The 72,089-nt window shown below is 46.8% G+C and overlaps 1 protein-coding gene and 1 pseudogene across 1 annotated transcript; both read left to right on the top strand.

Annotated features, from left to right (window-relative positions):
* Positions 1-33,576: 33,576 nt before the first annotated feature.
* Positions 33,577-34,233, top strand: LOC136461043 (aureusidin synthase-like; annotated as a pseudogene).
* Positions 34,234-35,618: 1,385 nt separating this feature from the next.
* LOC136461042 (uncharacterized) lies at positions 35,619-35,960 on the top strand. Its single transcript, XM_066460516.1, has one exon. It carries the CDS (start codon positions 35,619-35,621, stop codon positions 35,958-35,960), a length of 342 nt encoding a protein of 113 aa, XP_066316613.1.
* Positions 35,961-72,089: the final 36,129 nt, after the last annotated feature.

Genomic DNA, 72,089 nt, shown 5'->3' with positions numbered 1-72,089 from the left:
ATGTTTTGCTGAGGTATCGGAGAGTCGCCACTCCCCACTAGTCCTCGTTGGAGCACCCGCGCAAGGGTGTAGCTCCCCCTTGATCCGTGCAAGGATCAAGTGCTCTCTACGGGTTGATTCTTCGACACTCCGTCGCGGCGAATCACCCAAAGCCGCTCACAACTTGAGTTGGGTCACCCACAAGCTCCGCCGGGTGATCACCAAGCTCCCAACCACCACCAAGCCGTCTAGGTGATGGCGATCACCAAGAGTAACAAGCACGAACTCTCACTTGACCACGCGAATCTTAATGAGAAGATGGATGCACACTTGGCTACTCTTGATTCACTAATGAGGCTACTCTCTTGGATTCTCAAATCTCAATCACCTCACTAGGACCTTGCTCTTCTTGGCTCTCACAAACGTGTTTCTCAGCTGTTGGAATGAGTAAAAGTGACTCTACACACGAGTGGAGCTTCTATTTATAAGGCAGCCTGAAAAACGAACCGTTATGAGCTTCTGCGGGGTGACCGGACGCTCCGGTCGTATTGACCGGACGCTTCGGTCAGTTCAACCCGCGAACCAGTAAAAATGAGTTGACCGGACGCTGGCAGGGTCCGGTCAGCACTGACCGGACGCGTCCGGTCGCATGAAACCCTTACTGGACCCTTACTGGACTCGACCGGACGCTGAACCCTCAGGGTCCGGTCAGTACTGACCGGACATGTCCGGTCGCAGATTCCCTTCTTGGGAACCTTACTGGAGTCAACCGGATGCTGCCTTTCAGTGTCTGGTCACATGACCCCTTCAGCGTCCGGTCGCACCGAACGCAGACAGCTGATCAAATGAACTGACCGGACCCTGTGGCCAGCGTCCGGTCGCACTGGGGCCAGCGTCTGGTCAGCATTTGACCCTCCATTCACTTCCAACTCTCGATCATATGTGAATGAAGTTTGCTCCAAAGGATCTTAGGCATTCATAGGAGCTACCTAGAGCTAGTTTTAACAAGTGTGCACCACACCTAACTCACTAGACTCAACTAGATCAAGCTACCCGTCCATACCCCCCTTAATAGTACGGCCAAAGGAAAAACAAAGTCCTAAACTACTCTAAGTGTCACTCTAACTCCAATCGACACTTAGAACTAGTCATCCTTAACCTTGTCATCCATCCTTTGAAAACTGAAACGATTTCCATCGTAGGGGCATGACAACTTTGATTGCCCAATCGATCTCCATTACCATGACCTAACTTAATTGCCTCTGCAAAACACACGTTAGTCATAGTACTCTTGTATTGTCATTAATCACCGAAACCCAACTAGGGGCCTAGATGCTTTCACATAGAATAAGAGCCACATAACCTGACATAATATGAATATATTAGAGGGTATAACACTTCATATGCCGCCTGCTAGTGCCTACTTATAACATACAAGATTTTCCCTGTGGGAATTTAGTGAGTAGACTAGAATGCATGCTGGCTAGTGTCTACGCAATAGAAACAGGAAATTCGACTTGCATGATGAAGCTAACAACAAGGAGTAGGATATAATCTCGGGGCTCCTAGAAGTCTCCTTGGATTTAATTATTCCCAGCACTGGATCTCCTACAAGGGAGCAAGAAATATGTAGTTGTCAGTGAGATTTATTTGGATGAAATAATAATTAAATGATAAATGATTGTACACATACCTTTCAATTTATTATGGGATTGCCAATTGGGCTGTACTCCTGCAACACATTAAACAACTCCCTACCTAGTTCTTCATGCCGAGTTTCTAGTGGATTAGGTCCAATATACATGACTCGTCCAACACTTGAGGCTGGTGGATGCATAGTTGGAGCAAAGGGTCTAAGCGGAAGGATATCACCATAACTTGCGCAGATCAGTCCAAGTCGCTTCAAAAGATTTATGTGTGCATTAAAAAGCCCATTTTTCTATATGTAGAAGTTGAAATCTAGTGTGCAGAATGTGACACCAGCTTATGTAATGACGTAGTTGGCTATATGTTTCATGGAAAGCCGCATAGTTCACGTCGTTGACATGGATATTCTTCTATGATATAAAATGGGCAATTGCTACTTCGGAGACATTTTCTTCAGCATCATAATCGCACATACAAGGGCTACCATGGAAACACTCAGTAGTCACACCTTCAGTGCTATTCTGAGCAGGGATCTCAATTGTGAGCCAGGCTATCCTGCGAGACTGATCTAGCTTCACTATCCCTTCTGTGCGAATAACCGCCCCTAGATTGCCAATGATTTGCCTCAGAATGCTTTTGCGTGATACGGTAATTACTTTAGTGGGACCCTGCAAAGTATATATTAAAATGTCTATAACTTGTGTTCATATGCTAATGTATTAGGAAACAAAATATATTCTTCAAATACAAAGACAAAGGAAAGCATAGAGCAGGTAACTATATAAATTTTGGAGGAAGCAAAGGAATACATTGTTGGGTCCCGTGACATGGACGTCATCATTTTGTGCAGGTTGTGAGGACGATTCTCCGATCACACCCTTTCCCTTATCCATTTTATAAGCCTTCAAATGAGCCTCGTTATATCCTGGGGCAAATAGGAAAAGCAAAAGCAAGATCCAATCATTTTTACCTAACACAAGCTACACGACAAACAGGAGGGCGGCATATAGGCATATTAAAAAAAATATATTATCTAGTATATGGATATTGCGTATAAAAATATTTCATGAGCAAAAGCAACCCATTAAACTAAGGAAGAGTAAAAAGGGAGACAATATTCATGTGGTGATATCCTTGCATCCTTTTGATGCCACAAATTTAAGCATGTGGATCATGCATTGCTATTTTGTTTTTCTAGCCTACAAGCAAACAGCTAATCGATCTTTTAAAAGGATCAATTACCTAGGGCACGTGTGCTAGAATGGATGCAGCGAGCTGTGAGAAGTACGTGGTGAGGAATCCATTCTATAAATAGGTAGAGCAGGTTACCCGCATGCCTGCATATGGCCCTCAGTACCATTTTGAGTCGTTCTCGTTTCCCGAAGGGACAAACGCTTTTAACTGCAACCAAATATACATGAAAATATTAATATTTATAGTACATAATTAATATCATCAGATAGATAATTGAATATATTTACATAATAAACTCATTTAAAAATACAAATATTGTTATTATTTTCTATAAATCCCAGTACGAATAGCATAACGACACTTATTTTGGGAGGGAGGGAGTACTGTGAATGCAAAGAGAAAGGCACATCTGTGTATGAATTGAGACATGGTCTAGTAGACAATATAGCACCAGCGTTTGTTGGTGACAACACTAACGCATCAGGTGATATGACAAAACACAGTTCGAGTGTTCATATGTATGTAGCAACTTTACTGAAAGAGACAATACTGATTGATGTCTTAGTACCAATGTACAGTATGGCGTACTATTCCTATCCTTTATTCGTGCATAGAGGCATGGGGTCACTGCAGCATATAAACAAATACTTAGAAACTTGTAACAAAGTCTAGATGATGTAGAAGCAGCGAGAGAAGAACAAGTACTATAGTAGCAACAAAGTACAAATGATGCACTAGTACGATGACGACATTTCATGCATGCATGCCATCTGATGCCCTTTTGTCTTCTTTGTGTGGAAGTGCATGATGGTGACATTTCATGCCTGCTCTATATTCATTGCAGTGATTCATCGATATTGTGAGAAGGCGGGAAATTGCAGCATGAAAGGTCAATATCACGAACATGCATAATTACATAGAAGAGACCTGAGTGCATACCCTTACCAGGGTACCAGTGTATGCAAGTTAGTGGAAGCCACTGTTTCTTTTTTTGTTGATGTATTCATGTGATTAGCAAAGCTTGTAGGGATGGATCCAAATCATTTCCACATGGAATGGAATTTGGTTACAACTATTTCACACATTTTACTTCAAATTTGAATTCAAATATGGACCCTGATGGGTACGAATAAATATTAGCACATTGATATTTAACTAAGTTTGAAAATATTGACGTATGGGCCCTGCTAGGTACCAGTTACATATTATTTGAATGGTTTCACCGTTCGTCATGAGTACTTCCTCCGTTCGCTGATAAATGTCATTCTCGCTTCCTGAGAAATTACCTTGACTAATTTTATATAAAAAATATTAATATTTATTGTATATAATTAATACCATGAGATAGATACTGAATCTACTTTCATAATATATTTATTTGGAGCCCTGTCAAAAAATCTCTCCTGCCTGTGGGCTCTCACCAACTGTTCCACCGCAATAATTGTCGGGCGGGGCGTTACGCAGCGGCAACAGCACAACTCTCGACCCGTACTGCTGATCTCTTTCTCTCTCAACCTTTTTTATATATACTACTATTACAATAGTGTGCATGTGTACCATAAAGCAGCACACTGGTATATGGTATTATATCAGAGCATTCCTCTTTGCAGTCCTGAACAAGTAGCAGGCAGTCAACTCCTACCAAAGACCACCAGAAAAATACCCAAAATACCAGTTACTATTATTACAAATCTAATCAAACTTATAGCACGAAAAAAATAATAGTTATTTCGGAACGGATGAAGTAGTATGGATGGCCATTGCCCATTGGACTCCATCCAACCCTATACCCTAGCACATCAGCTATTCAACTACAGTGACGTGAGATTGGAATCCATCCAACCCTATATCCTAATACACAGTACGTATGGTCAGATTGGACATGCCAAGAACGCTTCCAGCTGATGGCTCACTTCCACTTTAGACATTAACTGTTCAACAATAGTGGCATGAAACCTGCTAGACTGGACCCAAGCATGCTCTTGCATGTAATGATTGCCTACAACCTTGATCATGTGCCATACTGGGGGTTGCCCTTGGCTACATATAAGGAATCACGAGACCGAAGAAAAACTGACAAGGATATAGGATAAAATCCCCGACATGGATGAAAAATGTACTAATGAGCAAAGATCTATGTAAGAAGCCACCAGGTAAGGAACGAAGGCATACAAGCACCCTGTTTCTTTGTAATTTATCAGACACCATTGGAAGATAATAAAGCATTTAGTGTGGGCATGGTATAGGTGCAAACATGTTAAGGTTCAACCACAGGTAATATAATGACTTGGAGCAGATGCCTAATCAAAATGATATGCGTCGTACAAACCTGTAGCCAAGCATTAAATATGGAGGTGTGATTGAGATGTCAAATCCAAGGTGTACCATGTAACAGGCTATAGGGCACTGGATAGAGTCCAAATGTCCAATGTTCATGTCACTGGTATCGAATAGGTCTTGTGTAAGTTGACCATGGAACCATGCGACATCTTTGAATCTCTATAGAGACAATCTGGACAACCATATCTTCCATGAGTTTCTAATGTTAGCAGACAAAGCCTTCTCTTTAGCATAGAAAGGGTGGCCTGGCTTGTCCTGCATGGTTGTCCTACTAACAATTGGGTTACAGGGGTGTCTCATCTCCACCTCCCATCTCTTGCTTCTCGACACCGCCACGGATAGGGAGCGAGGGTTGCCACCTTGCACGGTGCATTTGCTGCTAGGATGTAGTGCTGCTGCCTCACTAGGAGCGCATGCTGTTAGAAGCTAGCACCACCACCTTGCTAGGAGCCATGTCGCCACTGGGTGTGCTCGTGCCCCCGTGAGCGAGTACCACCAATTTGGATCTGAAGCTCTAGGACTTGGGAGACTGTCTTGCGCAGCTGCTGAAGGTTCAGAGATAGGTGCGCTCTAGCTATGGTGACCAGTCAGTTCCCACTACTCTACTTGATTAGGGGAGTGGAACCCAACGATGATTACCCAGCAGATCAACGACACACGCATTTCGCCGTGCTCTGGCAGTAGGCGCATCCAAAAATGTTAGATTTAGAAATAAAAAACAAACAATGTTAGATTTAAATTTAATTTACGAAAAGTGTTAAAATCAAAAAAAAATCTAGTATTGTGCTACAGCCTAGATTCTCCACGCATGCTGCCGGTGGTCTCGAACATATGCATGCAGCCGGATAACATACATGCATCATAGGAGCTAGCAACTATTAACAACTATCGGCCCCTTTTGTTAAATCATTTAATATACGATCGTCCGAGCAAGCACATGGACTGTGAATCGCAGTGTAAATTTAAGAGTAATACCTCAGGACGCGTGGCTGGGTTTGCGAGGTAAGTTGTCCTCGCACTATAAGTATGTGACTGGCTAGGTTCACGGTACAGAGCAACAGGTTCACGGTATAGAGCACAGTGTTTAATGTAAAGCTCGAATTAATGTGACGCTGTGATGAGCGGCATACGTGGTCTATAGATGAAGTGTATTAGTAGCATTTATTAAAGTATGAGACGTGGTTCATCTGTCACAACCATTGGAACTATTTGGCCCATGCCACCGGTTCTGTCTCCTGGCAGATCCTCACAGTGCGTGCGTTGATCCGGGCAGGGGTGGTGAACTGGTGATTTGGTAGGGAGGCAATTTGATGTACACTCCTCTACTTGATTAGGGGAGTGGAACCCAACGATGATTAGCCAGTGGATCAACGGCACAGTGTACATCTTTTTTTGATTCTAACCCTTTTTTAAACTAATTTTAAATCTAACACTGTTTGTTTTTTATTTCTAAATCTAACACTCCCCTAATCAAGTAGAGTAGTGTACACTGTCGTCTAGGGCAAAAAATTCCACTCAGATGAGATGGTGGCTGATCTAGCATGAATATAGCTCAGTTTTCTTGGTCTTATAAAGGTGGACTAAATCATTACTCCCTCCGTCCATAAATAAATCAATTCCTAGGATCCGTGCCAATCAAGCTTTTTTAAATTTGACTAACTTTATAGAAAAAATAACAACATCTATGAAATAAAATGAACACCTCATGAAAATATATTTTATGCTAAATCTAACGATACTAATTTGGTACTATAAATCTTACCTTTTTTTAGAAATTCGGTTAAAGTTTAAAAAGTTTGACTTAAGACAAATCTATGAATCTATCTATTCAGGGATAGAGGGAGTACGTATGTAAGCGTAGCCACATAGTAAAGGTAAGGTCGAGGTCAATGTTCGTATGACTATTGCTGAATAGTTGATGTGTGCATGGGAATCAAAGTCTACCAATTAAAACAAGGAAGTCCAGTCTAGCCTGGTCCCCATAAATAGCCCACTCTTGGAGCCTCCAAGACACCCCTCCCACGTTCTCTAGCACCATGCAAGTAGAGCCTAGACACATAGGTGGGGTATCCAAATCTTACAAAGCTTCCACTCCCATGCGCCCTCCCATAAATATGTTACTTTGATATCACGTAACCTTGTCTCCTATCATAAGTACCGAATCACAGCAGTGCAAACTGCCATGTAGGAGCGGGGACACGCTTTGCATTGTATTAGATGGAGGGTGGAAACTATAACACCACACTAAGAACTATTTGATAGTTGAAATCTCCTTCTCCCCCCAACATAGCAAGGCACAGACCCAATGGCTGTCAGCCACATAAGCGTCGAGCGCATTGCAGCGTTGGTCGGCAACAAGTTTGGTCACCCTTGTCCAGTGCACAGCAACGAACAAAAAGACATTCCATGCAGCTACTTTTGCTTAGACTATCAAGAACTACAGCAAGAGGCCTTGTGCCATGTCTACCAAGGAAGTCATCCATCTCACCGCATGTTACAGGTTTTCAAACTTTTGCTTACCAAATAGCACGTTGCTTTTTTTAATCTTTATCCACTGTAACATGTAGCTAATGCCTCATAAATCATCATACAGGTGCGTAAAGCAGCATTGAATGAAGTGGTACGGGTCCAAGATATCATAGGGGTGATCGATATAACAGGGATACAACAGTATGAACGTAATGGATTTAAGGTCCTACATCTCACCAAGCGGGCCGGGCACCCGTAGAGGCTCCATGGTCAGATTAAAGCGCCGGGGCGGCCGGCCCCATAGGTCTGATTGTATTTCATGCAAACGTGCCCTAATGGATGTGGCCCAGTTTTGCTCGGTCGGATGCAAGGTAAACGATTTATTATCTTACCTTGAGTACTGACTAAGACATCTCCCTTTGCCATCAAAACCAGACACAGCCCGTGATTGCCTAATGATTCGCTACATGTAGGTAGAAGTGGAGGCACATGGCCCTCCAGATAATACTAGATGCATGGAAGGGATCATCAAATACCGTGATCTGGATGATTTCTACCCTGCCGCTCGAGTAGCAAAGAAGCAGAAGGTACATGTCAAAGCCAGGTGTTCCCTCAATACGGAGAACGCTGCCCTTTCTAGGTGGTCACTCAGCGCACATGATGCCACGCCGCCTATGTGCTCACTCAATAAGGAGGCCACGTTGCCTAAGAGTCCACGCAAGGGAAGACCGGTACGTGCACCATTCTACTATGAAGAAGGGGCACGTAGAATAATCGAGAGGCCCAAACAATCGGACTCCATCTAGGTTCCTTGTGACGTTTGCCACATCTGTAATATATGTACGTACGGGACAATCTGGTCCTCGTTCTTAGTGGACACTAGGACATGTATATTGTGTTTGGATCATTAATTAAGCAAGGAACCATGCTAAGCGATCGATGGCTAAGACAGTTCTTTTCGAGGGGCACATGTAGCCAATCACGAGATGGAGAACTAATTTGAACCCTCCACCACACATGAGGAGCATCTGCACAAGTCCCATGCAGGTCCACCTATTTATCGCATTTTATTTGCTGCCTTTGAACTGTCTTCATGTGTGGGCTATAAAACCATCAGCTGATGCTAGAACGGCCAATACAACGGTCAGCTAACTTGTATAGTCGACTAATTATCAATAAACAAAGTGGATGGGTACATTGAGTAGCCTTTAAGGCACCAAAAATGTGAACGTTGGTCAGACTGGGCTTCTGGAGCTCAGTAGTATAGATTAGTGGAATATATAAATCCAACAGCTAGCACGTAAAGTGTTTACATATGTGGTATATTTATGGATGTAGAAAATTCTATGGATGAAACTTATACATGTGTCATCAAAATATATCATATACGATGCATTGATAGATTCCCCTCTAATTTGTAAATAACCCTCATTTAGTATGAACTAATGGACACGAAGAAGCATGAAAATGCAAAGGACGTGTACCTAGGTGACAGGTAAAGGAAAGGGACTCAAAACTGGTCTGCAATAATAACATGCATGACTGAGCAGAAGGATGTTGTTGACTGCTACTTTTATCAAGATGCTCGACACGAAGAAGCAAGAAGAGCATCGATTTTGGCAACACATGTGGTGGCCTACCTTCTGCATGCTTGCTGCTACCTGCTAGATAGCCTGATACTCGTATGCATGCATGTTGGTAGCCAATCTGACGCATGCATACATCCTAGAAGCACGCCACTACTGCCTGCTCCGCACGCTGGAAAAGCTAGATACTCCTACAATCCTATGGATGTCCCTGGTGTTGACCAAACGCATAGGTACGAACTATCAGAAAAAGTTAGTATTGTATGGTTATCTGTTATCCGTAGATGATTTGTCATCTAAGGCAACACGAGGCAAAGAGAGCGAATTTTTTTTACTTTCACACATGCACGTGTCTTACAAAAATAAGTACCCTTTTTATCAAGGAAACAAGCTTTAACCTTCAGTTTGAAAGCTCGAGTAGTAACTATAGCAGTTCTTGCATTAAGTTTCTATCCTCGTATAAATGCACCAGCTATTCCTTGTCACATGGGATTAGAATGAAAAAGATGAATAGGTCCAGGGCTGATTATTTATATCATTAAATGATACTTTGTGGCTCCCTACCACCCAGCATGATTCAACTGCAATTAGCCAAGGATGTTTGTAGTTCCAAAATTAGTTCCGACGCATCCTACAGGACAATTTGTAGTGCACAAAGTACCAGTGGCAGAACTAGCAGCATTGTTTAAGAAGGGCTGGAGAAATACGATGACACCTCTAAGTATGATAAATACATACATGAGGGTATGTTTCACCAATTTTTTTCAATGTTTTATATATGTAATTAGCATCGATAACGAAAAATCATGATATTATGATACAAAATGGGTAAAATGATGTCTTAATATGCTGTAAACTACAGTAGTTATAGGGATATTAAAAACATTTCTACTGGATTGGGGGGACCACGGCCCTGCTGCCCCCTAGTTCCGCCCACTACAAAGTACTGAAAAGCTAAAGAACAAATAAAATAGTACTATAGCCAAACGTTGTGTGTGTGTGGTGGGGGGGGGGGAGGGGTTGGCGTATTGAACAACTGCAAACAGTCGAATAATAATCTTCCTTGCTTAGACTAGTCTTCTTATTAATGATTACGTGCTACAAATATTTTATAGTAATAAATGTCGTTGTCAGGTGTTGTATCGGGTATCGGCTAGGGATGGATGCGGATGTCAAGATTTCTAGATATCCGAAAGATCCGATATCCGTATTCATTTAGTATAAATATGGATATCCGTATTCGTACTCAATCTAAATATGAATGGTAAATGGATGCATCCGTATTTGCTTTTGAAGAGTCTTCTCTATCTGATTCCCCGTTCGTATTCGACAAACTGTGACAAAGCCGGTACTATCTTAGTAACGATATAAAAATCTTAAGTTTAATTAATTTTAATATGGCTAATCATATCAATTACTATCTTATTTTGTTTATATACTTGTAGAATTTATTTTTATTCATTTGAATCCAGCAATTGATATATAATATTTATAATTGTCTTATATTTCATATATTTAATTATTAGAATATTTATTAAATTATTTTATTTTCTGTAGTTGTCTTTGTGCATGGTGTTATATAGCTATGTTTTAAATCCCTCTATCCATTATGGTTTTAGTATAGTATTAAACTATCGATAAGTAATAGATACATGTCATCCTCAGTAGATAGCCAAATTCGAGATATTCGTTTTGCATTTGTATCTAAAAATATACATACTCGTATCTGAATTTAAATTAAAGTATGGTAATCAGTGGTGTACGCACCCATATCCGTACGGCTCTGATCCGAATCCATCCCTATCACCTCTCTTCTATTAATATATGCATTTTGTACAATAGTGTAGGAAAGGTAGGATGCAAGCCAGCGGTCATATAACTATTGTTGAATATTTGATGTGTGCCTGCAAGCAAAGGCCGCTCTTTAGAATAGGGAAGGCTAGTGTACCTTGCCTTGGAATGGCATGGTTGTTCGGGCTAACACTGCTACCATGCAACTACAAGGTAACTACTTACAAACAGGGACCCAAACAGTTGATGGAAAACTGATGGCAGCTAGATAATCACATATATGTCCTAGCGAATCCATAAGTGTGCTGGATGTATGGAAAAAACAAGGGGTACATTGCTGGCCCATAAGATGGCCAAATAGTATATGGCTGTCGTGACTGCAGAGGTCAAACAATGCCTATTCTTATCTTGCTATCCTGTGTTTCCTCCTTATTAGTGGTATAAAGTAGAATTCCTTACTCATAAGAACTTCTCGATGTTGTTCAAATCAACTAATTCTTCATAAGAGGTCAGCCCTTCTGCCAAACTTTTATATAGGGATTCTTTTTAACGATGTCCCCCTCATGACACTACTTTACCAAGCAATGGAAACCACAGACCTTATAAAATTTTGGCCTAAATTTACATACTCCACTTATTTGTCTAGTGTGTTCCCTTTGGTCTAGTTCTGATTGTTTAGTTGGGCGATGGTGAGGTGGCATTGTAGGGGTAGTTGGACACCTAAGGTTCCAGCGTTGACCTATGAGGCTCCGCACTTCGGTGGCCCATGCACAAGGTTAGAGGTGCACTTGACCATATGCCAGCAGATCTTCCTTTGGTTAATGTCCTTGCGACTTTGTAAAATAGGCTAGTGTAGCAACTGGTCATGTACAGACAATTGCATATAAGGCACCTTTATCAGTACCCTTCTAACTGTTCGGCAATAGTTTGCTCTAGGAAATTGAACCGCTCGAGCATACAAATCATGGCTCAGACATGTAGAAGGGTCGTTCCCCACATATATTTAAGTCACTGAAGGCCAGTAAAATGGCCATAGCACCAACAAAATTACAAGGATGGAGGGTGGAAGGAAGGAAGAAGAACAATCTAAGTGCGCTAGATTGGTGAGCGCTCCAGCAAAATTTCAACATGGAGGTAAACGACACTCTATTTATTTTCCTCAGTTCATCTGGCTAGGGCCTAGCAAAGATCGTGAGGCTAGAGTAAACACACTAAAGAGATGTGCAATTGCATCAACCTTGGGTCCTTCGGAATCCACTCCAGAGGTTGTTCAAGGCATACTATAGGAGGTCTATAATTTCGAGTACCCTTGGAAAGCAGTTCCAGTAGGTCCTAGAACTTATCTCATCGAGTTTCCATCCATAAGCATCTTAGAGAAGGCTGCAATTGGGCAGGTATTATTTGGTTCCAATAATGCTTTGGTAGTGAGGAGATGGGAGGAGAACATAGGAGCACATGGAACGCTGCAAAGGTTTTGGGTGAGGATAAGTGAATTGCCTAGAGAATGTTGGGGTTGGGATGATGTAAAGGGCATTCTTGATTATTTCTGTAAGTTTGAAAAGATGGAATGTGTTGAAGCTACCAGGGACAACCGTGACTATGTAAGGGCACTCATTATTACGGTTGGACCTGAACTTTTTCCCATTTTTGTTAGAGTTGGCATCAACTCTCAGCTTCATGACGTGTATATTCATGCTGAAACTAGACAAAGTATGCATCTCTCAAAGCCACAACAAAAGCATAGCGCCTCACAGTTGGCATCTGGATTACCAGTACCATCAGATAACAAATGGAGGAGTGTCCGTGTGAAGAGAGGATACATTGTGCCTAATGAACCTGCAGAATCTATTGGAGCAATCCAATCCATGTCTTTCACTGGTCCTTATGTCCCAAACAGCCTAGAGGCATACTCCAAGGGAATTGGTCCTTCACGACTCTCACGTGAAGGGCACAGCAAGGATGAGGCAAGATGCACAGCCAATCAAGGTATGAAGCTATATTTAAGATGTAGTCTAAGTGGGTTGCTGTTGCCTTTTCTACTGAGGTATGGGGTACACATGCACAAGGATATTTATTAATGGTGCACATGATTCTACAGGGTCTGAAGGAGCTACGCATGGAAGCTCAACCATAGGATGCAAAAGGTATATCATTATACAAGTGGAGCTCCCAAAAAATCCCCAAGAGTAATTGGCTCAAATTTTTATTTATGATATATTCTCAGTGGGCAATATCATTAATGTATTAGTTTACCAGATAAAGTTCTGATTGTTTGAAACTGTTTCTAATACATGATATCAAAACTCATGCAGCACAAACAGTGGCATATGTTTTAATTATATGTGTTACTGGGACACGTTTTGAGCCCATAATGATATAGGAGCTAAATCGTTTGAATATATATGTAGTACATAATGGCTGTAACACCTATGGTGTTTTGACCTAATACTAAAATTTGACATGTCATCATGTGCATTGCAAAGCATTCATATAGTAGAAAATTTTGAATGCATTCACTATATAAGCTTTATTTCATAATGTTGTTATTTCATGTGATGTGTTTCAAAAACCCTAAATAAAGATCATGACCACAAGGGTCAAATTTCATGTGATCATGTGAGGCCATGTGTCATTTGACTCAAATAACCCTAATGGGCCATGTTACTGGTCAAAAATCAAAATCTAAGTAAAAGGAAGACAAATCAAATTTGAATTCATTTTCAAATTATAAAAGTCCTTTTTGCCCCTTTTGACTAATTCAAAATCCATGAGGAATTTGGCGTTGAGGCAAAAAGCAAAGTTGGAGATTATTTTATGTAGATCAACTTTGGTATTCAAAGTTTTTCAAGTTTACATATAAAATTTGGAGTAATTTTGAAATGATTCAAATGCTCAAATGCACCCCAAATTCAAATTTCAAAATGGAGGCAGAATTTGAAAATGTTCCTAGAAGCAAAGTTGTAGAGTTTGAAAAATTGAACAACTTTCATTTTTTGGGATTTTCAACTTCTTTAGAAAATTTGGGAGTAATTTGAAAAATGGAAGCAGTGGCAGTTCTGTAATTATTTCAAAAAAATCAACTCCACCTCACTGCTTGCCGCCGGCGCCACGCGGGGGTCACCGCCGATCAAATTTCGCCGCTTTCACACGTAGTGACACGCTGCCATCTCCGTGGCGAGCTCGCCTGTGTTCTATCGACACCGCACACCTTCCTTCTTTCTATAAATAGGAACGAGCCGCCGTCATTTCGCAGTTTCCTGTCGACTGTTCGCCGCCGGTGACATTGCCGTGATCGTCAAATTCATCCTCGTCGGACCACCTCAGGCCAATTGCGTTGGCCAGCAGCTCCGCCTCACCTTGCCGCTCATTCCCGACCTGCTTGCCTCGCTTCTAGCCGATCAGCACCACCGCGCGACGTCGTCTTCTTCGGAGCCGGCCGAAGCTCTGCCGCGACCCACCTCACCATGGCCAGGGCGATTCAGTACGTCTCCGCCTGCACCAAGTACATCATCGTGATCATGGTGAGCTCCTGAGCGTGATGCTCACTCTTCTTTTGACTCTACTGCACTGTAGCCCTAGCTACATCGACCGCCGTCAGGTCCAAGCCGCCATGGCCGGCGTAGAGTTCCATCTGGTGTGCCCTTTGCTGTTCTAAGGGTTGGGATAGATTCACGACATGGTGTAGATCATGTAGGTGCAGTCCATCTCACCGGAGAGTCACCACCGGCGCGTTTTGCTGGCCGGAGCTGGCCGCGCCGCCGTGTCTTGTTCCCTGTCGCTGACGAGTGGGGTCAGTCTGTCAGTGAGAAGGGAGAAGAAGAACAGTGAAAATTGTTATTTTCTGATTTTTGAATAGTGCAGCAATTTTTTTCAATTTTGTAGGAATTTATTTACACATCCAAAAATTCTGAAAATTTGTGGGTAGCTTCTGTACATGATCTAGTATGGTTTAAAAATTTGAAACATGAAATTTGAATAAATTTTTAATGTTCAAATATTCAGTCCATTAATTAATAAATGCAATTTCCATGATTTTTGTAAGTCACTATATAACTCCAAAAATTATGAAATTTGTTTTGGTATACTAATTTGTCATGAGGAAGCTTACATAAAAATTTGAGCTTAATTGGACAAAGTTTATTTTATACCTAATGTAGACTTAATTATTTAATTAATTATTCATTTAATTAATGTTTAATCAATTAGGATTTGTTTGACTTTAGAATTGATTGTTGACCTTGGGTCATTAACTTATAATGATCCTTAGTACCTTAATTAGTATTTGAACTCATACCTAATTTGTAATTAGTAAATCTTAATGACATTTCATGTGATAACAAAGGTCATTAACAAGTTAACTCGTCGAAACCCTAAGTGTTGATTAGTGTTGGATCTTGTTTTGGTCATGTTTTGTGACTAGTAGGGTTTCAAGATCCATTTGGTCAAGTCACATGTATGGTTCTTAATGGTAGGATTGCAAGTTGGTTTTGTTGGCTTGCAACTGTACCATGAAATAAAGTCATTTGCGGGTGTTTTTACATTTCATGTACCGTGAAAGCATCATGTTTACATTATCATCATGTTAAAGCATATGTTATCATTTCGTGTAGAACCCAAGAACGAAACGATTCTTGTTGAGCAAGTTCTGGAAGAATCCCCGGTTGTCACGGGATTCGATAATTGTGGTACTGATCCGTAACCTGAGATCATCAACGAAGGCAAGCCCCGGTTTATGCATTAAACCATTACCTTGTTACTTTGAAAAGTTTATCACCTATGTTACTTATTGCATTAAGTTGATATGTCAAATGTTACCTACTTGATGCACTACCTACCTTGTTAATTGTTTACCATCCTTGAAGATGTTTTCATTTACAAAGGCGTAGAATGCTTAGTATAATTTATGAGAGGCTTTCAAAGCAAAAGTTTTGATACAATCAAAGATGGCATACTGGCCAAAGAAAGAAAGGAAGAAAGTAGAATGAATTAGAGACTAGTCGGGTGACTTATCTTGAATGTTGGGTAATGTTGCCGACTATGTCGCTTAAAGGCCACTCATTGTGGATCTTCTGAACGAGACACTTTGTAGTACTGGTCACATACTCCGGTAAGCCTACTTCGGCTAATCCGATACTAAGACGAATGCCCACGCACTGGGAGTGGAGAGATGGCGGGAGTAGCGTGTACCCTCATGGCTGGAATGTGGCCAGATTTGAGGTGTGCTGTGCTCTCGGGTGGCGTGGAGACGGCTTAGTATAGGAGGATCCGGTAGCGAGGTTGATATATGCAAGATTAAGTTCTACATATGTCGTGTGATAAGGAATCCTCAGCTAGGACTTGAATTAATTCGAATTGCCGGTGCTCCACGGATATGGAGACTCGATTCATTACAGAAGCAATGTAGGACTGGTGAATTACTAAAATATGAGAAAAGAATGGAATGAGAAGGAATAGAATATGGGAAATGTACATTTAGTTGAGATAATGAACTAAAAGGACTTAGGGGTAAAACTTGAAAATAGAATCAAGAATAGTAAGCTTTTGGTAAAGAACTTTTGAATCTTGCTACATCCTTACCTTGCCCCAAACCCCTGCATCTCTAAAGTCTTACACCCTGTTATGTCAGGTTAGTCTTGTTGAGTACTTTTGTACTCAGGGTTTGTTAACCCTTGTTGCAGGTGAGTCGCATGCGCAGGCTTGTTTTGGTCCCTGCTGCATGTCTGTGTTTGAAGTCAATGACGATGTGGAGTGATGAATGGCCTTTGGACAAGGCACTAGTTTGTATGGTAAATAATGTTAATGTAATATTATCCCGCTACTATGGTTGTATAACACTTATGGTATTGTAAGTTTGAAAACAACTGGTTTGTAACCTATGTTACCTTAAGACTTCCGCTATCTTTTACTCTGATGTATATATTTGAATAAACTGTTGTAATCTGCAATGTCTGTGATTGGGATCCTGATTGAAAAGAGAATCATGGATGATTCGAGTTTCCCGAGGACACCCGACAGACCTGTTGAGTTTTGGGAACTCATGAACGCTATCCGAGGTCTGCTAAGACAACGATAGGTGCACGTGGGCCCGATTTCTTAGGAGGTTCTGCCATAGCTGGTATCAGAGCGTTCCCATCTAAGATCATTGTAGGGTACTTTGGAAAACCTTCAAAATGATTTGGATCAAAGGAAGTAAACTTGATATTTTAAAGTTTAAATTTCTTTCTTCTTACCTTTGATCTAGACTCGATCCTGACTTATTTGAAAAGTTTGTGGCGGATAATATGATTAGGTTTGTCCTATGTATTAAAAATCTAGTACTTATGATTATATTAATCTTTTGTACTTAGATTCATAAGATCGATTCATGCATCATGCTTAAGCACATTGCATAATAAATCCCCTTAATAGTGGTTGAGTAAGTAATGTCAATCCCATTCTTGCTAACCTCCATCATCCTCAAGCTATTCTTATAGTCCTACCTTGAATTCTACAGGCTATGGCAAAGACCAAGAAAACTGCACGCAAGTCCACCGGACCTCATGGAGTCCCATGTCACCAATTGGCACCAAGAAATCATGAGCTTGGTGAAGGAAGTTCCAAGAACCTAGGAGAGGAAGGATCTTCAAGCAACCCCACCAACGTTGAGAACCTTAACAAGGAGCTCAACACTCTTCATCGAGCTCATGCCAAAGATCAAGAGGAGTTGGCGGAAATGCAAAGAGGTATCACCATGACCATGGAGCTACGGAATGAAGCCTAGACACGAGAAGATGTGGCCAATGAACGCGTCAATGAGTTGGAGTTCTACGTAGAAGACCTAGAGATGGACAATGCCATTCTTCATGAGAATGTCCATATGCTGTATGCTCAACTTCATCCTCCTCATGGGGATGGTGAAGTTACCGATGAAGAAATGATTGTAGCTCCAGGAGAAGTCGAGAATGAAGAAGAGGAGGAGGACCCTGAGGAGTTAGTGTACTTCTCAGATGAAGATGAGGTTTTGTCCGATACAGGCACGGATGCCGAAGACTGAAAGCTTGGAGTAGTAGTAGTTCCTTTACTGCTTTCCTAGAAAACCAGGGTTGTCTTGTGGGATACAAGACATGTAATATAAATAAGAACCCTTTGTAGCATGCAACCTTTTAAAAGCTTTCAATAAAGAATAATGTAAGTAAATGTGTTTCTCTAACAGATGCCTCATCCTATCACCCGAACTGGTGCTAGTGGCTCGCATGATGATGATGAGTGTCCAAATCCTCCACCAATGCCCTCGACTATGGCAGATGCCATAGCTGCACTCGTCAACGCAACGGCACAGAATGCTAGGCTGTTAAGGGAGTTGGCGTAGAACCAGCAGGCACCATACCCTAATCGTGGCCGTCGTAATAATGGAAATGACGAGTCAACCTATGTGGATTTTACTGACACACGTCCGCCTGTATTCTCTAAGGCAGACGAACCTTTAGAAGCTGATGATTGGCTTAGGACAATAGAGCAAAAGTTTGAGCTGATCCACTGTACTGAGGTTCAAAAACCAAGGTTTGCGGCACAGCAACTCCGAGGAGCTGCTGGTGCCTGGTGGGTAAATTTGGTAGCCGTACAGCCCGCTGGTCACCAAATCAACTAGAGAGAATTCAAGGATGCCTTCAGGGCACACTATATTCCAAATGGTGTGATGACCATGAAGTTGGAAGAGTTCTTGGCTCTTAAGCAAGGGGAGCACCCGGTGATGCATTATGTTGGGCGTTTCAACCACCTGTCGCAGTATGCTATTGAGTATGTGAATACTGATAGGAAGAAAAAGAATCATTTTCTTAGAGGCTTGAACACTAAACTTCAGACCATGATGGCAGCCTATGGTAATGCAACTTACCATGAGACAATCAACATTGCTATCGCTTCAGAAGAGAATTACCGCCGACACAAGGAGGCGAAGAAGAAGAAAATATTTGCTTCCGGATCATCAAGTGGCAAGCGTCAGAAGATAGTATACCATCCTCAGAATCATGGCCGTACGCCATTTTGCCCACAACAAGGCCAAAGCAGGCAACAAATCTTCATTCGCCCTACAACTAATATGCCTTATACTCATCAAGCACCGCAGCAGCAGAACAATACAAATAATGCAAACCGCAATGCTACTCCCCAGAATCACAATTTTCCATGCTATAATTGTGGTAAACCCGGACATTTTTCCCGAGAATGTCCGTATCCTAGGAAGAACAATCCTGATGCAACCAAAGCCCCTGTTAATCAAGCTCAAAATCAGTACAAGGGAAATGCTCAGAACCATCAAAAGGGTCCGGCTGAGAAGAAAACTGGAAGGGTATTCTATACGCAAGTGGAATCTATTCTAGAAGGAGAACCAGTTATGATAGGTATGTTTCTCATTGCTAAGCATCCTGCAATTACCTTATTTGATTATGGTGCATCCCATACATTCATCAATCGTACATTTGTTGTGAAGCATGGGATAGCTATTGGGGAAACAAAAGAACCCTATCATATATAGTCACCTGGGGGACGAATCTGTACAAGGGAGGTAGTTCAGCATGTACCTATTGATTTGGGAGGATATGAGTTCCCTACCAATATGCTGATATTAAAGGATCAAGATATAGATGTGATCCTTGGTATGAACTGGCTAACTCAACACGGGGCTATCATAGATGTCCTGCGTAGCACAATAAGGGTAAATGCACCTGACAGCAAAACCCAACTTCTCATCCAACTTCCTTTTCCTAAGAGTATAGTGGAGACAGTATGTGCAACTATTGTTGAAGGAGCCGAGGAAATTTCAGTGGTATGTGAGTTTACGGATGTCTTTTCCGATGACCTGCCTGGTCTGTCACCAGACCGAGACGAAGAGTTCAGAATTGATCTGAAACCAGGGACAGCACCAGTGTCCAGAAGAGCATATAGGATGCCACCGAAAGAATTAGCAGAATTAAAAATGCAACTACAAGAGTTGTTAGACAAGGGTTTCATTCAACCCAGTTCATCACCTTAGGGATGTCCTGCTATTTTCGTGAAGAAGAAGGACCAAACCTTAAGGTTATGTGTTGACTATAGGCCATTAAATGAAGTCACCATCAAGAACAAATACCCCTTACCCCAAATTGATTTACTTTTTGATCAACTTGCGGGAGCTAAGGTATTCTCAAAGATAGACTTAAGATCAGGCTACCACCAGATTAAGATCAGACGTGAAGATGTGTCGAAGACAGCATTTACTACCCGATATGGTTTATATGAGTATCTAGTCATGTCTTTTGGGCTAACCAATGCCCCGACTCATTTCATATACCTGATGAACTCAGTTTTCATGCCTGAGTTAGATAAGTTTGTCGTGGTGTTCATAGATGACATTCTTATCTATTCTAAGAGCAAAGAGGAACATGCGGAACATCTCCGTATTGTTCTACAAAGGTTAAGAGATCACCAACTATATGTCAAATTCAGCAAATGTGCATTTTGGTTAGAGGAAGTACAATTTCTGGGTCATGTACTATCTGCTGAAGGTATAGCTGTTGATCCGAGCAAGGTAGAAGAAGTCCTTAACTGGAGAGCACCTACAACTGTTCATCAAGTTCGTAGTTTCCTGGGGTTGGCTGGGTATTACCGTCGGTTTATCCCTGACTTCTCCAGAATTGTGAAGCCAATTACTGGATTGTTGAAAAATCAAACTAAGTTTGTATGGTCAATAGAATGTGAAGAGGCCTTTCAAACATTGAAGAAGTTGTTGACAACTGCACCAGTATTAGCACAACCTGATATCGAGAGGCCATTTGATATCTATTGTGATGCATCTAGAATTGGTATTGGCTGTGTTCTTATGCAAGAAGGCAGAGTCATAGCATATGCTTCTAGACAACTCAAGAAGCACGAAGAACATTATCCCACCCATGATCTTGAATTAGCTGCTGTTGTCCATTCACTCAAGGTTTGGCGACATTATTTATTGGGCAATATATGTCATATCTATACGGATCACAAAAGTTTGAAATACATCTTCACTCAGTCAGAGTTGAATATGAGGCAAAGAAAATGGTTGGAATTGATCAAAGATTATGATTTAGAAGTGCACTATCATCCGGGCAAGGCTAATGTAGTTGCCGATGCCCTGAGTCGCAAGAGTCATTGTCATTGCTTGATTGTAGAATCGATGCAGCGAACATTGTGTCAAGAGATGGAGCATCTGAATTTACAAATCATACAACAAGGTTTCCTGTCCAACATTGTAGTTGAGTCCACTATCAAAGATCAGATCATTGCTGCTCAACAGAAAAGTAAGGGCATAGCCCATATTAAGGATAAAGTCAGATCTGGGAGACCAACATGTTTCAAGATTGATGAAGCAGATGTCGTATGGTTCAAGGATAGGTTGGTAGTATCCAAAAATCCGGAGCTACGAAAGTAGATTCTTGATGAAGCTCATTCTACAAGATACTCCATTCATCCGGGTAGCAACAAAATGTATCATGATCTGAGAAAGAGATATTGGTGGACCAAAATGAAAATAGAAATAGCTCAATATATAGCCAAGTGTGATATTTGTTAGAGAGTCAAAGCAGTTCATATGAAGACTACAGGTCCATTACATTCGTTGCCAGTTCCATCTTAGAAGTGGGAAGATATTTGTATGGACTTCGTCGTGGGATTGCCTAGGACATCTGCAGGCTACAATTCAATATGGGTTATTGTTGATCGTCTAACCAAAATAGCTCATTTCTTACCAGTCAGAGATAAATATCGAGCGGAGCAGTATGCAAAGCTTTATCTTGATAGAATTTTCAGTCTGCATGGGGCACCCAAGACCATTGTCTCTGACAGAGGATCATTGTTCATATCCAAGTTTTGGAAAAGTCTACATGAGTCTTTAGGAACTAAACTTATCCATAGTTCTGCTTATCATCCGCAAACAGACGGACAGACTGAAAGGGTAAATTAAATTCTTGAAGATATGTTAAGAGCATGTGTCCTTTCCTTTGGTGCTAAATGGGATGAATGCCTTCCCTTAGCTGAATTCTCGTATAACAATAGCCATCAAGAGAGCATTAACATGGCACCATTCGAAGCACTGTATGGCCGTAGGTGCCAAACACCTTTAAATTGGTCAGAAGCTGGAGAATGTTGGTTCTTTGGACCGGATGTGGTCAAGGAAGCTGAAGAGAAAGTTAAACTCATACAAGCCAATATGAAGGTAGCTCAATCCCGACAGAAAAGCTATGCTGATAAGAGGAGACGACCGCTAGAATTCAAAGTGGGAGATTTTGTCTACCTCAAGGTATCACCGATGAAAGGAGTTCATTGTTTTGGGATTCGGGGAAAGTTGGCACCCCATTATGTAGGTCCTTTTCAGATCCAACAACGATGTGGACCAGTCGCCTATCATGTCAAGCTACCAGATCATATGTCAGCGGTACATGATATCTTTCATGTGTCTCAGTTAAAGAAGTGTCTTCAAGTACCTGACCAAGAAATCGACTTTGGTGATGTAGAACTAGAACCTGATTTGACTTATGCCGAGTACCCCATTAGAGTCTTAGATCAGAAAGATCGAGTCACTCGTAGATGTACAATCAAGTTCTACAAAGTATAATGGAATCAACACACGGAAGATGAAGCTACTTGGGAGTCCGAGGATTACTTAGAAGAGAACTTTCCTGACTTCTTCGCTTCTATCTAGTTGCAATACCTTGTCTATATTGTAACTTGTCTTGCTGTTAACAGAATGGAAAACCCCCTCACTAGCCTTTTGAATAAAGTTATGATGTGTTAGCTTGACACATTTCCTTTTCCATTACTTAACCTTAAGTTTTAAATCTCGGGATGAGATTTCTTTAAGGGGGAAGGGTTGTAACACCTCTGGTGTTTTGACCTAATACTAAAATTTGACATGTCATCATGTGCATTGCAAAGCATTCATATAGTAGAAAATTTTGAATGCATTCACTATATAAGCTTTATTTCATAATGTTGTTATTTCATGTGATGTGTTTCAAAAACCCTAAATAAAGATCATGACCACAAGGGTCAAATTTCATGTGATCATGTGAGGCCATGTGTCATTTGACTCAGATAACCCTAATGGGCCATGTTACTGGTCAAAAATCAAAATCTAAGTAAAAGGAAGACAAATCAAATTTGAATTCATTTTCAAATTATAAAAGTCCTTTTTGCCCCTTTTGACTAATTCAAAATCCATGAGGAATTTGGCGTTGAGGCAAAAAGCAAAGTTGGAGATTATTTTATGTAGATCAACTTTGGTATTCAAAGTTTTTCAAGTTTACATATAAAATTTGGAGTAATTTTGAAATGATTCAAATGCTCAAATGCACCCCAAATTCAAATTTCAAAATGGAGGCAGAATTTGAAAATGTTCCTAGAAGCAAAGTTGTAGAGTTTGAAAAATTGAACAACTTTCATTTTTGGAGATTTTCAACTTCTTTAGAAAATTTGGGAGTAATTTGAAAAATGGAAGCAGTGGCAGTTCTGTAATTATTTCAAAAAAAATCAACTCCACCTCACTGCTTGCCGCCGGCGCCACGCGGGGGTCACCGCCGATCAAATTTCGCCGCTTTCACGCGTAGTGACACGCTGCCATCTCCGTGGCGAGCTCGCCTGTGTGCTGTCGACACCGCACACCTTCCTTCTTTCTATAAATAGGAACGAGCCACCGTCATTTCGCAGTTTCCTGTCGACTATTCGCCGCCGGTGACATTGCCGCGATCGTCAAATTCATCCTCGTCGGACCACCTCAGGCCAATTGCGTTGGCCAGCAGCTCCGCCTCACCTTGCCGCTCATTCCCGACCTGCTCACCTCGCTTCTAGCCGATCAGCACCACCGCGCGACGTCATCTTCTTCGGAGCCGGCCGAAGCTCCGCCGCGACCCACCTCACCGTGGCCAGGGCGATTCAGTACGTCTCCGCCTGCACCAAGTACATCATCGTGATCACGGTGAGCTCCTGAGCGTGATGCTCACTCTTCTTTTGACTCTACTGCACCGTAGCCCTAGCTACAACGACCGCCGTCGGGTCCGAGCCGCCATGGCCGGCGTAGAGTTCCATCCGGTGTGCCCTTTGCTGTTCTGAGGGTTGGGATAGATTCGTGACATGGTGTAGATCATGTAGGTGCAGTCCGTCTCACCGGAGAGTCACCACCGGTGTGTTTTGCTGGCCGGAGCTGGCCTCGCCGCCGTGTCTTGTTCCCTGTCGCTGACGAGTGGGGTCAGTCTGTCAGTGAGAAGGGAGAAGAAGAACAGTGAAAATTGTTATTTTCTGATTTTTGAATAGTGCAGCAATTTTTTTTCAATTTTGTAGGAATTTATTTACACATCCAAAAATTCTGAAAATTTGTGGATAGCTTCTGTACATGATCTAGTATGGTTTAAAAATTTGAAACATGAAATTTGAATAAATTTTTAATGTTCAAATATTCAGTCCATTAATTCATAAATGCAATTTCCATGATTTTTGTAAGTCACTATATAACTCCAAAAATTATGAAATTTGTTTTGGTACACTAATTTGTCATGAGGAAGCTTACATAAAAATTTGAGCTTAATTGGACAAAGTTTATTTTATACCTAATGTAGACTTAATTATTTAATTAATTATTCATTTAATTAATGTTTAATCAATTAGGATTTGTTTGACTTTAGAATTGATTGTTGACCTTGGGTCATTAACTTATAATGATCCTTAGTACCTTAATTAGTATTTGAACTCATACCTAATTTGTAATTAGTAAATCTTAATGACATTTCATGTGATAACAAAGGTCATTAACAAGTTAACTCGTCGAAACCCTAAGTGTTGATTAGTGTTGGATCTTGTTTTGGTCATGTTTTGTGACTAGTAGGGTTTCAAGATCCATTTGGTCAAGTCACATGTATGGTTCTTAATGGTAGGATTGCAAGTTGGTTTTGTTGGCTTGCAACTGTACCGTGAAATAAAGTCATTTGCGGGTGTTTTTACATTTCATGTACCATGAAAGCATCATGTTTACATTATCATCATGTTAAAGCATATGTTATCGTTTCGTGTAGAACCCGAGAACGAAACGATTCTTGTTGAGCAAGTTCTGGAAGAATCCCCGGTTGTCACGGGATTTGATAATTGTGGTACTGATCCGGAACCTGAGATCATCAACGAAGGCAAGCCCCGATTTATGCATTAAACCATTACCTTGTTACTTTGAAAAGTTTATCACCTATGTTACTTATTGCATTAAGTTGATATGTCAAATGTTACCTACTTGATGCACTACCTACCTTGTTAATTGTTTACCATCCTTGAAGACGTTTTCATTTACAAAGGCGTAGAATGCTTAGTATAATTTATGAGAGGCTTTCAAAGCAAAAGTTTTGATACAATCAAAGATGGCATACTGGCCAAAGAAAGAAAGGAAGAAAGTAGAATGAATTAGAGACTAGTCGGGTGACTTATCTTGAATGTTGGGTAATGTTGCCGACTATGTCGCTTAAAGGCCACTCATTGTGTATCTTCTGAACGAGACACTTTGTAGTACTGGTCACATACTCCGATAAGCCTACTTCGGCTAATCCGATACTAAGACGAATGCCCACGCACTGGGAGTGGAGAGATGGCGGGAGTAGCGTGTACCCTCGTGGCTGGAATGTGGCCGGATTTGAGGTGTGCTGTGCTCTCGGGTGGCGTGGAGATGGCTTAGTATAGGAGGATCCGGTAGCGAGGTTGATATATGCAAGATTAAGTTCTACATATGTCGTGTGATAAGGAATCCTCAGCTGGGACTTGAATCAATTCGAATTGCCAGTGCTCCGCGGATATGGAGACTTGATTCATTACAGAAGCAATGCAGGACTAGTGAATTACTAAAATATGAGAAAAGAATGGAATGAGAAGGAATGGAATATGGGAAATGTACATTTAGTTGAGATAATGAACTAAAAGGACTTAGGGGTAAAACTTGAAAATAGAATCAAGAATAGTAAGCTTTTGGCAAAGAACTTTTGAATCTTGCTACATCCTTACCTTGCCCCAAACCCCTGCATCTCTAAAGTCTTACACCCCGTTATGTCGGGTTAGTCTTGTTGAGTACTTTTGTACTCAGGGTTTGTTAACCCTTGTTGCAGGTGAGTCGCATGCGCAGGCTTGTTTTGGTCCCTGCTGCATGTCTGTGTTTGAAGTCAATGACGATGAGGAGTGATGAATGGCCTTTGGACAAGGCACTAGTTTGTATGATAAATAATGTTAATGTAATATTATCCCGCTACTATGGTTGTATAACACTTATGGTATTGTAAGTTTGAAAACAACTGGTTTGTAACCTATGTTACCTTAAGACTTCCGCTATCTTTTACTCTGATGTATATATTTGAATAAACTGTTGTAATCTGCAATGTCTGTGATTGGGATCCTGATTGAAAAGAGAATCATGGATGATTTGGGTTTCCCGAGGACACCCGGTAGACCTGTTGAGTTGTTGGGAACTCGTGAACGCTATCCGAGGTCTGCTAAGACAATGATAGGTGCACGTGGGCCCGATTTCTTAGGAGGTTCTACCACAACGGCTTCAGTTTCTTACATAAGCCACTGCACTTGTACTACAGGAAACCACTAGAGCTTTTTCCAGATGATTTTTGGACACAGCCTGTCTTAGGAGGAACTATCTTAGGAGGAACTGGTGCCATGAAGGACAGCATGGACAACACAAATCTAGCAGGAAGCGGCACAAACAAGGAGGATGTCATAGGCGACATTAATCTAGGGAAAGCTACCACCAGTGGGTATGAAAAATTTTAAAGCCCTGATGAAGGACGACAATGGTACCGGACTAGGGTCAGTCGATGGCTACAATCTATCACTAAGTTTGCGTATATTTTGTTCAACCTAGTTATGTTTCCTAATAGCAAGGTCAATAGTGGCTGCCTATCATAGCAGCACACTTTGGATGGGCTATGTATTTTATTCGATGCTAGACATGATGTCTTTGGAGTTAGTGTTGTACTATGAGGACCTAATGCATGGAATGTGATCTTTTTTTATTGAATCCCAATAATGACGTGCAATCGAATACCATTGCTGGAGGTCTATTGCTATTTGAGTGTTAAAAGATACTCCCTCCGTTCCTTAATATAAGCCATATAGATTTCTAAAGAAAATTCCAAAATATAGGTACGTATCAGCTCCCACGTCGATTAGTTTGGAAACCTTTCCACCGTACATAGCACATGTCCCAACCAATCCCTTAGATTTAGGAAACAATCTGATTGGGAGAGAGAAGATGGCCTGATTTTCCTTTTTTTCCTCGGTCTCACATCCTTCCCCAAGCCGTGCGTTAATATTGGTGCTAAAAACTATATGGCTTATATTAAGGAATGGAGGGAGTAGTACGCTACTCGAAAATAGGTACCTTGTAAAGCTAGAAACAGTCTCACATATAAACTATGGAATGGTGCCAAATATAGTTTTCTCATAAAACAAAATAATTAGGTTAGGAACATAGCACTAGAAATGTCACAAACGGCTAGCCAAAAACTTGTAGGAGAAGATAACATTATGTATTCAAAGCTACTTCACACGTAGGTGGTACAAAATAGTACTAGACAAGTACATCAAATAGAAAATGTCCCTGTTAACTTTTTTATTTAGGATTGGCTTCATACATAGGTGACACCATGGCACCAGTCAGCCAAGGGACAAAATAGGACACTGCAAACAGTCTACTAATTCTAGATGGATTATTGTACTCTTAGGTACAAATACATCATTGCCATAGCACAAGCGACAAGGCAGACTCTTTATTTAGCGATAGCAGTAGACAGGATGGTGGAGACCATAAAGATGGAGCTTCACACCTCACTGCAACTTGAAAGGATTGTTGGTCATTATATGGTCCATGCATGTTGTTTATACTTAGAAACAATACCAAGTAAATTAGATAACCTTTGTTTCTCTTTTTTGGAAGGAAATAACTCCTTGCGAGCAGATCGTGGTCGTTTATTTCCCAGCACGTTCCTGCACGGGGAAGATAAAATTAGAATGCTCCAACAAATAACATTTTATCTACCTAATTACAAATATGCATGTGCCCGAGAAAATTAAACTATCCATCCACAATGGAGTACCTTCTCACAAAAAAAGAAGAAAAGAGGAGTACCATCCGAACATATTTAGCTTCAAATCTTCAACGCCTTGCTGCATGGTGCACATACTACAAGCAACTTTTCTATTTACAAACATCCTTTTGACAAATCATATCCGAAATTTTAAATTGGCTTGTGCAAATGGTTTTTACAGTGTTTGGGTAAAGAATGGTCACCTACGCGCGGCATGCTTAATGCTAAACTAAAGAGTCAAATCAAACGCCACATCTTCCGCTTAGAGCGGTGCGAAGCACCACATCCGGGTCAAGGAGAAAATTCGGAATCCGCATCGATTGAATGAGGCGTGAGATGAGCTAAGCGCGACTCAAGCGCCGCATTAGCACAGGCAAACAACAGGCAACAGAACGCCAGAACTCAAACTCCGTAGTAGAACTGACGAGCGCGACCCAGGCACGCCGCCGCAGATCTCCAGCGCCGACTGCCCTGCGGCCGCGGAGTCGCGCTCGAAGCCATCGCGGACGAGGAGGCTGAACTGGAGGGCGGAGGAGACGACGGCCGTCGGTGACTGTCAGTTGCGTCGTCGTCCTTCCACTGTGGCCGAAGGAGTGAAGGTAGAGAGATAAACGTCAGAAAATATAAGTGTGCTCTAGATGTTTTTGTTTTTCCGGTTGTAAGGGCCCAAAACGGATGGAGTTTTAGTGGGCTCACCGGTCATCTAAGTAGCACTTTTAGCCCAACCAGTATGGATCTGTATTTTACAGGTGAAATATAAATCAGGTTGGTCGCTGTTGAGGCCCAAACATGTACATTTCATGCTTTCAATTTCACTAATAGTGTGATTTGGCGAAAGGGGCTCTGGTCTGTGTCACCAACACTGGAGCACTGTCTGAAGAACATGAAGCAACTAAGGAGTCTGATGATGCTGAAGTTTCTGAAGAAAAGGCGCCAAAGGAGCAGCGAAGAGGATAAATATTCAGGAGGGCCAACACGAGATTACATGGGCCTGAATGGCTGTGACGCCCACGACGCAGTAGCCATTAGCTAGTACCCATGTAACGGGTTAGGGAGGCCCAGATGACTCCTATGAAGGAGAACGTTGAACCTGGAACAGAACACATGAACCGAGCCCGAGAGGCGTCGGCGGCGAGCTCGGCGGTTGCCGGAGTCTCGAATCGAGAGTTTCTCTACCCAATTCCTGTCGATCTACCTTAGTTAGGTACTTAGGTTACAATCTGGTGGTAGGATATGCGCACCCACCGGAGGCTAGAACCTTTCAATATCTTTCTTTGTGTGTTGGGACGTGCAAGCGTATGTGTGCACGTGGAGTGTGTAGGTTGTCTGCGTGGTTGTGTACCCTCTAAGAAAGAATAGTGTAATTGCTCCTCCGTTATTTTCAAAAGAAAAAATGATCCCACTCAGCCATTGCAAAAAAAAAAAAAAAACTACAGTGTTATTTGCTCCACCGTTATTTTCACAAGGAAAAATTCCTCCTCAAGTATTTGGATGCTCCGATGTACCCTCTTCTACTATAAAAGTGGTTTTGAAAGCGGATTTTGGCTGACGTGTTGCCACGTCACCGAGGGAGGTAAGGGACTTTACAGAGGTCAATTAGACTTTACAAAAAGTCATAGAACTAAATTTTAAAAAAAAAACCAGATGTTCTTCTAGAATAAATATACGTTTAAAAATTACTAAAAAACTGATTTAATTTTTTAAAAATTATAGATTACTTATTTCTAACTCAAAAATAAATATGCAACCAGTTCCATATTTTCTCTAAAATCATTCTCTATGTTTTCGAAGTTAGGAATATAGAGCATGATTTTAGAAAACATACGAAGTCCGGCATCCCGAGCCCATCCAAACTGGCTTTCTACTTGATCATGTGCTCTCGGTGCATGCGCAGACCTACACTAGTGATAACGAATGAGGAAGAAGTTGCATCCGTCCGGATGCTGTTGACCAAGTCGTAGATGTGTAGAGTCTGAGGGCATGTACAGCATGTCGGTTTGCGTTGTCTGCATCTTGCGATTTTTACAGAAAGAACCCTCGCGCGTAGCTCCCAAGGCGAGGCCGTCGTCTCGCGAGACGACAGCAACGGGCTTGTGCTCCCAGGTATACTCGCCGTAAGACACCGCGCTTTACACAGGGCGTCAGTCTCTAGGCGACGAGTTGCGGGATCCACTGCGGCACTCAGGCCACCACGCGCAGGGAGTCGCTGGGCCGTCGGTCTCGAGCACCGCTGGCCGCCACACGCGAGCGCCGCCGGACAGCCGCGGGCGTTGTCAGGCCACCACACGCGGGGGTCGCCGGGCCGCCGGTCGCGAGCACCGCCGGCGGCGCCCTGCTCCGGCGTGCTTGGGTTGGCCATCCGGCGCTCTGTAGAAGTACAGAGAATTTGTTTCTGCAGATCGACATGCTGTAGAAGTATGGAGAATTTTTATTTTTAATCATTTTTATTCAACATTTTAATAATAACCGTTCCAAAAAAAATCAGATCTGACCCCTTTGTCGCACCCGTCGTGCTGGCATGACCAAACAACGCTGTCACGTCAACACATGTGGACGTGGCATCATCTGCAATGTTCGACCGGTGTTTCTGACGTGGAAAAGTCTTGTCACGCCACGGTGGCATCATAGTATTATTTTGTCAAGCTACCAAGAGTGACGTGGTAAGACTGAATTTTCAAAAAATCATAACTCTTCAATACGACATCGGATGAAGATGATTTTTATATGAAAATTATAGACCTCGATGAGATCTACAACTTTTAAGTTTTAAGTTTTTTTTCGTTTGAGGACGTTAAGATGCTCAAAAAAAATAATATAAAATTTCAGCACCATAATAATCGCGTACCAGGTGCTTGCCGCATTTAAAAAATAATATTATTTTTGTATGGTGTCAAATGAAGATACATTTTATATCAAAATTGTAGTTCCTCAGTGAGATCTACAAGTTTATAGTTTTGAGTTTTCATATTTGAGATCGTTAACATACTCTAATAATTAATATAAAGTTTTAGCAGCATATTAATTATGTATCAAAGCTTATCTTTTAGAAAAATCGTATATTTATTATTTGATGTCACATAAAAATACTTTTTAAATGAAAGTTGTAGACATCATTGAGAGCTCTAAATTTGATATAAAATGTACCTTCTTTTGACACGATAAATAAACGATATTATTTTTCTAATACGACAGACGCTAGTACGTGATTATTATGATACTGAAATTTTGTATTATTTTTTTGAGCATCTTAACGAGTCCAAATGTTAAAACCCAAAACTATAAAGTTGTAGATTTTATCGAGGGTTACAACTTTGGTGCAAAAAGTATCTTCATTTGACAGCATACAAAAAAATATTATTTTTCTAATGCGACAAGTACTAGTGTGTGGTTATTATACTCCTGAAATTTTATATTATTTTTTTGAGCATCATAATGACTCTAAATATTAAAACTCAAAACTACAAAGTTGTAGATTTCGTTGAGAGCCTACAACTTTTATGTATAAAGTATCTTCATTTGACAACATACAAAAATGATATTATTTTTCTAATACGACAAGTACTAGTACGCGGTTATTATGCTCATGAAATTTTATATTATTTTTTTATCTTCTTAACATCCTCAAACGAAAAACACAAAAAAAAAACAAAGTTGTAGATCTCATTGAGAACTACAATTTTCATCTTCATCCGACGTCGTATCAAAGAGTTATGATTTTTTAAAGATTTTGTCTTGTCACGTCACTCCCGGTGGCACGACAGAGTAGAACTGTCACGCCAGCGGGAGTGGCGTGACAGCGTTTTCCACGTTGAAAACGCCATCTAACGTGACAGATGTTGCCACGCCATTGCATGTGACGCGACAACGATATTCGGTCACGACAGCCAAAAGGCTTAGATTCAAAAAAAAAGGAACTATTATTATTAAAACATTAAATAAAAAAAGATTAAAAATAAAAAATCCTAGAAGTATACACTAGCGTATCTTATTCTTTGCAATTTGCACTGTCTAAGATCCTCGCTCTACTGGGATGCATGTTGCAGAAATAGTATCTTTTGTTTGTTTAATTTATGCAATCTGGTTCCTTTCTAGGGGAACACACACCTTTCACATTATATATATAAAAATATAAATATTTGATGGTTTAAAAAAGGTGTAATGATAATCATTTTACTTTTTGTTTAGTCTATTTTGTAATGATGAATAATCTATTTTGTATCAACTAGCGACACAATGATATATAGGAATGATATTTATAATTGATCATGATTATATTCAAGCATTAAATAACTTATTGATATCTAAATAGACAACCGTTGTCTATAGGTTATACCAGTTGTCTATTTAGATGTCTGTGTTGTAAATTCCAAAAACTTATAGACAGCCGTTATATGTGGGCTGTACATGCCCTGAGAAGTCGTATGCCAGCTGCTGCTAGTGGTCCAACCATTCTGCACATGCCATCGATGTGGTGTTCCCTAAAGAAGACAACACAACTACAAAATTAAAGCACATGGTAAATGTTGTTAATGTGCAATCAAAGCTTGAATTGTATTTTTTTATTTGAACCATCCTATGCATGTCTCGATGGTTAAGCTCTTTTTTTTCAGTTTGCAATAATTCAGGCTACGATCCGCAAGAATTTGTCTTTTGTTTGCATCCTTCATTTCATATCTAGCTAGTTTCAAATTTTAGAAGACCATATAAGATTCAAATAATTCTAACTAAGAAAGAAAAAAGGTAGAACTTGATTATAGGAAAAATAAAAAGCTAGTTTCATATTTTTCTAAGTTAAATCAAAATTTATATGAATTTTCTAATATTAAATCAGATTTTACTTTAAATGCATATTATTCTAGAAAATATTTGGATATTTTTTTTGAAAACTCGTGTCTACAATTTTTATAAATTTTAATCGACCTCTCTAAAATTTTGTGAAAGTCTTATTTACTTTTAAGGTGGCGCTAAAAACCACATTCAAAGCCACTCAGGGAGGCAAGCCACCCAGGGAGGTAAATGGAACGGTTTGAAACACTTGGTTGGTTTTATATTTGGAGAAGCTAAATCGAACTACCCAATAATTGGCGGGGTTCAGACTTTTCACAACGTTTTAAGACCATATAAAAAAGAAAGGGAGAACCGCACGTGTTGGTCGTGGCTGATGTTGCCCAGAGCAGGTCGGCCGGCCTCCAGAAATAGCGCAGCAGGGCCCAGGCCGATGCATGCAGTGGGAATGCGACCGACCAATGCCCAAGCGCGTTGGCACAAGCCAGAACCACGGATAGGATACGTATACGTGGTTCGCAGATTGCAGCCACATAAATGAATGAAACTTCTAATTCTAAATACGTTTCGCTTTCTTTACCTCATGGGCGCCGCTGCAGAAAAATTTTCCCCCTATATGTATCCATGGCTAGTTGTTTACGCCAGTGCAAGCTGCGCCAGGAGCAACGAACGAGAACGCAAACGCCATGGCGGGCAGTAGTAGAAATGGTGCTCAGCTCACACTCCGCATCATTCTCTTCTGCGCCTTCGCCGCCTCCGCTACCACCTTGCTCCCTCTCGCCACGGATCCATGCGCACACTCGCTGTCAAGAAGCATCCTCGCCGCCACCGGCCTCGACGCGTACCTCCTCTCCTGCGCCGGTGACGCCTCCGAGGCTCCATTATTGTCGCAGGGCAACGACGCCAATAGCTAGGACCGGCGGCGGCAGGGGAGGGGAGCACGGCCCATTGTGACCGACCAGCTGTGCGTCAATGGCGAGTTCCCACCACACGCGCTCCCGCCTTTCCAGTGCTGCCCGCCGACGTCCGCGTCGGATCCCATCAACTTCAGGTTCCCAGACCCGGCCGAGCCGCTCCGGACGCGGAGGCCAGCTGCAGGTGGTCGGCGCCGAGTACATGGCCAAGTACGTGCGCGCCGTGGCGCTGATGAAGGCGCTGCCTGAGTCGGACCCTCGCAGCTTCTACCAGCAGGCTAACGTCCACTACGCCTACTGCATGCACCGGCGTGCACCGGCAGGTGGGGTACCCGGAGCTGGGCGTGGAGATCCACTACTCGATCGTGGCTCTTCTTCCCTTTCCACCACGCCGTTGTCTCGGCGACGCGAGCTCGATGCTAGGCAACACACTGCCTTTGGAGCGTCCCGGCAGGGACGTGTCAGTCCAACAGGAACCACAAGAAAGTAGGTAGCACACTACGGTCCCGGTGCATTAGCATCTCGACCACAACCGTGACGCGGGACAACACCCTCAACGCCCGCAGATGCGCCTACGACGACCCGAGAGAGAGAGAGAGAGAGCCAGATGCGACTATCACCCTCGTGGCGGACGCTATTACAGTGGCGAGGACCGAAGCCCGAGCCCCGGCTTGCCGGGGCCTCAGGCCTTTGGCCGACACATCCTCAACGCTGCTTTCCCACCAAAGTATCGACCACCAACCAATATCCTGAAGTACTCTGGGGAAACAAACCACAGACTATGGCTTGAAGACTATTGGCTTGCCTGCCAAGCCGGTGGTGCGGATAATGATGACTTTATTATCTGCAACCTTCTATTGTTTCTGGCTGATTCGGCAAGAACCTGGTTGGATCACCTTCCGTCCATTAGAATCCAAAGTTGGGAAGACTTGAAGGAGATCTTCGTGGAAAACTTCTAGGGCACATACAAGCGTCCTGTAAACCCATGGGACCTCAAGAACTATCGGCAGAAGGTCGGAGAAACCCTCTGTGGGTACATCCGGTGCTTCTCCCAGCAATGCAACGAGCTCCCTAACATCGCCGACGCTGATGTTATAGGAGCTTTCCTGTCCGGGACCACCTGCGAGTCTCTGGTTCACAAGCTAGGACGTAAGGGCCCGTGAACCACCAAGGAACGCCTGGACATCGCCACTAGCCATGCCTCGGGCAAAGAAGTGGTCGGAGCCATCTTCGATCGCCTCAATGGCAAGGTGAGGCAAGACGAGGACGCTGGTGAAGGCACCTCCAATCGTCCCGCCAAAAAGAAGAACAAGAAGCAACAGCGCGAGGGATCGTTCATGGCCGCCACTGACCGGAGGGGTGGTTGGAAGCCCGTGGAGGACACTCCAAACCATTTTAAAAAACTACTCGAGGGGCCATGCCCAAACCATGCTTTCCTAGTTAAGCATCTATACAAGGACTGCAGCCTCATGCGACGGTTCTTGTTTAGAGGCTCCAACAAAGGGGAGCACAGAAAGGACCCTGACCCCGCCGCAGACGACGCCGAGGAGAAGGATGATAGCTTTCCAACACTGGATGGCTGCCTCATGATCTTCAGAGGATCGGAGGCCTACAGCTCCAAGCACCGCTAGAAGATCACACACCACAAGGTCTATGCGACCGAACTAGCCACACCCGCCTTCCTCCGGTGGTCAGAATCTGCCATAACCTTCGATCGGACTGACCACCCAGAGAGCGTCCTACAACTGGGGAGATATCCGCACGTGGTCGACCCGATAATCGGTACGAAGCACCTCACCAAGGTACTGATGGATGGGGACAGCGGCCTCAACATCCTATACGCCGAGATGCTTGACGCCATGGGCATCGACCAAGCGCGCGTCCAGCTGACCGGAGCGCCTTTCCACAATGTCATGCCTGGAAAGCAAGCCTTGCCGCTTAGGCAGCTCGATCTACCCATCACCTTCGAGGGTCTGCCCAACAATTGGACTGAAACCCTCACCTTTGAAGTGGTTGGGTTCCACGAAACCTACCACGTCATCCTGGGGCAACCATGCTACACGAAGTTTATGGCCGTCCCCAACTACACCTACCTCAAACTAAAGATACCGGGCCCAGATGGGATCATCACCGTCGTCACCTCCTTTTAGCGCGCCTATGAGTACGAGGTTGAGTACTGCGATCACGCCACAGCAATAATTGCCTCTACAGAGCTCGCGGCCTCAGAAAGGAGGTCACCGAAGAAGCACCCGACCCTAAGCGGTCGATCGGGTCCTTCGAGCCAGTTAAGGGCTCCAAAGAAGTCCTCGTAGACCTCAGGAGCACCGAGGGCAAAATGGTGCGCATTGGTACCACGCTTTCCTCTGAATAGGAAAGCATGCTTGTCGACTTCCTCCACGCCAACAAAGACATCTTTGCATGAAAACCCTCGGACATGCCAGGCATTCCAAGGGAACTCATCGAGCACGCCTTGAAGATCTGCCTAGGCTCCAAGCCGGTAAAACAATGCCTACGTCGCTTCGACGAGGGGAAACACAGGACCATCGGCGAGGAGATAGCAAAGCTTTTGGTGGCCTGATTCATCAAAGAAGTGTACCACCTAGAGCGGTTAGCCAATCCCATTCTTGTACGAAAGAAGAGTGGGAAATGAAGAATGTGTGTTGACTATACGGGTCTCAACAAAGCATGCCCAAAGGATCTATTTCCTTTGCCGCGCATAGACTAGATAGTTGACTCTACCTCAGGGTGCGAAACCCTCTGCTTCCTTGATGCGTACTCCGGGTACCATCAAATTGTGATGAAGAGTTCGACCAGCTCGCGACATCTTTCATCACCTCCTTCGGATTGTTCTGCTACGTCACAATGCCATTCGGTCTGAAGAACGATGGGGCTACATACCAGTGTTGTATGCTCAAGTGCTTCGGGAACCTCATCAGACAGACCATTGAGGCCTACATTGACGACATTGTGGTCAAATCCAAATGGGTTGACCACCTCGTAGCCGATCTTGAGCAGACCTTTGCAAAACTCTGAGCGAACGACATCAAACTTAATCCCGAGAAGTGTGTTTTCGGGGTCCCGAGGGGCATGTTGCTTGGTTTCATCATCTCCGAGCGTGGCATTGAAGCCAACCCAGAGAAGATCTCAGCCATCACAAGGATGGGCCTGATTCAGAATATTAAGGTGGTACAATGGGTTACGGGGTGCCTCGCCGCACTCAGCCGCATCATCTCACGCCTCGGCAAACGAGGTCTCCCCTTTATCAACTTCTGAAGAAGGCCAAACACTTTGAATGGACATTCGAGGCCCAGGAAGCACTTGACATGGTTAAGCAGCTCCTGACAAAGACCCCAATCCTGGTTCCTCCAACAGAGGGAGAACCCCTTCTACTCTACATCGCAGCCACCACGTAAGTGGTCAGCAGCGCCACCCTGGTAGTAGAGCAGGAAGAAGAGGAGCACGCTCTCAAAGTACAGTGCCCTATGTACTTCATCAGCGAGGTCCTATCAGACTTGAAGACCCGCTACCCCCAAATCTAGAAGCTTATGTACTCTGTCCTCATCACTAGGAGGAAGCTACGCCACTACTTCGAGTCACATCCAGTGACGCTCATGACGTCCTTCCCCCTCGGCAAGGTTGTCCAAAACTAGGATGCCATGGGAAGAACCGCGAAATGGGTGCTTGAGCTGATGGGTCAGGGCATTGCGTATGCCTCTAGGATGGCCATCAAGTCCTGGGTGTTGGCTGATTTCATCGCGGAATGGACCAAGGTCCAAATGCCACCAGCGGTCATCAATCAAGAGTACTAGTCTTCGTGTCACCCCTTGGGGTACGCATGAGGTACATGTTCCATCTACATTTCCCCTCTTCCAATAATATGGCCGAATATGAGGCGCTCATCAACAGCCTACGCATTGCCATCGAGTTGGGCATCCGATGCCTCGACGTTCAAGGAGATTCCCAGCTGGTTATCAACCAGGTCATGAAGGAGTCAAACTGCCATGACATCAAGATGACCGCGTACTATCGAGAAGTCCACTGGTTGGAGGACAAGTTCGATGGCCTTGAGCTCAACCACATCCTGAGGCATCTCAATGAGGTGGCTGACGCGCTTATGAAAGCAGCATCCGGTCGAGAGCCAGTGCTAATGGGTGTCTTTGCCAGCGACCAGCACAAGCCCTTAGTTTGCTATGAGGAGTCAGAGCAAGGTGGTGGCGGTCCATCCAATCCCAACCCTAGGGCTGACTAATCATCGGCTACATCCGGCTCTGAGGTCATGGAGCTTGAAGAGGACCCAGCGATTGAGCCTGACCCTCTGGTCGACTAGAGGATGCTCTACCTTGACTACCTCCTCTGTGACACACTACCGGTGGATAGGATGGAGGCTCGATGACTCGCACGTTGCGCCAAGTTCTTTGTTCTTGTGGAGGGCAAACTCCACAAGCGAAGCCACACCAGGATCCTACAGCGCTGCATCCCCTTCGAATAGGGGAAGCGTTTGCTGAGCGATATCTATGGTGGGGTTTGCGGTCACCATGCCGTGCCCAGAACCCTGGTCAGAAATGCATTCCGATAGGGCATCTACTGGCCTACCGCGGTAGCCGATGCCGAGCAAATTGTACGCACCTGCGAAGGGTGCCAGTACTACGCTCGGTAGACTCACCTACTGGCCCAAGCACTCTAGACAATCCCCATCACCTGGCTATTTGTAGTCTGGGGACTTGATCTGGTTGGACCACTCAAAAAGGCGCTTGAGGGCTACACCCACTTGCTTGTCACCATAGACAAGTTTACAAAGTGGATAGAAGCTCGACCGATTTCCACGATCAAATCTGAGCAGGCCGTACTGTTCTTCCTCGACATCATCCATCGCTTCAGGGTCCCGAACTCCATCATCATGGACAACGGCACGCAGTTCACTAGCAAGAAATTCCTCTGATTTTGTGATGAACATCACATCCACGTCGACTGGGCCTCCGTAGCGCACCTCTGGATGAACGGGCAGGTAGAACGCACAAACAGCATGGTCCTATAGGGCCTCAAGCCTAGGATCTTCAACCAGTTGAACAAATTCGGCACACGCTGGGTCGCCGAACTTCCTTCAGTACTCTAGAGCTTGAGGACAACCCCTAGTCGAGCCACCGGCTACACACCCTTCTTCATGGTTTATAGTTCCGAGGCCGTCCTCCCAACCAACCTCGACTATGGAGCACCAAGGATCAGAGCATACGACGAACAGGGAGCCAAGGCATCCCACAAGGATGCCATAGACCAGTTGGACGAAGCCCACGATGTCGCCCTCCTCCACTCGGCCAAGTACCAACAGGTGTTGCGACGGTACCACAACCGATGAGTGTGGGGCCGAGCCTTCAACATCGGGGACCTAGTCCTCTGCCTCGTATAGAGCAACAAGGACCGCCACAAGCTCTCCCCGACATGGGAGGGACCATACATAGTTGCGGAGGTGCTCCATCCAGGCGCCTACAAGCTCAAGAACATCGACAGCGAAATCTTCACCAACGCCTGGAACATCGAGCAGCTACGTCGCTTTTACCCCTAATAAATGCACACTTTTCCTTATTAGTTTCGTTATCAAAACTCCCCGATCCTTTGTGACATCCGACCCTAGCAACAACAAGGGGTCGGGCCTCACTTGGGGGCTGATATGAGTACATTTATCCTACAAACATTTTCTATGCCTACCCCTCTTTTTTAGGACTTAGGAGTTAGGTTTATGGGAACATGCTCTGAGTATAACTGGTCAGACTGTGGGATACCTACACCTTAGCGTCTACGGTGTCTTTGCTCACCAGCGTAATCAGAATTGGCTCACCCGCACTTCGAGCTTTTATGACCTTAACTATGGGAAGGGTCAGAATGCACTAAACCTCTTTTACAAAAAGAGAGAGAAGAGTTAAAAGGCTGCTTACTATAATGAAGAGCTCGTCCATTTTTGCACAAAATTGACGCTTGGCTTATCTGCCTAACTAAATTTTTGCATAGGACGCTCTCATCCTCTATTTCCGCAGGGAAACCTTGTCTCGATAGGTAACACGAGTCGATCAGACGGCTTGGCCACTAATGAGAAGCGGATAAGGAGTAGATAGGATCACGCTCATATCTGAGGGAGGCTTTTCAAACCCATCACTCTTACCATTGAGGTAAAACCGGTGCCTAGGTTGATCAGATGGCTCAAGATCGCTGCCGAAAGATAAGCATCCTAACTTACTTACTTTACATATTAATTTCATTACCGAGCCTCCGACCCTAGCAATGGTAGATGGTCGGGAATCGCTCGGGGGCTAGCAAGGGTGTCTATTCACTAGACATTCTCTTTGCTTGGCCCCTCCTTACATTTACAAAACTAGAGGCATGGTGTGCGGGCGCAAACTTTGAGTAAGTCTGGTCAGACCGCTAGGACCCTACGCCCTAGTGGCTACAACGTTTTTTATCCACCAGCGTGATCAGAGTGCTTGTCTCCGCACACCAAACCTTAACCTCCACCTTCTTGGGAAGGATTTGGAGGGGCCTATCTACGGAATCTCTATCAAGGAGAGGCTATTAGGTCACCCAAATCAATCAAACGGCTTAGGCCGCTGCTGAATGACAAATATGGAAGAATGGGAGGCTCATGCCGGTTACACCGGTTCCATCACGAACGTCGAACCTAGACCCCTACATGGACATATCCGGTAAGAACTCCCAGAACCCGTCACTCATGCCATCGAGGTAACATTACCGACCCCCGCTATTTCTTTATACAATCATTCATACACTTATCTTATACATCCAAGCATTGCATATGCGATTGCTGCATCACAACGCTTCGTGTCGCATCATGAAGTGGTAGTCGTCTCATTTGATATGAGCGGCAACCGACCAAGGTTCGAAGGCCAGCCCACGAAGGGCTCGAGGCCGCCTCAAGTCAAATAGAGGCAGGGAAGAAAAACCGAGATGAGCCCCAGTGGCCTTGCTCGACCCCACTTAGAAGCGGACAGGGACATCTCGACCTTTCTTGTTTGATTCTAACCTCGAGCCAAGCCTATAGAATATCCATCGAGGAGAGGCCAATGGGCCACCCGAGCCTATCAAATGGCTCGGGCATCTGCCGGGAGGCGGGTTAAGAAGTAGTGGAATGCCACATGAGGGCTCTGCCGACCCCGTTAGTGGATGACAAACCTAGATTCCACTCGAACATGCCCATTAGCGAGCTCACTGAGCGCGACACTCGAGCCATCGAGGCAAGTGTCATTTGCTTAGCACCTCTGGTTGCAAAAACCAAGGACGGGGTGACGCATGAAACACGACCGACCCCTATCAAACCCTAAGGGGCTCGAGGACTTGAGCCGCCTGATCCTAGATTGAGAGACCGAGGTTCAAAGGCCGGCTCACGAAGGGCCTAAGGCCACCTCGCGTCAAACAAAAGCCAGGGGGAAACGCAGATGAGCCTTAGCGGCCTGTGCCCATCCTGCTTAGAAGTAGACAAGGTCATCTCAACCTTCTTGTTCGAACCTACCCTCTAGCTGAGCCCATAGAATCCCCATTGAGGGGGGATCTGTTGGAAGGCGGGTTAAGGAGCAATGGAATGCCACACGAGGGCTTTACCGACCTTGTCACAAGCGACGGAACCAGATTCCATTTGAACATACCTGTTAGCAAGCTCACCATGCATGCCACTCGAGCCACCAAGGCAAGTAACATTAACTCAACCCCTCCAGTTGTGGAAACTGTGGACGGGGCGACAGTCACAAAAATGAGCTGACCCTTGACTGAATCCCCGCCACACGTGGGGCTCAAGGAAGGAAGGACTTATAAGGAGACCTAACGCACGGTCGTAGAATGATAGCTAAGATCCTAGGGAGAGGGTACGTGGGAATACAAGAGACGCATTCTCCTAAAATTTTGCTATCCTCTCCTCGATTTTTAGTGACATCCAACCCCAGCAACAGCAAAGGGTCAGATCTCACTCGGGGGCTGATACGGGTATAAATACACCTTTTCTGAAACAGTCACCGTGTCAGACCTCTTTCTCACGTTAAGCCTAGCGGCAAAGTTTGCAGAAACAAATAACTAGGCATGCCTGGTTGAACTGCAAAAAAACTACTCCTCAGAGGCTACGGTGTCTTTGCTCACCAGCGTGATCGAAGTTTTCCTCTTACACCTCGGGCCCTATGGTCTTAATGAACAAAGGGGTCAGAATGAGCCCTTCTTTCGCATATAAAAAGGGAAGAAAACAAGTTCAATTAAATAAAATGAAGTTACAAAATTGTTTTTGATACATAAAAGTCGGTGCTCGTTCATAGATTACAATAAGTGTTTAATCTGACCTATATGACTAACTACCCCCTTCGAGGGAGAACTATGTCTACAACTTTATCCGCCAGGTCCCGCGCGAGAGGTGCCACCGCCGTCTCTATCTCATCTAGCTCAGAGGCTTTGTAGCCAGGGGCGAAGCCAAGGCTCATTGTCTCCAAGTCAATACTATCCACATAATGAGAGCGGGCAATGGCAAAGGCTTGGGTGATCCCAGAGTGAAGGTCTTCCCTCTCGAGCTGGTGCACTCGCACCATGATTTCTACGGCACAGGCCACACGCGAGCTAGTCCCCTCTGGCCGCGCCACCTCTGGGTCATCGCAAACCACTCCAAGGGCAGCACGCAGGAGATCATGATCGTCACTCTCTACCTAAAGGCCCCTCCATGCCTCGGCGAGCTTTGTGACTAGCCCAACAGAGATGCTTTTGGCCTCTATCCTTCGGGTTGCCATGGTTCCGAGCTTGGCCTAGAGGGAGCTGATCCTCTGCTACGTCTCATCGTGCTCTCGGATGGCCTAGTCACGCTCCCCATGGGCCATGCCATGCTCCGAGCGAAGCCTCTCCATGGTTTGGCGTGACTCGTCTCGCTCCTTGCATAGCCAGGCAACCGCCTCAGCATCCAGGTTCACCCTCTGCTGAAGGGTTGCAAACCTCTCCTTAGCTCCTAGCTTGAGCTCCCGCTCCTTCTCCACCTCGGCCAGGAGGTTGAGGATCCACTGCCGGGCCTTGGCGTCCCTCTAGAGTAGCTCGTCCCACTCCTTTTGGACTCTGGCAGCCTCCTCCTCATCCTGCTGCGCCCTCGCTGATAGTTCCTCAAACACCTTCTTGGCCTCCTCCTCATCTCGATGGGCCTTGGCCTCCCGCATCCAGAGACTACCCACCTCCTCGGCAAGGGGAGTCAACTCGGCCACCCTATGTCAGAGCTAGGTGGTCATGTCCCATGTGACCATGCCTCATTGATGAGGCGGTCCTAGTCCTCCTTATGCTTGCGAAGGAACTAGGATTTCTCCTAGCTATGAGCGATAAGAGACTAAAAAAAGGATGGTGGTCAGAACACAAAAATACATGAAGAAAGAAGAGGGCGAGAGGCTAGATTAAGTGAATACCTGGCTGGTGGGAACAACGACGTCACGCAGGGCGCCCCTAGCATGATTCAGAGCTTCCAGCATGGCTGCAATCCCCTCATCGAGACTCTCCCGCTCCATGCTCTCAGCAGCACTATCGGGTTCATAAACTCGGGGTCCCTCAGGGACCGGCTTCTACGCCAGGACTCGGCCCAAACTGACAACGCACAACTCATGGGCTGGCCCAAGTATCAGAATGATAGGGTAGAACGGTGATCCGATCATCGACTAGAAGGCCCAGCCAAAGAGGAACAGCACCTACTTTCTCACTCTAGCCCACCTCTCTGACCGGAGCGCTCATTTCGGTCTCCAGTCACTGTCAGATGACCTCTTTGACCAGAAGGCCTAGTCAAAGCACCACTTCCGACTCCAACCCCGCATCTCCAACCAGGGGACGCAAAAACCCTGCTCGCTACTCTTCTGCGACTGGCACGACCAGAGACAACTGGGACTAACCGATCAGGGATGGCCTCTCAGAAAGGATCAGGCAACAGATAGAGAAAGCAGGGCAAGGCGCACAAGTCAAACCACGATACCAGGGACCATACCCTATACACTAGTAGGAACAATACTCTACAACCGCCCTAACACAAATAGTGTTGTAGGTGCCTACATTTCCCCTATAGTATTATGGGCGCCATTAAACTCCCATTTGGTAAGGCTCCCCCACATGCCTCTGGGCATTGACAGTGTTGTGTGCGCTAGGATTTACCGTACCGAGCGCACATGGTGAAACTCCTCACATACCTCTGGGCATCAACAGTGTATGCAGGTACCAGCATCTGCCATACCCAAACAAGATGATGGAACCTCCCATGTGCATCTGACATCCAACAGTGTTGTGGGTGCCTATGGAACCTCCCATGTGCATCTGACATCCAACAGTGTTGTGGGCGCCTACCATCATCTTATACCCGTCGGCGTGGGCAACAAGGCTTAGACGCATTTGTACTCCCTCCCTCTCACCTGTAAGGCCATCCCCTTCATCTATAAAAGGCGATGCACTCTCTCCCAATAGACCATGTTGATTCAAGCTTAGTCCCTTTAGATTAATTAGATCGATCAAGTTCACTAGCTCACAACCACAAAACCGCCAGGTTCGGACCTCTAGCACATGCTTGAACACTTAGCTCATAGCGGAGCTCCTATTGCTATTGGACCTTCCGACCAGAGTCGACCGGACCTCTTGTACACCCCATCTTTCTCCTTCTCATTTGTAACCCCACTGCAGACTTCGAGCACCTAGGCTCAGGAATAAAGTCACCGACCGACTCAAACTGGACATAGGGCATGTTGCCTAAGCTAGTATAAAACCTGTGTCATTGAGTGCTAGGCCACCTCCGATCACAATGTACGACAAAACTACAAATATTTATGTGTTGGTCACTTTCTGCACCGACAGTTGGCGCCGTCCATGGGGAAGACGTTGTATGTTCAACACTTTTTGGTCATCGGATGACCCACTTTTCCACCACCCTCACCATGGTGGGCTCAGGCAATACGATTCGCCTCAGCTCGCTCGAGTTTCCTGCTCCCCCACCATTTGGGATGTGGGTTCCACCCGTCTTTGAGCCAACTTAGGCCTTCCTCTTTGAAAGCCTAGACTTCATCGCCGACTGGCTCGGTGTACTACACCTCCTTGAGGAGGCTCACATCCTAGCACCCATCGGAGGGGTGCCCTCCATCGACTCCGAGAGGCATGACTTCAACGATGCGGCATCTACGCTTCATTCTGAGCAAACTCTCTGCTCAAACCCCACTATAAGTAATATGCATACTGTTATTTACTCTTTATTTACTATCTCCCACCGATCATCTGGAGGGACCATATTGCACACGCCACAAACACCATATGATTGGTTCCCCTACGTCCTCGCATCCTCCATGGATGCGTATGCTTAGGGGCTCCGAAGGATGCTGGTGCCTTCCCCCTCGCATCTGAATTCATGGGAATGGCAGGCTACGCTCCTGCCACTTTCCATGAACTACCAAATGATGAGGGTGAGAGCCATGGTTCTAGCATCGACGACATGGCACCCCACCACCGTCCGTCCTAGGAGTGTGCTATGACAGATGCTCTAGGACAACCACCGGTGGTTGTGGAGTCTGCGTAGACTCACACCCCATTGTAGACTTCGAGCACCTAGGCTTAGGAATAAAGTCACTGACCGACTCAAACTGGACATAGGGCACATTGCCTGAACTAATATAAACCCTGTGTCATTAAGTGCTAGGCCACCTTCGATCACAACATATGGCAAAACTACAAATATTTACGTGTTGGTCACTTTCTGCACCGACAAGCACCATTGGGGGTAAAGAGTGTCGACAACGAGTCCTACGGATTCACCCACCAGAGCAGGGACTCATCTCACGCAGGCGAGCATCTGCCCTCCAACATCAGGGCCAGGAGTGGCTCCCTGCTGGTCCTCTCTACCACTGCCCCAACATTCAAGGGCCCCTTGGCCGCATCCCCCCTCCGTCCATGTCGTAGAAATAACCAATTTATAAGAGCACAAGTACAATGGTAGCCCACAAGCGGTCGCACTATCATACTTGAGCCCATATAAACCCTGTAGTCTGTCGAGTACCATGACGGGTCTCGATAAATGATCCACTTACAACCAAGATCATACATGATTCAACATACATGTCACATATTACATAAAGTTCATAAATACATTTCCATCATCAGAGTATGAAATAAAGTTATTATAAACCAAGTTTGATAGATAATAGCGGAAGCAAATTAAGTTCGAAAGTAGCATTTGCCAACATAGTTTAATACAGTGCCAACATACTATCACAACCCACAAAAGCATATAGAGGGATTAGTAAAGAAGCCTGCCCAAGGCTTACTCCTCATCCACAGCGGGATAGAAGCAACTCTTGCAATATCCATGATATACTGTGCCATCTACAACAAGGGGAATAAAACCCTAAGTACGAGAAGGTAGTCAGCTAGACTTACCCATCATAAACCAAAAATAAATTGATTCCAAGGATTATGCAAGGTTGTATAAGTGGAGGTAGCTTGACAACATTTTGCATAAAAAGCGATTAACTCAGTTATACAGTTATAGTTCTATTATCAAATTAATTATAACTATCCATCTCTGGATTAGCAACTATCATGTGCCAAACATGTGATGCACCATTTTAAGAGCATACAATAGTAACCATAGCAAGTATAGTAATTCTATGTTTACCCAAACCATCATATTCCATAATACAATTACTACGATATTGGAGCTAGCCAAGTTTCTCACTATTCGGGAGAGACGGTGATTCGAATCGATTTCAACCAGCTAGAAATTTATTCCTAACACAAACCTAGGCAGACCAGATCAATGGTCACCTTAGGTCACCTTAGGTACAACTCAAGTACACATTTCGCGGGTTCGCCCAGTGCCGCACAATCAGGGACAACCAACTGCCAGGACGTTTAGGCCCAGCCTGCCCTTGGGCTCACTTCTGGCTCCCCGCACATCCTTACTACCATCCAGAGTGCACACTCTTAGAGAGCGAGGCCTGGCTTGAGTTGAGCTACTCGGCTTCATGGTCGGAACGAGTTATTCGGCCAGCTAAGTGATAGGCATGTGTTCAATCTTGTTAGAAGTGCCAACAATGGTACGGTCTTTAATCAGCACAGACAGAATCATATGAATCAACCTACCATAGACTCCGTCCGGCCTCCATTTACATTACCCCATGGTTCTTTTCCACGATAGCAAATATAGCCAACCATGCTTTGGTATCCACCTATATCTCATAGGTGACAGGAAATCACCCAACTTCTACCGGTCTAAGCATGGCTAAGTATATATTTGATCCTAGACCTACACAGGGTTAAGGTGTATATATCTGGACAAGGTAGTTCCATGCATCAAGTGTTTCCAGTCAACTCTTATAACCTAATGCATCAATCATAAAGGACTCAAGTAGTATTTTGTAAAACACTAGGAGACTTAGAATGCTCCGGGGCTTGCCTTTCAGAAAGGAAGTGGGGCGATGGTTAGGGCACTCCAAAAGCTCTTCTAGGGTCTGCTCCTCTTCTTCGGGAGCTGCGGCTTGAGGAAGTTCCTGCTGGTCCCCTTCCTCTCCTTCGTTGAATTCTAGCAACATTATTTCCTCTGTCGATCCTATATGCATGAATATGGCATAAGATATTACGAATGCATACATGCTAATAAGTATAGTATGATGACACATGATGAATGCATTCTTGTAAGTATTTTTAATAGCATGGTGTTAAGTAATAACAAGTGCATCATATTTTACTGAGTAAGTGCATATCTCTTCTTGATTACTTAATCAACACTTCAACAATTCATTTACTACACCACAAAATAGCAGCTACTTGTTTTACTCATAACTAGAGTTATATACATCAAAATCATATGGTTGTGGATATTCTGGAAAGCTTAAGAAATTTTCTACAACTCTCTTTTAAGACTCTTACTGTGATTCAACAGTTATATGGGGCAAACAAATCATTCAATCAAATCTATCTAGAAAGTAAATATTTCGAACAACAAACTTGTAACAGCTAGAACTCTAAAACCCTAAGTCCTATGACTAAAAATTTAACACAAGGTAGATTAGTAAGTTATCTACAACTTTGTTATTAACAAGTTTTACAGCAAAGACCATTATCCATATGAAATCATCCACACAATCAAAACTATACATGTAGCCTTGTATTTGAATTATAAAGTGATAATTAGTTAGTTGCATACAATCAATGGCTTCTACACCTTACTATGAACATCAACAGTTACTATGCCTCACAAGAATCATAGAAAACATCATGGTGAACCCCAATTTAATTACTTAAATGCCTTTATTAATTTAATTAAATAATTAGGGTAAATAATAAACATACACCAAATGTGCACAATAAATTCTTAGAAAATTACAGTAGACTTCTAATGCTCATAATAGGCTACTGTGAAACTTTCATACCTTTTGCACATGTATAACATCCTATGCAAAAATGATAAGCTAGCAAGGGTTAATTTAGTGAAAATTGTAAATCCTATAGAAAAGTGTCAAGCAATAGATTATATATTTTCCTAGCTTCATATTAGTGCCATACTACTGTACAAAAATTTGCATAGCAATATATTACATATTTTTATCCCTACAAATTTCCTTAGAAAATGTCATTTATTAATAAATAAATAGAAAGACCATATTTAAATCAAATTTATGGGAAGCTTATTATTTTTCCTAGCTAGATCATATCAATACAAAACCCACAAAATTGGAATCACAATTTTATCATATTTCTAGTTCAAGATATCTAATTTACAAGATTGTAAACATTCAAAAAGCATTTATTTAAATACATTGAAATCACCAATAAAAATATCAGAAACTGTACATTTCATATTTTTACAAAACACTACACTTTATAAGGAGCACAACAAAATTTGGTTCACCAAAAATGGACTTCTACAACTCCACTCATCATTTTTCAAAGATTGCATCCAGATCTAAAAATAAATGAACTATCTTCGTAAACTGAGTCACTGATAGCTGGGACCCCGGCACCAGCCAGACCCCACATGCCAGTGAGACAGAAATAGAGGAGACGTCCGACCGGTGGTTTCTCACCGACGGTGAGCTCGCCGGCGGTAGCGACTACACCTACATGATCTACTCATCCGCCCGCACCCGGTGGTGGTCTTTGCCTGCCCGGAAGAAGCACGGAAGCTCCTCACCGACGACCATGGTGGACAACGGTGATGGCGCGGCGATACACCAGCCAACTCCGGCCAAGGCCTAGCAAAGCGATGGCTTACTAGTCTATGAGGAGGTCAAATGGATCTTAAGGAGGCGACTAGGACGCTATGGGTGCTACGGTTGAGCTCAGCCACACACACCGCTGCACGGCGGCACACAAAGCGCAACGGCAAGGTTGCCGTTCTGGCTAAACGGCGACGACACAAGGGTCTCCGTCATGCCAACAACTAAACCTATGGTTGCTCAGTTCAGTGCTCATGAAAGGGGGACATAAAGGTGGGAAAGCTGCCCTGCGGCAAGCTCACATGCCACCGCGGGCATGGCGACTATGACGGCGCCGGTGGCATGTTCTAGCGGAACCGCACAGTAACATGGGATCAGTGTAGTACTCAAGTACTATGGCTCAAAGGTGATTCTAGGACAGGTAATATAGAAGCACGAGGTGCATCGAGGAAACATGGCCACGGCGGCGGCCATGGCGAAGCTCCGGTAGGGACACACCCGTGGTGGCGCAATGCGAAATGCGGCTTACCAAAGGCACGACTATGAGCGCTGCAAGGTGGGAAGGGTAGAGCAGAGCAAGGCGGAGCTTTGAGTGTAGCCGATTTGAGAATGGGGTGACAGTGAGCACGCGCGGGCTCGGTGGAGCGGCTGCGACGACGATGGCGATGGCGATGGCGAGCGCGGTGAGCCAAAGAGAGCGAGGAGGCGAGTGAATGAGCTCGGGTGCGTGGTGTCGTGGGCCAGGCATTGGCCAATGGCAGCCACACGGCGGCCATGGTCTGTGGCCGGTTGGCCACGAACCGGCGTGACGCAGCGTCCGTCAGGGTCTGAAAACCGGCCTAACGACGCGATTTGGCGGCAATCAAACTCCTAATCCATATATTATTAGTGCAAACAATGTGAACAAAACTTGTAGCCCTAAGTACCAGCTACAATAATGTTTAAGAAACCTTCTCCTAATTCGCAATAGTTAGGGAGTAAAATCAGCCTAAAGTTGAGCTCGTCACACTATCAGTCGAAAATGACTTAGCGAAATTTTTGATTTTGAAAAACAACAAAGTGTCGAATCTTGTGAGCTCAAAAAGACTAAGCTATGCACATAACTAGCTCATGACCCAAAAATAAAAGTTGTTCCTCTCATCAAATGCTACAACTTTACTTTAGTGCACACATCCATGCAAAGTCTCTATCATATCGTTCAAACTAGGTCAAACCCACTACATTTAAATGATGACTAACACTTGAACTATGACTTAGCGACCAAATTAGCCCTAGCCATGAATATCAAAGTTGTTCATAATGACATTCTAAACATGTTTAAGCTATGCATAAGGTCACACAAACACTTCATACATTGGTTACACATTTCACTTTCTAGGTCAACATACATAGCATCACTTAAGGACTTGATTAGACAAAGTGATCTTCATGAACAATGTTCCATTAGTCATCCTAAGTGTAGCTAAGATGTTTTAGTGACTCACATCAACCATTTACATGTATTCACTCATGATCATATGCATATATACAAGGAAACATAAAATAACAAACATGTTTCATATGTTTCAATCACATGTTTCAAATGTAAAAGCTTAAATAGGAATGCTTGATGCTCATGCTCATGCAATGCAAGTCAAATTATGCAAGCCTAACACCTAGGGTGTTACAGCCTGGCCCACATCGGGCGTCGTCACTTGGGCCGACAGTGGCGCGGATTGCACCACTGCCTCAGGCGCCGCCACGGTGGCATCCGGCTACGGCCCACCCATCGCAGCCACTACCACCCCCGCCTACATCGGTGGGGCCTTGACGGGTGGCATCACGTCCACCGTGGCCGACGCCACATGCATGACCAGTAGCTCCATCCGCCCCATCGCCTGTAGCGGGATCACCTCCATCGCCGGCTATGTAATGACCTTCGAGGGCGTCCATTGAGTCCCCTCGTCCACCTATCCCGCTGAGGGCACGGAAACCACTGTGAGCGGTGCCTGACTGGCTGACAAGGTAGCAACATTGGCGGCGCTGCTCCCGCCTAAGACTGGTGCGACAACAGCCGATGGCTCCCGCCTCACCCAAAGGGCGTTGCTCTTCTGTGGTGCCACCGACAAAGGATTGCGCCGCCTCAAGATGCAGCAACAAAAGAAAAGGCATAAGTCACGCTAAAAATAGAGAAAAATAGAGGAGTTGAGGACTTACATTGGCGCTGTTGGGTGTTGGATACGTTTGGGGGATGAACTCCCAAGTCCCTGCTCCACCTCCTTGGGATGGGGCCATTTTGTGCATGCCCCCTTGTCCCTGGCCGAGGGGCTCGCCTCCCTTGCTCCTAGGGGCACGGCGGTGGAGCCACCACCCTCCCTCGGCACCTTGGGAGCGGAGGCGGATCCACCTGCCCTCATTGGCTCTTGGGGCATCGTGGCAGATCCACCTGACCCCACTGGCTCTTGAGGCATGGCGATGGGGCCGCTCCCCTCCATTCGCACCTCAAGCGTGGTGGCAGAACTGCTCGCCCTGCGGGTTCTAAGGACGGGCCGATGATCTAGCCCACCTCCTCCGGTCTCATGGACTCGCCTTCCCCTGCATGGAATGGGAAGGGTCCTTGCAAGGACAAGTGGATACCTTTCAGCATATCCACGCTCTCCAGGTCATCCCACTCGATGTCGGAAACTACCTCATCGTCTTCATCATCATCAACATCATCATTGTCTGTATCCTCCCCTCGCTCCCATGCCCATAGCTTTTGCTACTTCTTCCTCCTCTCATCCTCCTTCGCCTTCCACTATCGCTCGACCACGGCACGGTTGGCCACCGTCACGGATGGGTCCTTTAGCAGTGGAACCGGGTGATCCGTAAGGATGAGTCTCTTCGGCTGGTCCCCCTATCTCAATATTAGCATCAAGAGGTTGGGAGTTTAATTAAAAAGGAGGCACGAGGAAAGAAAACTTATGAAGACGATGTACCCCCGTTCTAGCCACATTGGGGGTGCGTGGCACCAGATACACAAAGTCGAGGACAACGTCGGCATCATCCCACGGAGGCTCCATCACCTCCTTAATGTGATGCGCCACTTTGGAGGGGGAGAGCGCTCCCTCAGCGAGCGCTATCCCATCGAGTGATGCCCCGGGTGCCATCATGTGTAGGGAAAGCACGTGCCTCATCAGGGCGCCACCCTCCACATGTGGCAGGCACCGATGATCCCCGACCCCTTCACGCCCCTCTCCTTTAGGATTCGGATGGCGGTGAGATGGTCTTGGATTCTCTTCTTGTCTTTCTCTGAGACTCCCCACTTCCTCCATGAGCTCGGGACCTCTTTGATGAAGTGCCCGGTGAACTCTGGCAAGGGGGCGGCTACATCATTCTTGACATAGAACTAATGCGAATGCCACCCCTTGTTGAAGGTCAACATACGCATCGGCGGGTACTCGCTGACCCGGTTGTTGTGGAGCTGAATGCCGACGCATCCCATCAGCACATTCAGCTCCTGCTTCTTCTCCCGCTTCTTCAGGAGGGTGACGGTGAAGAAGTACCGCCATAGGTCAAAGTGGGGACTAATCCCTAGGAATCCCTCACACAGGTTGACGAACGCCGTAATGTGCTGGATTCTGTTGGGATTGTTGCAGCTCTACCTTGTAGTAGTGCAGCAATCCCCGAAGGAACTTTTGGGTGGGGGTGGCGAATCCTCGCTTGTGGAAGTGAGCGAAGGACACAACGTAGCCATCGGGCGGCGACGACACGTCCTCATCACTGGGCAGCCACCACTCCTCGATGGCAATCCATGCGCAAAGAAGACCACGGTGAACAAGGCCCTCTAGGTACTGGAGGGTGATATCAGAGTGATACCATGGCTCCATTAGAGGATTGGAGTGGGTGGATGCGAATTTGACGATGGTTGAGACTCGAATGCGGGAGGCTTAGGCGATTGGCAGCGAAGGTTGTAGATGCAAAGGCAAGGAGGCAAAGTATGAAACTCTAGGGGCAAACCCTTTGGTTTTATAGGGGCGACAAATGTGAGGAAGGCAATCATCCACCTAGATCTCCGTGCCTGCCATGATCCGCCACCACTTCACGTCATGGGATAAGCGCTCACAATCTCTATCCTTTCCCTCCGAAGGCACGCTGGACGTTTCGCCTCTCTAGGTAGACCAGGACTCTTTACCAGCAAAAGGGATATGGGTCAAAAAGCATTCCTCTAGCCCACCTAGGCCTAGGAGTTCGAGGGCTGGCCCATCAACGATTTTCACGGCCATCCCAAGGCACCCTTACAACAAAGGATGGGCCCATGAGCAGCCAAAACTTAGGTGCACGAGCTTCATGGGAGTCTCAGCCCGTGATCGAGTCTTAGCCAGGCTGACCCTGGCTGGATCCCCGTGAATGGGATACCAGGATCCCAATTGACCTATCCAGCTAGAACAACCATCAAATCTCATGACCATACCCGCGAATGGACCGACCTCGGCAAAGAAAAATTAACCATCTTTAGGGCATGCCTTGGGCAACAATAGAGGGCTAGGGCTCTCAGAATCCTCTCTTTTAGAAAACCCTCCGAATGAGTATCCTACTCCTCCGTAGGCTCGGGGGCTACACCCACCAGGTGCGCTCGCGCACACACGCTAGTAAGTCAAAAAATCCCCTAGGCAATTTTACTCGAATCGCCAGGGGGCTTGGGGGCTACTGTCGGGGACGAATATTAGGGTACCCAAAGAGGAGGAACTAATGACCATCAACATTGATTCATTCGTACGATCAAGAGCGTGACTACACCGTTTGCCAAGTCACTCCTCGTCCGTCCACCGAGACCATGGGCCCCACCTCAAGCTGACTCCTGAGGACTGGCTCTGCCTCGCTCGATGTCTAAGGGCAGACTTTGTCTCACCTGACCCCTAAGGGTTGGCTCCACCTCGCCTGTGGGGGTATTAACCCCTATACCCTTATGGCTAAGCTTGGGCTGGCCCAAATCGATGGGTTTGGTCCACCCAAAAGATGACGTGCGGCCCAGCCAACCTGATCGGAGTCCCGCACAAGGAGTCAAGGCGGATTTGGCGATCAAGCAGGATCCTGGTCGGTTAGAATAGGAATCCTTGTTCGGCCACATATGGCAATTGTAACTAACTAGGATTAGTTTCTAGATCTGTAACCTTGCCCCCCGGACTATATAAGGCGGGCAGGGGATCCCTCTAAAAAAGACATCTCTCATTGACATACAGCAATTCAAATCAGACGCAGGATGTAGGTATTACGCCTTCTTGGCGGCCGAACCTGGATAAAACCTCGTGTCTGTCTTACGTCACCGTCTTGTTTGTGGCTTGCGCATCTGTCTGCCAACAATCTACTACCTTGGGCATACCCCTAGGTAGACTGCCGACCATATTTCGTCGACAGTGGCGTGCTAGGTAGGGGGTGTGCATACTGCTCTCCAAGCAAACAAGATGGTCATCGTCTCCGCCCCATGGCTACGCCAAACGGCCTCATGTTCACCGTCGGCCAGATCACCTGGACCACCGGCTCCGATGACTTCATCGCCATGGCCACGGAGGAGGCGTGGATTCAGTCTGTGCCGACCACTGCTTCACCTGCATTGGCTATGGCTCCGACCACGATGGGTATGACTCCGACCACGATGGATCAGGCTCCGACCATGGTACATCTGGCTCCGACCACGCCTGCATCATCTTCAGCCACGCCAACAACTCATCGTCCGCTTCCCCGCTACAAAGGGAAGCAGATCGACAACACCGACCTGCTCGACTCCATCGATTAGGTCGGCACCAAACTCACTAAAACCCTAGCTCTGGTAAGTATGATTCAAAGTCAACCTAATGAGCAGGTAACCGCTCCCCACAACAGATCTACCCGACCAGCTTGGACCAGTCGTCCTGCATGACTTGGTACAGATCTCGTGGTCATATCTACTCCTGAAGGGCGCTCCACTCATCGCTAGCCAGCCTCCGCGATGGGTCTCCGGCTCTCCGAGTACAAAGCCTCAATGGAGAACCACCAGGTCTAGCCCTACGGCCTACAAAACGCTGCCTCTAGCTACGCGTATAACCTACAATGTCGCTTGGATCTGTGTTTTATGCACCGACCTCGGCCGAAGCCGCGCGACTTCGTCAACATGATCCGGACTGAATATTATCAAGAAGGATCCGTCCACACAGTCCAAGAGGGTGACTCTAGCTCCTCGTCTGGCATCGCATCTAAAGCATCTGTCCACACCGAGCTTCAGCATCACAAAGATGACGGCGCCAAGTATGATCTGGATCTGCCAGACCACGCCCCGGGGTTTTCACAATTCCCATCTTTCCCGCCAAGACGAGGAGATTTGATCCATGTTGTCAGCAATGATGAACCACCAGCGGTTGGCAAAACAGAACAAGAAAGGACTGTGTGCGAAGCACGCAATATTGACCGGTTTAATCGCCGACAAATCGAAGCCGAAGCAGACCAGGAAGCGTGACGCATAAGGGTCTAGCCACGCGACCTCAACGATGCTTTCGACAGGGTGGGGGACAAACAGGTCTTTAGGACTCCAAGTGCCAACGTAGCCATCACCATGGCGATAATGCAACGGCTACCCAACACCCCAGAAACCCAAGCGGTTCGCGATGAAATACAAGCCTATCTGACGGCTACCATGGCCTAGACCGCAGAGATTGTAAATCAAGTCCGGGCTCCATCCGTCTCAGTCGAGTCAAGCCATAGCCGCCAGCTCCCAAGTCGCTCATAGCTACTCAACCCACGTGGCTCACGCAACAATGACCCATCAGACAACCGTCAAGGTGGAAACGGTTGGCACGATGGTGGTCAGGATGACAACCGCCGTTGGGAGGACAACCATCGCGATGTCCAGGACGATAATCGCTGAGACAACCGCGACAATCGCCGTGATAACCGCGGTCGCAGGGCTAATCCAGATGTCAATTGAGATCGCCGCGATGGCAATAATGATCTCTGCCATTACCTCGGTGGACGCAATCTGCGCGCTTGCATCAACTAGAGAGCCAACGATCGAGCATCCTACGAAAGCTATCGCCGTATGGAGTATGACACTACCCACGGTCTGCCGAGTTTGAAGCAGTTTACTCCACACCTTCGCCAAGTCATATGGCCCAAGAATTTCAAGCTCGAGAAACTTCAGAAGTACGACGGCAAGGAAAGCCCCGAATTATGGGTCATGCTCTATGAAACCACGTGCAGATCAGCCATGGTTGACGAGCACGTCATGTCTAACTACTTCCCAATCGCTATTGGCCATGCAGGTCACCAATGGCTGGTCAGCTTGCCGGCGAACTACTTTGATTCTTGGCAGGAGCTTAAGCAAGCCTTCATCAACAATTTCATCGCTACTTGTGAACAACCAGGCAACAAGTATGATCTACAACGGATCTGAGATCAGAAAGATGAGTCACTGCGTGAGTACATCCGGCGTTTCTCAGAGATGCGCATCAAGGTCCCATCAATCTTCGGCAATGAGGCAATCGAGGCTTTCATCACTGGCCTCTGCTTCCACAACGCCCTAAGAGACAAGCTCCTCCAGAAGAGACCTGAATCGGTCACAGCGCTCCTATCCACCGCTAAGAAATATGCGGACGCCGACGACGCTAAGAAGATAATTATTGAAGAAGTAGCAAGGGTTCCACGCTCCGACCACCCCCCACACCACGATGACTACCGCGGCAACCATGGTCGGAACGACAATTTTGACCGCCGCAACCAGCGCAATGACTCCTGCGACCACCGCGACCAACGTAATCAGCGGTGTAACCGCCGTGATGATTACAGGAGCAAGCGTGCTCGGGAAGACGACGGCGAGGTCAATACCGTTAAAAAGGGTGGCGGACGTCGTAATTACGAAGACGACTACGCCAAAGCATTGAAGGGGCCCTGCCAGCTCCATCCTAAGTCAAATCATACCATGGAGAATTACCGTGTTCTCAAGTCTATCTATACGCGTCAACAGACTCCAGATACATCCGACAAGCCTAATGATGCAGGGGAATAGCGCAACAAGGATAACGACGACGATGATGCAGACCCTCATCACAAGTACGTCAAGCCAACCGATCGCGTGCACACCATCATCGGAGGCAAAGTGTCCATCGAGACCAAGCGGGAATGCAAGCTACTCGCCCGTGCTTGCTTGAACGTGGCCAATGCCGACAACCTCCTCGCCGATCCATGGCTCCCTCTATGGTCTCACCGCGAAATCTCTTTCAGCAGAAAGGACCAATGGGCCACAATACCTAAACCAGGATGTTTTTCCCTGGTCCTCGATCCTTGTATCAACAAGGTCCAGTTCGATAGAGTATTGATCGACGGTGGTAGCTCCATCGATATACTATTCAAGAACAGTCTGCCCGCCCTAAAGATAGCTCAGGCGGATCTTAAGCCATACGAGGCATAGTTCTGGGGTGTTCTCCCCGGACAGAGCTCTACACCTCTCGGGTAGATCACGCTACCTGTGCAGTTTGGGACCCCGGACCACTTCCGCACCGACTACGTCAACTTTGTGGTCACTGACTTCGACGGCACCTACCTTGCTATTCTTGGTCGACCGTCGCTCACCAAGTTCATGGCCATACCTCATTACATGTATCTGGTGCTCAAGATGCCTACCGAGAAAGGAGTCCTAACCCTCCGAGGTAATGTGTACGCCGCTTACACCTGCGAAGACGACAGTTTCAAAATAGCAAAGGCCCACGACCTCTCTATTCGCATGGCCGAGACCATGCTCGATGCTAAGAAGACCTCAGCCGACCACCTAGAGATCCCAAAGCTCGAGGCTCCACGCAAGAACATCAAGTCAAAGGAGCACAAGGTGATCCAGCTGGTCGACGGTGATTCCAGCAAAACGGCCCATATTGGGGCCAACCTGGATCCCAAATAGGAAGACACGCTCGTCGGGTTCTTGAGGAACAACGTGGATGTGTTCGCATGGAAGCCTGCCGACATGCCCAGTGTCTGGGGACTAGCCTCGCCTCGCCCGATGTCCGGAGGCTGGCTCCACCTCACCCCAACATCTGGGGGCTAGGTCTGCCTCACCCGACGTCTACGCGCTGCTCCTTCATAACTACGCACGTAGAAAAGGCAGTGCACTCAAGTCAACCGCAATACCGAGGACCATACCATGCATGCCTGTAGGAAGGTACCATCAGGATATGACAAGATGGGCGCTTTAAGCCATTTCAGACATGTTAGAACCCAAACAGTATTGTAGGCACCGACATTTGTCTTATAGTGTTGTGGGCACCACCATTTGCCCTCGGGTGCGGATCCTGACGGAAGCGTACGACAACCACTACTGTCCAGGAGGAAACTTGCATCATCTATAGTAATGGACATACGATCACTACATCGCCTGCTCCCTGTAGGGTCATAGATCAGCACCCTAGTCCATCGCGCCGACCGCCAGAGCAGGATGGGACATGACCACTTGCTGACAAAGCCAGAACATGGCATCATCAGCGGACAGACGCCTAGGACGGCCCTATTAGGATCAGCGGACATGCACCCAGCATGGAGCTATCCCTAGCACCGTCTGTCGTGTCAGCGGTGCTCGTTCAGAGGAAAAGGAAGACTTAGCATCTCGGTAGGACCTCCTTTGCCTTTGGTTTTTCTTCTTTCTCCCATCGAATGCAATACTAAAATCGGCTTTCTTTAGGAAGCGCCAGTAGATAATGACAAAGGCTATGATCAGCGCTAGGACAAAGCATGTTGGACTCTACAAAAAGGGAAAGATTAGAGTCCAAGTTATCTTAAATTAGGAATGTTTTTTCTAGAGTCAAAGATTGTGATGAGTCGTGCTTAGATAGGAGTCATGCGTAGGTCCCAGGTATAAATATCAAAGCCTGGCTATTGTAAAAGACACACAATCAATCAAATACTAGTTATTTATTTTTTTGGCTCTGGCACCCCTTAGGAGTAGGAGTAGAGTAGATCTCGGCAAGTTCTTCAGCAAGTATGGCTGCATCGATCTGTTCGACCTCCTCTGCTTTTTCTATAAGTACCATCATGGCTTATACCTCTGTTCATACGGCTGCATCAATCCGGTCGACCTCCACTATGACTCTGGTATAAGTTAGTTATCGACTCTTGTCTAGTTCAAGTATGGCTGCACCGATCCGGTCGACCGCCGCTGCTCGAACTAGATTAAGGTTATCGGTGTTTCGAACAAACATCGGCTAGTAAATTTATGATTGTTGCACGTTAGGCTCGGATGGTGCACTAAAGGACACGAGGTTTATACTGGTTCGAGCTAAATGTCCCTACGTCTAGTCTGCTACTGCTCATGTTATTAGTACCAAAAATGGTTTGTAGTATGGGGTACAAACGGTTGAGAGAGGGATGAGTCCCAAGTCTCTGATGGAGTGATCGAAAAGGTCGCTAAGAGCTTGGTCGCTGCTCAGTCGTGTGTGAAGTGTTGTGTGTGTTGAACTTATTCGTTCACCGTTGGTCCCCTTGGTGGGGGGCCCTGCCCTCCCTTTTATAGACCAAGGGGGGAGCAGGGGTTACAGATTGGAGAAAGAGGAAAATATCAAAGGTATTGAAGGTCCTTCGAGGGAGCCGGGTCTTCCTTTTTCCCTATGCCTACCCTGCTTAACACAGCAGACCATGTCAGAGGTGGCGTGTTCGCTGATCTTCGTAGGTCATACCCTGGCCTTTTTTAGCAAGTGGGTGCGTCCCATCCTGTGCCGGCGGACGGTGCGGCGTGCTAGAGAGCTGAGCTATGACCCCTCGGGGAGTAATAGGGGAAGTGACAATATGCTCATCACTATAGATGAGGTGACTTCTGCCTTGGACCATAGTGGCCATCGTATGCCTATGTTAGTATCCACACCCAAGGACTGAAGGCGGCGCCTACTACACTGTGGGACAAAAGTTGGAGCCTACAATACTATTCAGGCACTGTTACATCGGAAAGGACCTAAAGCGCCCGTCCCATCATAAACTGATGGTACTTTCCAGCAGGCATGTAGGGCATGGTCTCTGGTACTATGTTTGACTCAAACATCCTGTCATACCCTTTGCCTATTATTAGGAAGGAGCAGGGAGCAACCGTCGAGTGAGGCAGAGCCCGTCCTAGGACGTCGGGTGAGGCGGAGCCAGCCCTCAGGTGTCGGGCACGACGAGGCCTGCCATCATACGTCGGGGGAGGTGGAGCCAGCCCCTAGCCCTCAGGCAAGGCAGAGGCCAGCCCCTAACCATCGGGCGAGGCAGAGGCTAGCCCTTGGGGGTCGAGCGAGGCGGAGCGGCGAGGCGAAGCCCTCCCTCGGACGTCGGGCAAGGTGGAGCCAACCATCTATCGCCCGGGCAAGAAGAATATCAATGCCCTTGTCTAGCTAGAAGCATCAACGTTCGATGGTTTTTAGTCCTACCTCATTGGGTACCCCAGTATTAGGTCCTCGACAAGAGCCCTCGAGCCCTCAGGTGATTTGGATAGAGTCGCCCGAAGGGATGTCGATTTGTTAGAGGGTGCGCGCGAGCGCACCCATCGAGTGTAGCCCCCGAGCCCCTGGGTGATTCGAATTGAACCACCCGGGGGGTAATTTCAGATCCTTCATGGGTAAGGCTGTGGGATTCGGTTTTTGTCAATTGGAAAGTTTTAAGGGAAACCTGGTATCCTGTTCGTAGGGATTTTGTCTAGGGTCTGCCTAGCTGGGGCTTGATCGTGGAACGAGGCCCTACCAATGTTTGCGTACCTATGTCTTAGTCGCTCGCGGTACCTGTCCCTTCTAGGGATGGCCATCGAGACTGTTGGGCCGGCCCTTGGGTGTTCTGGGCCTATACAGGCCAGAAGGGAAATCTTCTAACCCGTGTCCCCTCTGTGGGAAAAGAGTCCGATCCACTCAGGAAGATGAACCGCCCGGCGTGATTTTGGTGGGAAGGGATAGGGATCACTGGCGCGTATCCTGCGGCGTGACGTGGTGGTGTGTCGTGGTAGGCTTAGAGATTGAGATGGACGGTTGCCCTTCTCGCGTCTGTTGCCCCTATAAAACCACAGGATTTGCTCCTAGGGTTCCATACTTTGCCTTTTTGCCTTCGCATCGTCTACCTCCACTGCCAATCGCCAGCGCCTCCCATACTCGTATCGCGACCGCCGCCAAGCTTGCACCCGCATTGCAGCCACCATTGAGCTCGCGTCCTCTCTCCTTCCACTCATTTTAATGGAGCTGTGGGGCAGATCTAGCATCACCCCTTAGCGCCTAGAGGGCCTCGTTCACCATGGCCTCCTTCGCCCGCTGACTACCGCCGAGGAGTGGCGGCTGCCTGGTGATGAGGACAAACCGTCGTCGCTCGAAGGGTATGTCGTGTCTTTTGCCCACTTCCATGAGCGGGGATTCGCCATACCTGCTCACCCATTCCTTCGGGGGCTATTGAATTACTACCTAGTGGAGTTGTAGCACCTTACCCCCAATGGGATCTAGCACATCGCGGCGTTCGTCGCCCTATGCGAGGGGTTCTTAGGGATCGATCCCCATTTCAACCTGTGGCAGCATATCTTCACCGTCAACCTTCTAAAGGGGTGGGTCGGGAAGTAGGAGCTGCCCGCGCTGGTGGGATGCGCCAGCATTCACCTCTGTAGCAATCGGTCAGATGTGTATCTGCTAATGTGTCTGTCCACCTCTAACAAGGGGTGGCATTCGCAATAGTTCTATGTCAAGGATGACGCCGCTGACCCCCTACCAGTCTTCTCTAGGTGTGTCATCAAGGAGGCCCTAGGTTCATGGAGGTGGGGCGTCCCAATCAAGGAGAAGAAAACATCGACGACCTTCTCACTGCCCTCTAGACTTTGAAGGATAGGGGTGTGAAGGGTTTAGGGATCATCGGCGCCTACCATGCGGGGAGGGTGGTGTCACTGATGGCGTGCGTGCTTCCCCTGCCCTAGATGGTGCCCAGAGCGCTGTCCGAAGGGACAGTGCTTGTCGATGAGGCGCTACCTCCGTCTGAGGTGGCACAGCACATTAAGGAGGCGATGGAGCCTTCGAAGGACTCTGCTGGTGTCGTCCTCGATTTCGTGTTCCTAGTGCTGGGGCATCCCCCCAATGCGGCCGGAGCCGGGGTTTATTGACTTCGTAAGTTTTCCTTCTCCATACTCCTTTTTTGCTTGAATTTCTGACCCCTTGAAGCTGACCCTGGGGATGGTGGGACCAGCCGGGGGGTTTATTCTTCAAGGATAGTCTGGCTCCGTTGTAGACGGATCGGACACTAGCAAAAGCGAATTGTATCATGGCCGAGTGGGACAAAAAGTCGAGGGAGCTTAGGAAAAAGAAGCTATTACAGAAGTAGCGAGTGCGTGATCGAGGAGAAGAGATAGGTAGTGACAACGACGACGATGACGACAATGAGGTAGCCATCGGCGTGGATTGGGATGTCCTAGTGGACGAGGATATGCTGATAGGTGCCCACAAACCCATGTGGGGACCCTTCCCGTTCCATGCAGAGGGAAGCGAGTTTGTGAGATCTGTGGAGTTGGGCTGAACCATCGGCCCATCCACAGGGTTAGTGAGAGCCAGAGAATCTACCGTCCCAACTAGGGTGCTGCCGGAGGATCGATGGATGGGAGGCGGATCGGCCGCCGCCCCTGAAGCATCGACGAAGAGGGGCGGCTCTGTTGCGGCGCCCTCGGAGATAAGGCAGGCCAGCCACCTACCCAGGAGCAGAGAGCAGGCTCGAAGCGGTCCTGCCCAGATGAGTCAGAGCAGGGGTCTAGGGGTTCATCCCCGAAATGTTCCCGCTGCCCCAAGGCGTCGAAGTAGGCCACTGATTCCCTTGTTTTCCCCCCTTTTATTCTTCTCTTCCGACCTTATGCCTTTTTCCTTCTTGCAGATTCTTGCGACGAGGTCGCTCTCTGGGGCTGGCGCCCAAGAAGAGCCTTGCCCTTCAGGTAGGGTGGACGGCGCTGCCCAACATCGCCTCTGTTTTGGGCAGGAGTGGCGCTGATGCTGTAGCCTCGTTGGCCGATTCGACGGCACCCGCTATGGTGCCCATGCCCTCGGTGGTCGCCGAGCAAGCGGCGTCCCCTGTGGCGGGCGCAACACTGCCAGCCGAGGGTCTGGCATCACCGGTGGTGGTGGTGGCTATGACCGCTCCAAGCCAGGAGCAGCCGGACGCCGCCCCGGTGGTGTCTAAAGGGGTGGTGCAATCTGTGTCTCCGGCGGCCCAAGTGACGGTGCCCGATGTGGGCCGGTCGGAGAAGGATGTGGCCAGATCGCTCCCGACCCTAACGAGCCAGGTGCAGTCAGACCCTAACGTGCCTCAGTCTTCATGTATTCTTGTGTTTTCATATTTTTGATACCGGTCCTCTTTTCAGTGTATCGTTGCTCGTAGCCAAAACAAATCTTGGTTCCTCCATGATCAAAAAGCGGAAAGGGATCACCTTACCGAGGAGTCCCGTCTACGAGGAGATGTGGGCGCACAGCTCGCTGCCACCTAGCAGCGGGAGGCTGAGGCACGTCGGGACATGGAGGAAATCCATGGGATGTTTGAGGACCTGTCAGCGAGGGTAAAGCTAGACGAGGAGGTGGCCGCTAGGATCCAAAAGGAGCGATATGAGCTACTTTAGAAGGATGCCGAGGCTGGTTAGCGGGCCATCGAGGTTCTGGCTGAGCTAGAGACAGAGAGGGATCTCCGGCGGAAGGCCGAAGAAAGGTCCATGGCCCTGCAATAGAGGGCGAACTAGGATGCCAAGGTGATCTCCGAGCTGTGTCGGGAGCTAGACGAGCTACGCTGGACCGAGGAAAGACTTTGCTCGGAGCGTAGCATGACCCACGAGGAGTGCGACCGGGCCATTCGAGAGCACGGCGAGGCACGTTGGGAGGTCATGGCCCTCTGGGCGGATCTTGGAGATGCGGTGGTTCGAAGGCTGGAGGCTGAGGAAGTTTCTATCGGGCTAGCCACAGAACTCGCCGAGGTGTGGGGGATCCTTTGAGCTAAAAGTGATGAGCACGATCTTCTGTGTGCTGCCATCGTGGTGGTCTGCGATGACCTATAGGTGGCGCAAGGAGAGGGGATCGACTCCCTCCTAATTCATACCGCTAGTATCATGGTGTGGGTGGGCCAGCTTGAGGAGGACACCTTCCATGCCAGGATCACCCAAGCCTTCGCTATTGCCCATTCTCATTATGATCAGGAGATCAACTTGGAGGTAATGTGCCAAGGCATCGTGCCTGTCTATGAAGACCCCGAGCTAGATGAGATTGAGAGAGCGGTGACTCCCCTTACATGGAACCTGGCGAACTAGTTGAAAGAAATGGTTCTCCCTCCATGGAAGTAGTTAGTTGAATAAGTTTGATAAACATTTATCCGTAATATGTGAACTAGTGTCGGTACTTCTAAAAATGGATTTGTGACTTTGTTTTGCAATTTTGTTTTGTTTGTTTGATCTTACCTTCTTTCTTTTTTGCAAATGGAGAAAGATTTACGCGATCTGACCCCTTCATTTGTTAAGATTGTAGGACTCAAGGTGTTTAGGGGAAACTTTGATTGTGCTAGCGAGCAAAATTACCGTAGCCGTCTGGGCATGGGCTTTTTGCAGTCTTACCTATTTGTTCCCCCAAACCTTGTTGCCAGTCTCGATGCAAGGAAAAGGTCTGATGAAATGAGTTTGTTTCAAAAAAAAGAAAGGAGGTACTCGTACCTTTATCAGCCCTCGAGTGAGATCTGACCCCTTGTGGTCGTTGGGGTCGGATGTTACTAGAGACCGGACCTCGAACTTATGTTTGTATTCGAACGTATCCTTTACTTAGGACTTTGGTGATCACTGCATGACCGTGCATATCCCTCTTGGATCAAGCGGCTCAAGCCGCCGAGCCCCTTAGGGTCTGATAGGGACTGGCCGTGTTTCGCGCATTACCCTATCCTTGGTTTCTGCAACCAGAGGGGCTGAGTTGACGATACTTGCCTCGATGGCTCGAGTGTCGCACTCAAAGAGCTCGCTAATGGGTTAGTTCGTGTGAAATCTGGGTCCATCATTCCCTGACGGGGTCGGTAGAGCCCTCATGTGGCATTTCACTACTTCTTAACCCGCCTCCCAGCAGATGCCCAAGCCGTTTGATAGGCTCAGGTGGCCGGTTGGCCTCTCCTCGATGGAGATTCTGTGGGTTTGGCTTGGGGTTAGAATCAAATGAGAAAGGTCAAAATGTCCCTGTCCGCTTCTGAGCAGGGTTGGGCAAGGCCGTTGGGGCTCATTTCTGTTTTTTCTCCCCTGGCTCTGTTTGACGCAAGGCGGCCTCGAGCCCTTTGCGGGCCGGCCTTCAAACCTTGGTTGGTCACTGCTCATATTGAATGAGGCAGCTACCGCTTCGTGATGCGACATGAAGCGTTGGGATGCAGGGATTTGTATATGCAACATTTGGATGTATGGATTTAGCGTACAATTTAATTGAAACGAAAGCGGGGGGGGGGGGGGGGGGTCGATAACGTTACCCTGGTGGTGTGAGCGACGGGAAGCTTTGACCAATTTTGTCCATGCAGGGTTCGGGTCCGACGTCTGTGATGAGGTCGGCGTAACCTGTATAAACACTGCCATTTTTGTTTCTGTTTCTCGGTGGCGATTTGAGTCGTTCGATTGATTTTTAGGTGACCTGACAGTTTCTCCTCAAAGGAGATTCTACAGGAGGGGTCCCTCAAACCCCTCTTAGGAAGTCGGGAGCCAAAGCTTATGGTGTGGGGAACTGTGAATTCAATTATGCTGGTGAACAAAAACACTGTAGCCATTGGGGCGTAGGGTCTGACAGTTCGTCCAGTTGTATTCAAAGTTTTATACCCACACGCCGTGCTTCTGAGGGTTTCCACACAAAGATGTCTTTGTTGTCGTAGAGGAAGTCGATGAGCGTGCTTTCCTATTTGGAGGAGAGTGTGGTACCAATGCGTACCATTTTACCCTTGGAGCTGCTGGGATCTATGAGGACCTCCCTGGAGCCCTCGGCCGATTCGAACGACCCGGTCGACCTCTTTGCGTTGGGCGCTCCTTCGGCGACCTCCTCCCTGAGGGTGGTGAGCTCCCCGGAGGCGATAATCGCTGTGGACGACAAGCGGATACCTTCCCGAGTGCGGGATGGCGTCCGGATGGTCGGTCTGATCGAAGGTTATGGTGGACTCCGGCCATCGGAGAAAAAGGGGTGTGGCCGGCTGGGCCATGTAGACTTGGCGGCATGCGACCTTCTGATGATGTTTGGAGTCGTAGGCCGTTGATCCTTCGAAGATCATGAGGTAGCCATCTAGCATTGGAAAGCCATCATCCTTCTCCTCAGCGTCGTTCCTAGCGGGGGCGGGTTCCTTCCCCTGTTCCCCTTTGTTGGAGCCTCCAGACAGGAACTTCTGGATGAGGCTACAGTCCTTGAGCAGATGCTTTATGGGGAAGGTGTGGTTCGGGCACGACCCCTCGAGCATTTTCTCGAAGTGGTTTGGAGCGCCCTTCGTAGGCTTCTGACCACCCTTGCGGTCAGCAGCAGCCACGAGTGGGTCCTCACGCTGTTGCTTCTTGTTTTTCCTTTCGGCGGAACGATTGGAGGTGCCTTCGCCGGCACCCTCGTCTCGCCTTGCCTTGCCCTCGAGGCGATCGAAGATCGCTCCGACCGCCTCTTCTCCTGAGGCGTGGCTGGTGGTGATGTCTAGGAGCTCCTTGGTGGTCCACGGGCCCTTGTGTCCTAGCTGATGAACCAAGGACTCGCAGGTCGTTCTAGACAGGAAGGCTCCTATCATGTCAGCGTCGGCGACGTTGGGAAGCTCGTTGCACTGCTGGGTGAAGCGTCGGATGTACCCATGAAGGGTCTCACCAGCCTTCTGGTGATAGTTTTTGAGGTCCCATGGGTTCCCAGGGCGTTTGTATGTGCCCTAGAAGTTTCCCACGAAGATCTCCTTTAGATCCGCCCAACTCTGGATTGCGTTGGGCAGCAGGTGTTCCAACCATGCCCGAGCCGAATTGGCCAAGAACAGTGGAAGGTTGCGGATAATGAAGTCGACATTATCTGTACCACCGGCTTGACAGGTAAGCCGATAGTCTTCAAGCCAAAGCCCAAGGTTTGTCTCCTCGGAGTACTTAGGGATATTAGTAGGTGGGAATGCAGCGTTGAGGATGTGCCGACTGAAGGCCTGAGGCCCTAGGAGGTCAGGGCTCAGGCTCTGGTCCTCACCGCTGTCATAGCATCCGCTATGTCGAGGATGATAGCCGTGGTGGGCTCCTTCCCTTGGGTCGTTGTAGGCGTGTCTACGGGAGTCGAGGGTGCTACGTGTGTTGTGGTTGTGGCCGAGACATTGATGCACTAGGATTGCAGCGCACTGCCCGTCACCTTGTGGCACCTAGTGGATGGATGCGTCCCTGGCGAGACATACCGATGGCGCATGCTGGCTGGTGTCGGGCTCGCATCACCGAGACAACGAGCTCTCTGCCTGCTGTGCTGCCGCACGCTCAAGTAGTGTGCGGATTTCACGGTGGGCCCGGCGATCCTCGGGCGTTGCAGCCTCTGGAAGGCCACGGAGCAAGGCCGTTGCGGCGGTGATGTTCTAGGTTGCCCGAGCAAAGTGGGGAAGGGTTTCATCATCGGCGATGATCCTTCGGTTTACGTCATGGGCCACGGCGCGTGTGTGCCCTCCATCTCCGTGGCACCTGATCTCCTCGTCGATCTTCTCATACTCTCGAACAAGTTGTTGTCCAGCCTCGTCTATCTCCCACTTTTAGGCTCTTAGTTGCTCTACCCCCATGTGAGGTGGGACGGCTATCCCTCTCTCGGTTACACCACTATGGTTGCCTCCCGGGGTAGTCTCCTCCGTGGAGATGCTTTCGATGAGTCCCTCAGAGGTTTCTGCCATAAAACATTCCTAGGAGGGATGATGGCTTCCCCTACCAGAGTCAGAGTCAGAGTCTAACCTCGGCCCCTCCGCGAGGAGGCCGTGGAGGGATTCCGTAGCGCTTTTGATCATCCCTACGAACTCATTGTTCGAGGGGGACAGGATCATGTGTTGTGCCACAAGGTGGCTAACGGTCGCCGCGGCGTTGCGGAGATCGAACGAAAACGTGGTCAGGGTGCTCCGTGTGGAGTGTTTCAGAGAGAGCGTGAGGTGGCGTGGGTCCTCCCTGGATAGCTGTGGTCCAAGGGAGAAGTCGGGCTGGCACTCAAGCCTCCTGTTGTTGACGTTGACGGAGGGAAAAGACTAGATGGCCATGTGGGCCAGTGCCAACTCTCCTCCTAGTGTGACAATGAAGTCCAGGTCACCGAAATGCATATGTGCGCCTAGAACCCAGCTGATTGCATGGTTAGCCATCCGTGGCCTAATTTGGAACGCACAAAGTCCCCTACTTGGCGCACCAACTGTCGGTGTTTCAAACAAACATCGGCTAGTAAATTTATGATTGTTGCGCGTTAGGCTCGGATGGTGCACTAAAGGACACGAGGTTTATACTAGTTCGAGCTAAACGTCCCTACATCTAGTCTGCTACTGCTCATGTTATTTGTACCTAAAATGGTTCATAGTAGGGGGTACAAACGGTTGAGAGATGGACGAGTCCCAAGTCTCTGATGGAGTGATTGAAAAGGTCGCCGAGAGCTTGGTCGCTGCTAAGTCGTGTGTGAAGTGTTGTGTGTGTTGAACTTATTCATTCGTCATTGGTCCCCTTGGTGGGGGGCCCTGCCCTCCCTTTTATAGACCAAGGGGGGAGCAGGGGTTACAGATCAGAGAAAGAGGAAAATATCAAAGGTATTGAAGGTCCTTCGAGGGAGCCGGGTCTTCCTTTTTCCCTGTGCCTGCCCTGCTTAACACGGCAGATCGTGTTAGAGGTGGCATGTTCACTGATCTTCATAGGCCATATCCTAGCCTCTTTTAGCAAGTGGGTACGTCCCATCCTGTGTCGGTGGACGGTGTGGCGTGCCAGAGAGCTGAGCTATGACCCCTCGGGGAGTAACATGGGAAGTGACAATATGCTCGTCACTATAGATGAGGCGATTTCTATCTTGGACCATAGTGGCTGTCGTATGCCTGTGTTAGTATCCATGCCCGAGGACTGAAGGCGGCGCCTACTACACTGTGGGACAAAAGTTAGAGCCTACAATACTATTCATGCACTATTACGTCGGAAAGGGCCTAAAGCGCCCGTCCCATCATAAACTGATGGTACTTTCTAGCAGGCGTGTAGGGCATGGTCTCTGGTACTACTGTCGACAGAATATCATCGGCAGTCCTCCGAGGGGTATCCCATGAAGGTAGATTGATCGGCAGAGGAGCATGTAATCAAGAACAAGAAGGCAATAGAGACACACGAGTTATATAGGTTCAGGCCGTCAGTACGACATAATACCTTACTCATGTGGTCTGTTGGTTTGTATTAGCTATCATATGATTTCTCGTGATTTTGTAGAGGGTCCCTGCCTGCCTTATATAGTCCGGGGGGCAGGGTTACAAGTCGGTTAGATCTGAGAGATAACCAGAAAGTAATAGCAGATTACAAGAATCATGGGATCGTACGTATCCTAACAGATCTCGTAACATCTTCAGCATATCCTCCCCATGTCTTGCGGGAGGCACTGAGTAGAATCGTGCCCCGTAAGGCTTCTTCTCGTGGGCTGGGCTGCCCCTGGAGGCATAGCCCATGTGGTCTGCCATGGGTATCTGGGGTCGTACCCCCCATAGCTAGTCCCCAAGCGCCTTGTACCCGTTATGCAATGCCGTCTTGAGCTTTTCCAAGCAGGTGCAAACCAAAACCGAGCTGTCTAGATCATGGTCCGACCACCATAATGAATCGCCGAGCAGTTGTGAGCAGCTGCCGAGCAGCGTGCAACATCGCCGAGCAATGTGTTTCGAGCACGACTTGACATAAGGGTGTAAGGAGCTCAAGTCCAGCATTGAAAATTTCTGCGTAGTAAAACTAAGTGTGCCCACTTAGAGTCCGACCAGGAGGGAAAGATAACCTTCTTTAGCTTTGAGAGGCACAGAGTCTTTCAGAAAAAACAAACACATTCACCGCAAGGTGAAGTGTGCCCACTTAGTCCCCGAGCCTGACAGTAGGTGATGTAGTCATGTGGTGTCAGGGATAGAAACAAAGAAATAACAAAAACCAACCGAGTAGACAGCTAGTCCTCGTGTTTCAGGTGAAATTATCGGATAAATTAAACCATGGAGAAAAATCAGAGTAATGGCTGGATAGTAACGGTTACTGAGCCTCATTAAATTGCGGAGAAATCGGCGATTATTTGGCGGCGATAAATGAGTGACATGGGCTGCTGTTGCGTGAAGGCCCAAGTTGCGGCCCATTAAACCACGTTGGAGAAGTCAAAGTAGCGCTGATCGCGGGAACGGTTTCCCAAAAACCCTCAGATGAAAAGAAAGGTGGGGAAAGTGCTTTATAACCGTGCCGCCGCATACCTCGCCGCCTACCTCTGCCACTCTACCCTGCTTCCTTCCTTCGCAATCCCTACGCTCCACATTCCGTACCAACGCAAGCACTCGCCTCCAATCTAGGACCAAATCAGAGAGAATGGCGCCAAAAAAGGGAGCCACAAAGCCGAGGAAGGCGGCCACCAGAGCCAGCCACGACGAAGAGTGGGTGCCGTTGAAGACGAGGGCGGCGGATCTCAACAGAATGGTGGCGGCGAGCATTCTCCCAAACCACCTCACTGCCGGATGGCGGCCGGCTAGTGGTGAGCCCTTTCCAACACCTCACACTGATGAGGCTGTAGTATTTGAAGATTATTTCTGGCGAGGATTAGGGTTTCCTGTCCACCCCTTTCTGAGGGATCTTATGGAGTTTTGGGCAATTAGCCTCTACAATCTGCATCCCAACACCATACTGCACGTGTCGATCTTTATCCATTTCTGCAAGGCGTTTCTTGGTGTTCTTCCACACTTCAACCTCTTTAGGCACCTGTTCTGTCTGACGAAGAAAGGGGGCAGCGGTTCTAAGGTGGACGGCGGCATGTACCTATAGCCCAGGGATGGGATGGCCAGTGAATACATCAACGTACCACTAAACACCTCCCTGAAAGGTTGGAACGCCAGATGGTTCTACATCAAACAAAGTCACCCAATAATTCGATGCGACGTCCACCACATCCCGGTGAACCATAGTAGCTGGTCGGAGAGACCCAACAGTGTTGACATGGAGCAAGTAATGGAGCTTCTTGACTTGATTAAGGGCGTGGAGCTTAGGGGTGAACTAGTTGTAGCTAGCTTCATAGTGCGCCGCATCCAGCCCTATAAAGAGAGGGCCCACCCGACGTTCGATGACAAAGGTGACAACGATGGTACCCGGGAAAGCACAGACTGACTATCGAAGAAAGAAGTAATAGACCGAGACATGGACCTATTGACTACCAACGTCTCATTCAGCTGGCCACAAGGAACGAAGGCCTTCAACTGCACCAATCCGCCTCCTCAGGTAACCATTTCATTTCACATTGATCAGGCGTCGATTGCTGAACAAAGGACTGACTTACTTATGTAAAGATCCATTCGCAGGATAGGGCAATATACTTTTCAAATGTGCCGAGAGCCAATTGGCCAAAAGGAGTAGACATCTAGCGGCCGCTATAGCCCGAAGAGGAGGAGCCGAGCACCTCGTTGGCTAGTCCATCCCCGATATCGGAGAAGATCCATGGGAAAAGACCAGTGGTAGATGAGCCAGCCCAAAAAAGGAGAAAAACCGCAAGCTCCACTACACACAAATCGGGCAGCATCTCGCTTGGTGATGACCGAACAGCTCGACCATGAAGGACCATAGTGCTGGAGTGGTCTAACGATGATGAAAACTAGACAGCGCATCCACCGAGCATGAAGGAGCCATTGAAGGGTGCTAAAGTCCCCGAGCAGCAAGCAAGGGAAAGTCATGCGTAGGCAATGACGGAAGTCCCGGTGGTGCAGACGACCGGAGTCCCCGAGCAGCAAGGGGGGAATAACCACAGAGCAGCACACAGAGGGGGCTCCAGGGCACCAAGCAGAGCAGCAGTCTGCTATAGAAGAGCAGGAACCCTCCCATCAAGTAGACCAAGCAGCAGCACCTGGGGGATCAAGCAGGCATCGCCTGTTCAAGAAATTGAATCAGAAGACCAAACCATAAGTATCTTTGCCTTGGAGTAATAATATTGGTCCTTGATTTCTTCCAGGTAC

The sequence above is a fragment of the Miscanthus floridulus genome, chromosome 6 (assembly GCF_019320115.1).
Source record: "Miscanthus floridulus cultivar M001 chromosome 6, ASM1932011v1, whole genome shotgun sequence".
Lineage (NCBI taxonomy): Eukaryota > Viridiplantae > Streptophyta > Magnoliopsida > Poales > Poaceae > Miscanthus > Miscanthus floridulus.
Note: the sequence above shows the minus strand (reverse complement) of the source record. Positions and strands in the feature narration are given on the sequence as shown.

Coding starts and splice junctions, on each gene's coding strand:
- LOC136461042 (XM_066460516.1), top strand. CDS start 35,619: ATGGATGGGGACAGCGGCCTCAACATCCTATACGCCGAGATGCTTGAC.